Below are 72,089 nucleotides of genomic sequence, written 5' to 3' on the forward strand. Positions count from 1 at the left end.
CACTAGGGATATCACATTCCATCAGCCTATGTCATAGGAGGCCACTCCTTCAGGGTTATGATACTTCAACAATGGACCCTCACAGGTCCAATTCAATCAGTACTGCACCATCAGTGTGCTGAAGGACTTCTAGTCCCATCACATTCAAAAATTACATTGGTTTCACGGCACAGTCGGGAACTGCCTCATCCACCCTGTACACAAATTACACAGATGTTCCCCTCCGTGAAACTCATATTTCTCTTTCAATAACTTGTAAACTTCTATTCTGTGTTTTCAGACATATATTAATGAGTATCTTAGGGCAAGTTATACCTGTCAACCTTTTAGCACAAGAAATATGGACAAAGGCAAAAGTAATGAGGAACAAATGCCCAGATATCTGGCCCATTTTAATTATTGCTCTTATAAGCTTGGAAAGTTGATAGAATAACATGTTTTGCATGCACATACTCTTTTTGATGGCTCTGAAGTGTTAAATGTCTGTCATTATTTAGTGACATCAATCTTTAACGATTTGCCAAATAACCACACATTTTATGAGGAACAGACCAAAAATATGAATCAAACTCTGTACATTTGAGAGGTATGAGCACCACTGCAAATTATGATGACTGTGACTTGTACCACCCCTCACTCTGTGTGGTACATATACATATGTCTGATGCAATGTCACACAACCATGCACTGCTGAGTATAGTCTTTCAAGTACATTGTTTGTCTTATTTTTTCTGTGTGACACCATGCGGCAGGGCTCATAGAGGTTTACTTATATTGCTGCTTTACAACTTCTGATATATATTGTGCATGATGCTTCATGGGAATACGCCTCCACTAGTTACTGACTCTCTCTCTTAGCATCACCCTCATCAGTACTGGAATATGTAGTTGTCATGACTGTGATAGCACTTAATGTTGTGAGTCTGGAAGTACCTCTGCCTTGGTGATGGTTGACCTATTTCCTGGAAAAAATATTAAGTAGTATGCAGAATTCTACAAATAGCTTGCAGGCTATGGCAGTGCCACACATCAGTGCCCCTTCAGACATGTCTACACAGCAGAACAGATGTTTCAGCAGGCCAGAGGTTGTGCAGTACTTCAAGTATGTACATCAGCAGTGCTATATTGCATTTTACTCATAGTGTGCCAGTTCCCGATGGGTGTCAGTGAAGGATAATGCTTTAGTAACTGTAATATGAGGAGTCTTTTACCAAAGAATTGACACTAAGCCATTGAAACATAATGGCAGCAGATGTATCTAGCATGTGGGAGGCAGCAAACCATGACATGCCATTGGTGTGCCCCATAATATGCTGAAATGCCAAAGACACAAATGTATACATGAAGAATTATAAATTCATGGCCAGTGTTACAGGATTCCTTTAGAGGCTGTGGGCTGTCATTTGTCATATACATTTGTCAGATATGCCATACATGGTATACAATCACATAGTTGATCGCACTGTGTGCGATTAACGTATGTGTGTAAATTAGGTAGCAGAAGCATTAGTGCGAGTACTATATTGTCATACCTTACAATAGCGAACAGCCGCTATAGCAAGGTTTGGCAGTGTAGTGCAGATCGCACTATAGTAGGGATTGGAAATGTACCCTTTCCTCAGTGTAGTGCGATCTCAGAGTTTGTATATATAAGTAGGGGGGTGGGGGGCACAGCCCCCCACATGATGTTGCAGCAGGCCTTGCCCCCCTGCAAAACAAGTTAAAATATCTTTAGCAGGTATGAGCATTTCAGTGAAGTTGAAATGTTCGACATTCGTCTTCACTGAAATGCTCAATTCGACATTCACTGTTGCCGATGTTGTGATTTCCAAGCATTTTCTTCGAATATCTGCACTTTCAGTCACAGTAGTGTTGACATTGTGATAGTAAACCACCATACATTCATTGTCCACATGTATGACATGCAGCCTGTACCAGCTCTCTATCCATTTGGAATCAATCCATCTTCTCCTAGTTACAGGGCTGCTGTTAGGGCAGGTTTGACTAAAGCATAGGCCTCTGACCTTAAAAAGTAGCAAAGAAAGACCACTGAAAACTGTTCTGTTTTTCGCTTAAGCAGCCACTGAAGTTACAGTAGCCAGCTGCTGCCTGATTTACCTTGCCAGTTTTTATTTCTTCTTTTTTTTTTTTCTTCTTAGTGGCATGTCTTTAGATGTTTCAGAAATATATACAAAAACTTCAGAGTGCGGAGGATGTGAAGTTCACTCCTTGAAATATGTTCTGCTCCTAGTTCACTAATAAAAAGTTTCAGTAAAGGATATTCCATTTTTAACACAATTGTGGACTACCTACAATTTTATTATTTTTGTAGTTCATATTTTAAAGTTTGAGTTTTATTAGTGAACTAGATGCATAACGTGTTTCAAGGAGTAAACTTCACAGCCTCCACACTGCAGAGTTTCTGCTTGGTTTGTTTTGACCCAGTATAGGTTGCATACTGGGTTTTCTGAGACTTCGGATACCACAGATTTTTCTTTTTGCAAAAATGTATACAAGCCATCACTGTATATGTTTGTGTGACGTACATTATCTTTTGCAATTGAGATTCACCACTTTTCCAGATATATCTCAGTGGACTTTACAGAATCAGAAACAATTGCCAAAAGCTTGAATATATGAAATAATGCAATACCCACTGCAAAGACTGTTGTGAACGCTAGCTGTTGGAGTTTGTGTTTCTGAAAAGGTTTCTAGTGGCACTGCTGTGAATACTGTGTATAAGAGTTCACATTCATTTGGTTCACCCTGTCTGACACAGTAGTACAAGAATTACTGTAAAAACATCTTTGTAGTCTAGACTCTGGATTTTTCTGGCAGACAGAAATATATCATTTGAAAATTAAAATGTATTATGACCTTTTAATAATACAATTAAAGGGCAATATTCTTTAAATAAAACGTTTATATAATCTTCTCAGATGTGCTACAAATTAATAAAAAATAAACAAATAAAAGGATAAGGAACCATTCAGAAAATTCATTAAAAATGTATGCAAAGGTTATGCATATTTAAGTAACATTTATTTTTAAAAAAGTAAATGAGCACAACTTTTACAAGGAGTTCTCGAGATCAAATAAAACGCTTTTCTTTCTTTGGCCACCCATATTGCCATTTATTAAACTCAACTGAAACAAAAGTACAGTGGCAAACTTAGAAAACTAACTTTGGTGGTTAACAGACGAATATTGTTTAAACATGGAAAATATCTGATTCCAGAAGCAACAACTCGAAAACAGAAAAAAGTGTTACAGTTTTTTCAGAAGTTTTTTGCATAAGTAGAATGCCATTCTCTGCAAAACTCCAAAAGAACGTATTTGGTAACTGAAAAGGATACAGCAAAATAGTGTATCTTGCACAGACTTAATCAATAAGTGCTAACATCGACGCTGTTGGGGGTTTGTGCTAGCATACCAGGCATGTTGACCCTGCATGATATCTTGATCTGGCTGGTCTGGTAATAACTCCTAATATTTTCATCTTAACCTTGTGCGCTATAATATTGTAATGTTTTGCCATTGTACAAATCAAAGATTAAAATATTTATGTATTTTTATACATTATACATACATACACACACACGCACGCATGCGCACACACACACACACACACACACACACACACACACACACACACACACACACACACACACACACACACACACACACACACACACACACACCTATAAAAATGTTTGTAAAATATCAGTCAAATAACAGGTACATTTAAAACTAGAAATAACTGCTAATGTAGGCTATGAATGACCATATAATATGTTACAACCAATGAAGACTGTGGACTATATTAGTAAAATTAAAATAACTCTGAAAGTTCTGGCTGCAAAAATTACAAGTCTATAGCATCCAAAATGTGAAAAGACTGGGGAAATTTGGGAAAGCGGAATAAGGAAAACATATATTCAAGTAGAAGAAAAAAGGGGCTCAATGTGAAATATCACAAATGAGTTCAGAATTATCTGCAGTTGAAAAGAAGAGAACATGAGGAAGGATAGAGACATAGTAAGGAGGAGACTGAGACACGGGAGTAAGAATGTGATGTGGATAGGAGAAGTGAACAAGCAAGGGAGGAGTAATGAGGTCAAATGGTAGGAAACAGTGAGTGAAAAAATGCCCAGCTGGGATAGCACTTAATCTGAATTGCAAAAATCATGCTGGTGCTTTCATTGAACAAGTTTCAGTTCTTAAACATAGCTTGGCATATGACAGCAGAGCCCAGTTGCAATTATCTATTATTGATCTTCAGTGAAAACAAGCACAACAGTGACTACCCTTTTGGCAAGCATTAATGAAATGCGTGGTCCAAAAATACTAGGGAGAACACAATAGTTTGGCTTGAAAGTTCGGTTATACTCAGAAAGACGATGGAAGCAGACCAGAAAAACCTTTGATGTTACTCTGCTGTCTGACAACCTCTGTACTGTACCACCATTTGTTCAGTGCTACTTAACCTCACCTGTATTCAGTTCTCAAGATATCACAAGCAGAAAAGTAAGTGCTTAATACACCATATTGCTTTCTTTTAATTCAAGCTTAATGCTATGTATTTACAGTTTTAACATGATTAGCAGTTTAGAATTAATTTACTTATATACCAGAGAAATTCACTGAATGCAGTTCTTTAAGAATATCATAACAAATGCAGAACTTAAATTATGTCCAATTTGTCAGACAATATCTCAGTTTCTTATGACATATATATATGCACTCAATACTGGGTAATCTTTTATAAACACCCTTGTGCTTCCAAAGACAAACTCAATACTTTGTATTTTGGTGTGTCCACAGCAACTCTAGACATTAACACTACCTTTGGGATTCAGTAAACTCTCTGTAGGCTTTGTGAGATGCCTGCATAGAGTTTACATGTGTGCATGATGATGCACTGTGAACAGCACTGGTAATTACATATTTATGCAGCACACTGCATTTAAATGTAAATAAGTGTGGTTTCATGGCTGGCAATGCACGGTGAACAGCACTGGTAATTACATATTTATGCAGCACACTGCATTTAAATGTAAATAAGTGTGGTTTCATGGCTGGCAATGCACGGTGAACAGCACTGGTAATTACATATTTATGCAGCGCACTGCATTTAAATGTAAATAAGTGTGATTTCATGGCTGGCAATGCACAGTGAACAGCACTGGTAATTACATATTTATGCAGCACATTGCATTTACATGTATATAAGTGTGGTTTCATGGCTGGCAACACTGTAGCCAGCAGAAAACAGAGTAAAGCAACACAGATAGCAAACCTGTTTACCTCAGAGCACAATAGCTTATCGGGATTGCAAAGAATGACACAACGATTACCAGGGCTTAACATATACTTATGTATATGGTCCAGACACAGGACAGGACAGCATATACAGTAAAGAGTATTGTAAAATCCCATTCCAGGCATTCTGTACCAAAGTTGTGTAAATGAACTGTAAGGGTACATGGACTGCCATGTAAAATAAACACTCTGGGGAAGTGTGTGTATTGAATAGGGACACACAGGTGAATTGTAGGAAAGAACACAGGGAAAGAGGATACATGAAACAACCTAATGTACAGCAGATGAAGGCATGTCAATGGAAGACAGTTGTAGCAGCAACATCAATCACATAGTTTGGTACATTACGGACTGGTCAGTGAAAATGTGTACTATGTGACTGTCACACAAGGTGACATTAACAATGGGGAAGATGTCTGTGTGAGATAAGCATTCATACAAAAACATTGCAGATGACAACTATCAGGAATGTTATATACAATTGGAGTAGGGTGCATATTGTGAAGCTGTGTAAACTGATTTGCCTGAATATGAGTGTAATCTCAGCAGAGGTCTCCAGCAAGTGGGACACAGGTAAAGGCTCATGGACAACAGTAAAAGAAGCATGCACCATCATGGGCAATATCAGAATAATACTGCCACTAATCCCATGTCTCTGACATAACATATTTGATTTAGAGCGATCAGTGATTGTTCTGCGTGTGCAGACACACACACACACACACACACACACTTGTACAACTATTATGACATGTCCACACTCTATGAGGGTAATCATGCACACTGTCCTGACAGTGTAACATCTGCTGCAGGTGTTAAGAGGGACGCTACTACACCTGTATGTGATCAACACAGGCTAGTTGACTGGTGTGCATGGTGTACGTGTGTGTGTGTGTGTGTGTGTGTGTGTGTGTGTGTGTGTGTGTGTGTGTGTGTGTGTGTGTGTGTGTGTGTGTAAAATATATATAATATATATATATATATATATATATATATATATATATATATATATATATATACTTCATCTGAGCAAAAGGTCACATGATCGAAACCCATATCATCGAGATGAATTGCATGAAACACCACATCAGCGAAACTTCAAAATGTCAAATCCCACAGTATCGAAATCTTCTCCCCAAACATCTCAAAAACATCCATCTACCTACCTTCCTACAAATTACAAATTATAACTTGCCGTAACACCAACATAATAAAACAGCTTTCCCTAAATCAAAACCACAGCTATCTACAAGTAAAACATCCCATAATTCTGCACATCCTTAAAGCAACACCACAAACACATTACAAAACTAATACCAGACACTATCAAGCAAACCTCTCAAACAAATGAAACATTAAAATTATACTTCCTCCTACATTTTTGCAGGGACGTAAGCTACTGTGCACCCCCACACCTCCCAGAAATTAAATATACCAACTCCGAGATTGCACTATTGTACATGTGCATTGCTTATTGTTAATAATGTTGGATTCGACATTCGCTGATGTGGTGTTTCAAGTAATTCATCTCAATGATATGGGTTTTGATCATGTGAGCTTTCACTCATATGAAGTTTACCCATATGGGTCTACTTTGTTTCGTTGAATCTCATTTCAATGAATTTCATTTCACCTTGGCCACTTTGCTGAAAACACAAATTACTGAAAACTCATTTCACTGAATCTCATTTCACTGAACTGAACTTAGTATATATATGGCACTGTGTAGAGTACTGTAAGGCAAGTAAAAGGTATATGCCCTTTTCCCCACTGTAGTGCGATCCTGTAGTTAGTATATATAGTTAGGAAGGGGCAGCACCTTGTTTCTTTTATATTTTATTTTACCAAAAACTTCAAAACAATACATTTTAAACAATAGACATGCATAGTTGCAACACCAATGACTAACTCTCTCCAGAAGATAATATGTACTCAAACTAAGTGGGGGGCTATGCACCCCACACACTCCAATGTGGAGGGCTGTGCCCCCCACACACCACAACTATATATACTAACTCCAGGGTTGCACTACAGTGGGGAAAAGGACACATACCTTTTATTTGCATTACAATACTCTACACAGTGCCATATATACTAACTGCAGTTCAGTGAAATAAGATTCAGTAAAATGAGTTTTCAGTAATTTGAGTTTTCAGGGAAGTGGTCTGGGTGAATTGAATTTCAGTGAAATGAGATTCAACAAAAAAGTAGGCCCATCCATATATATACATGGCACAATTTGCACTCTCAGAAATTTTATCCATGCCATCAATGTTGTCAAACAGCCATGTATGTACTTTGTGCATCACTATAACAGGTATCTCACATGCATCTGGTGTAACAACTTGATGGGAGTTCCCCACCATTACTCTGTAATGTTAATGCCACAAAAAGGATACCTAGGTATGGCCAATAAGATGTATGACAGGTCACCATGGCAAAGGTGATACACTTCAGTTATGCATCACTGGAAGATATGTAGGGAGGTACATGAAAAAGGGTGCATTGTACTCAATTATTGATGAGATGAAGGCTGTGAACTATGGAGGTATTATGGCCTCTGATGTGGATGTCCTTCACATGGTCAGTAGTTGTGTTACATGCAAGGGAGTAGTTACGACTGTGGGCACATGCTGATGGATGCTCCACATACCATCTACCAAGAGACACAGGTCGCATACCTATTGGTCTTATTATAGGGTGATGATGTCCATATTATCCTTGGATTTTGTGCTTGTTTTGCTGATGTAACAAATCCCTCCATGCTTTTGTTTCATTGCAAGTGTTGTCATGGCTGTGGCAGTAATCTTTGGTGTGTGTTGATACTGTCTTTATGATACCAATATCACAGTGGAGTCAATGATTGCCCACAATCTGTAGTCTGTCAGACAATTGTTTGAACACAGGATGTATATGTCATTTGTGACATCTGTAACTTAAATAATGGACAGGAAAGGGCCTAAGGCCTGACCACTGGACCTGAGATATAGGTCACGTCACACATTTCAACATATTTAGATGCCACATATGTGACACAGTGGTCTCTTCACTTGGTGAGATAGGTGTTTATGGCCACATCTGGCAATTTTGAGTGAATATCTCAATGCAGATTTGTACCAAATGCCTTGGGCTTGTCAAGTTCAAAAGGATGATAGTGCTGTCATCATGCATTCCCTTGATGACCTCACTGAGACATTTAACAGATGTAACAGACATGATGTAGCAACAACAATTCACACAGCTCTGTTGCACACAGCCAGGATATTGCTAGTGTCCATTTAGAAAAGTTCCATGATGACATGTTGATCTACCTCACAGATGAGGAGAGTCAGGATGTGTCTATACATACATGGATCGGGTGCTGCCGGTCCACCAACTCATATGGATGCATACTGATCTACACCCTTCTACAGGAACATAGTCCATATGGAAGGTGAATTGAAGTGTGTATTCAATCGTGTCAAGAAGGTGCATGTGCTGAGTCACTCTACAGGTAATCTGTGATGTCGTCACAGCCCATTAATTCTGTGTGACAGGCCTGGATGATGTAAGACAGTGCGTACTGCCTATCCTCATTTGGCCTTGGATTTGTACACAATTCACCATGATGGTAACATTGAGAAACCCTCCCAGCTAGGGATAATCTCTTATGGTACTAGATAGGTAACCAATTGGCTCATTGACAGAACACATACAGGGAAAGCTGATGAATCAACTTGTACCAGTAGAGTTGTCCCTGTTGGTGTACTCAAGGGACCTGTGCTTTGCCCTTTACTATTTAGAATCCATTTCTCAACAGTTTAGGCTAAAGTATGCAGCCTCTGGCTTACCACGTTTGCTGATTCTTGCCTACTGGGTGCAATCATTGAGTCCACCAATGATGATAACATAATACAGGACGGGTGAGCACAGATGAATGATACGTGACAAAGTCACACAATCTACAAATAAATGCAAAAATGTGTCTTTATTTTGGCCTTCTGCAAAGTGGAATTCCTTGCTAATTACAGCATTGACAACAGTCTCACTATACTGAAACCCAGTGATGCAAAATCTGGGAACACATGTAGATAGCAATCTGAACTTCGACCACCAAGTATCCACATTGATATTGAAAGCCTATGTTGTGCACATCATAAGTTATGTCATCATAGTCATATCTGAGGATTATATTACAGCACTGTACTCAAACCTCATCAAAACACTAATATAGTATAATGTTCTCTTTTGCATGTACCTCATTAGACACATGCAGCAGCTGGAGAAACCACATGGTTTCTCACCAAGAAAACACAGGGCCTACAAAACATGCCATGATGTATGTGGATAGACTGAAAGCCATGTCACAGTAATCTGTATTGCACAGGATGAGGTGACAGTCTAAAACCCTGACCTGGTGGGAATAGTGCACATTCACAAATCAGATATAGCTGATGACATTAGCAGTGCCTGGTGAGGAGAATATGTAATAACAGTGTCCCACATGCTGGTGTAAAAGGTTCTCTGTAATGTCAAGCAAATGCACAAACACACACACACAAACCCCAGTTGACAGCAGTGAGAACAGTACCCCTACCTGTCTAAGTACACTGATTACATAACTCTGTATTTAAAGAAAGCACCACAGCTCAATTCTGACATGGAGTGTTTCAGACAACACTTTATAGCTGATGACATCAGCAGTGTCTGGTAAGGAGAAAATGGTAATAATAATAGTGTCCCAGAGGCTGGTGTAAAAATACTCTCTGTAATGTCAAGTAGGTGTGCAAACACACATGCACACACCCCAGTTGACTGCACTGCAGTGAGAAAATAACCCCTACCTATCTAAGTACATAGACTACAGAACTCAGTACTTTATGCAAGTGCCATGGCACAAGTCTGAATTTTGCAGGGCTGCAGGACAACTTATAGTGGATGACATCAGCAGTGGCTGTTGGAGAGAAGATGTATGGTAGCCTACATGAAATGGAAAGGTAGGCATGTGTAAGTGTCAAAATACTGTCAATCCATGGGATTTGAGTAGCAACTTTAGGATGCACACATATGCTCTTCTGGCTAGATAGTCACACACACAGTTGACTGCAGTGAGAACAGAGCCCCCTACCTATCTAAGTATACAGAGCTCAGTACTTTACACAAGCACTATGGGACAAGTATGACTTTTACAAGGCTGCAGGACAACTTATAGTGGATGACATCAGCAGTGGATATAGGAGAGAAGGTGTTAGTTAGATGGTCACTGTTAGCAGAGCAATTTTGTGATTAGCACTGACTGCCCTGACCATGAGGAACACAGGTGCCACCTCTGGGGTAAATTTATGATCACCCATCCTGTTGTCAAAGTTGCACTTGAATAGGGTCATTGGGGAGCTCTGGTTCACATGCAATGAGAGTCTATTTCAGAGGAGTGGCAATCACTGGCAGATATATCTGTCTGTAAAGCATGTTCTGTTTATGTCCCAGACTAGGTTGAGATGCCTTGAGCAAGTTATTCTTGTCTCATTTGATTTGGGGATTTTATTTGTGGATGTACAGCATTTCCATTAAGACAGGGTCAGAGACTGCTCTGTAGGCCAGGCACAGGTTGCCTCAAAGCAGGCTGTATGATACTGAGTACAGTGACCGGCTTTCAGTCTTTCCATGTATGGCATGGTTTGGAGACCCTGGATTCTCTTGGTTAGAGACCCCTGCAGTCTCTGCAGTTGCTGCAGGTGTCTGGTGAGGTAAATACTCAATTAGTGGTCTGGCAAAGGGTAGAATACAGTAGACCTATGACCTCCCTGTTCTTGGATGTGATGGCCTTATTCATGAGGTATGCAATGTAGAATGCTTTTCTTACCACTATGGATACAAGATGATTGAAGTTTATATGCTATCAACCTGTGTTCCCAAGTCTTGCACAACTGAGTTTGAGCTAAGAGGTGTGCTTTGTATATCATAATTAGCAGGTGCTACTTCTTTGCCAAAGGGGACAATGAGGCATTTTATTGTGTTAAGTTTCAATCCATGAGTTTGGCACCACTCATTTGTCTGTGTCAACTTTGTCTGTAATATGTTAACATCATTGGGGACTCTATAAAACTGTGCCCAGTTTACAGTCATCTGCAAACTTGGTAAGCCACAGGTCATCTACCTTCACCTGGACTTCAGAGAAATAGTTTCTAAACAGTAGAGGGCCCAGCACAGATCCTTGTGGTACATCACTGGTAACTGGTCTACTAATGGAGGTAGACTCATCAATTTTGACAATGTGACAGTGTGTGTTCTGTCAGTGAGCCACTTGGTTACCCATCTAGTATTGTATGGGATAATCCCCAGATGGGAGAGTTTCTCTATGATACCTGAATGGGGGATTGTTTTGAAGGCCTTGGCTAAATCAAAATAAGCAGTATGTACTCTTTTCCCTTCTCCAGGGCTTTGACGACATTCTCGAATAAGTCCACTAGGTTTAATAAGCAAGATCTACTCTTGGAAAAAAACAAACTGGATCAGGTGAAGGGTTTTTAAGGTTACTTAGGTCCTTGTGGATAAGGTCCATGATGATTCTTTCCATAGCCTTGCAGTAAAACCTGGTTTTGTTTATTAGTCGATAGTTCCCAGGGTCAGTTGATGGATGTGTAGGCATGTTCAACTATAAATATAGTTCTAGTCCTGCATGTTACCAGGTTGATGTACATTGTATATCACACATTTGTTATTAATTTATGTAGTGCAGTTGATATATTTGTGAGCAAATACTGAGACACCCGGGTTGAAGTGCACAGGGGAGGCAACACATGGTTGCATTATAAATGTGTGACTTATTGTTAGATAGGGCCTTCATCCTGTTATGTTTCTACATGCAGTTTCATCTCATAAAGAGTAAATGGACAGTAAATTATACTAATACATGCTAATAGTTGCATAGTGCAGCAGCAAGCAGCGGGTTTGCTCAACATGTGGCAAAGTGTTTGCACATGTGAGATACACATTTCTATTACTTATCTTGTTTCCATGTAGTTAAGCGGTGTGCAAACATGGAGATCACTGCTAAAATTCTGAGAGTCAGTGAGTTAGTACTGTGTGTATGAAACACACCTGCTGCTTAGCTGACTCAGTGGCAGTAGGTGTAAATGCAATGATACATTTCTGTTTGGGCGCAGATGATACTGGGTTTGAATCCAGGTGTATCTAATAATGTAAATAAACAGTGATAATGCAATGACATTAATTATTTATAGTACATGTGTTGCTGTATGTTGGCATAGCGCATTAAGCATCATTGAGCAGAGGTAACTGCAGCACTGTAGGGCCGCTGACCATTACTTGGCATCGATGCATGATGCAAAACTCTGCTCAAACACAGAGGCCAAAAAATGAAGGTATTCAATGCTTTTTTGTTGTGTGTGATTCTACTTTTTAACTAGATTATAAGTGTTAAGAATGGGGTAGGTAGGAAAGTGGTGAAATGGCGAGCAAGCAAGGGGAAAAAACAAAGGGAAAGCAATACAGGAATGTGCAGAAGGGAGGTAGGAAAGAACCATAGCTATCCATTTCTTCAACCGTGAAAACTGAAAATATGTGCAGAATATTAGCTGAATTTGCACTGTCACCTCCAGAAAGAGGGGTGCCAACAACATGATCATGTTGTATAGCCAAATGGACTGAATCAAGTGTGTCAAGAAGACACATGTGCAAAATGGAGAGCTATGTATGGGACAATATTTTTTTTCTATGGGACAGGTGCCCATTTTTTTAAATTCAGTAAGAGAGGAATGCTGGGTAAGGGACACAGGTACTTCAGGGTCAGGTAAATTGGGTAGGTGAGGAAGCAAATGTAAACAAACAAGACAAGAGACAGGGACAGTGAGGGACTCAAAAGGTTGCGGGCACCGTGATTGGGGTGAGTGAGGGAACAACACAGGCTCATGCCTGTAGAGGACAATACAGTTAACAGCAGGGCATTTATGCTACCTGTATAGAGTTTAATTTAATGTAATATTATTAAAGAACTGCAATATTATATAATTGTTATTCATGGTATTTGAACTCATAACCTCTGACTACAATCTTGTACTTGACTCCTAAAGCTGGTTTGTGCTGCAGACTGATGCATACATACTTGCGTTTACAGTTAGGATATGCATGCTCAATTTGCTGCAACTGTTTAAAAAGCAAAAATTTTTCCTTAACTTTTAAAGCTATAATAATACTTGTCGTGTGCTGCATACCTACCATTTGCTTCCCTCAGTCTCTCTATTTGATCAGCATGAGCCCATCTATTGAACTCTATTTCAGCATTAGCTGTGGAAGGAACAAAAGAGAACAAAAGAGCATTATGCATACCAGTCTCACCTATATGTAGCTTTCTATGTATTCCAAATACTCTCTATGATCATACTTACACAGCTGTGGGATGTCAGCAGTTTGAAATTCATTCAACCACTGGTTGAGGGTATCCCTTCTGCTTCTCTGTAGGTCATTAAATGATAACTACACTATTCCCCAGTGAGTGGGATGCCAGTAGTACTGGATACAGCCTGACCTAGACTACTCCAAGCCTCAGACTTGTACTGGGTGCCAGAATAGTCCCCTCCAGAAGCCTTTGGCTATGGAACTTTACCAGGAGTGCAGTACATTTCCTGTACTACTGGATACCCTATCTTTGTGCCCTAAACTGGGCAGCTTCCACTCTAACTGTAGGCATGTCTAACAGCTGAACTATAGCAATAACAACTAATGCTTTCTCTCCAATTCCTGTTGTCACATATACTGGTAGTGCACAAACCTGAGCAAAGATGCCAACTGCATTTGTGCAATGTTAAGCAGAGACCATCAGTGCCAAGCTGGGAGGAAAGCAATATTTTAAACTAGAAGGTTAATCTGACACTTGACCTTAGTTTGAGGGGGTGTTTGCTGTTTTAGCTTGGAAATATATATTGAAAATTGGAAGGTAAGTGCTAGTTAAGTTTGCAGAATGCACTGAAGGCATAAATGTCATGACCTGACACGTTTGTTTTTGACTTTATACACTGGTAAAATTGATTTTTAAAATGTGGGATTCAAACCTAGGCACAAGGGACAAAATATTTTCTTCCACAGTGGTTATTTTCCATCTTTGTCACATAAGCAGTGCTACCACATATTCTCAGGATCATTCATAAATACAGGTGACAGTCTGATATCTTACACATACGTGTGTGACCTGACAAGGTTCTTGTATATAGATCCAGTTGTGTATGTGTCTCATTTAAATGTGAAGGCCATCCAAGTCCAGATAGGACACTCATACTTAGAGAAATATACTAAGCAGTATACCCTCAGTCATACATCTGAAAACACAATGTTGTTGTGTCCTTCGGCTTTTTCCCGGTTAGGAGTCGCCACAGCGGAGCTCCTGTCCGCTAATGATTGGTAGAAGATTTTTACGTGTGGAGTTACCAGCTCTAATGCACAACCTTCAACGAAGGTACGCCAATTCACGCATGTCTCCACACAGAAGACGATTTAGCTGAGAATCAAATGGACAATGTCTTGCTGTGAGTCGACAACGCTACCGCAGCACCACCACCGCAGAAACACAATAAGGGTGTCTTATCCCTCATACATATAATTTATATCAGCTCCACTATCTAAAGTGTTATAAATAAGAGTGAATATAATGGGACATGCAAGAACAGTAAAAATGTCTAGAATACCCTGTATTAGAACCCAGGACCATGTGCATGACAGTCCTAAACTTATACCTGTTGCCACAAGAATTTTGAAACATAACTTGTATATTTTTCAGTTCTTTGATATAAATTGGCAGAGTCACAACAGTAAAAATAGGTTGCCCACCCTGTACTAGAACCCAGGACTATCTGTACTCCAGCCTTACACTTACACCTTCTGCCACAGGACTATTTACATGACACTTCTATAATTTCCTAATCATTCTTATGTTCTCTATGTTAACCACTGTGCAACAGCACTTAGGGTGTTTGTGCAGTGCCAAAAATAATTAATTGAATGTATCCTTTTTCAATGATTGACTATCTGCATCCCTACAGTTGTTTGATGGATGCAGGTGTTGGGGAACCTTGTTAACTGCCTTGACATGTTGCTTAGTGATGTTGCATGATGGAAAGTAAAATTTGCAAGAATGTATCTTTCTTGACCTTTACATTTTTACAGATGCCTTGTCTGCAGGTGTTCTGTCTGCTTCCTGTGTAGGCTACTAGTCTGAGTTTGCCCACTTTTAAGCTTCATGCAAATGGGATAAAAACAGCCAAATCTGACATTCATTTTTCTCCATTTCCCTTGTTTTGTTAGGACTCACACTGCAAACACTGGCAAACTATTAAAAAGTAAGGGAAAAGCAGTTGAAATGAAGAAAAGCAATCTGTGAAATAAGCACTAAAAATGTTTGCTACTACACATGAAATATTTCTACATAGGTCAGGATTTGAACACTCACTCCACTGAACTTTCAGAACATAGTAAGGGTGCCTTATTTCTCTTTGCCACACAAACAGCTTTGCAGCAGGGAGCTGAAATCATTCTGCATACAACCAACTGCAACATCATCCACAGTACTAAGAAACCACATAACAGTTATTTGCACATGTATTAATTTTAAATGTAGTGCACTGAGTGATCACATAACCATTTATAACTATTGCTTGCAAAAATGCAGCTTTGTCTTACCTCTACCTCTCTGGGTTTGTTGCTCATTCTTGTCTTACCTTACCAGTAATCTCAGATGTGCAGTCTGTAAGGCATTCTATATCACTGTCCTTAAAATGTGTGAGGATATTAAATGTCAGTATTGTACAATTGTCAACAAATGAAGGGAAGGTTGTTTGTTAATGAACAGAACCTGTGAAGTTTGTGCTGCTTACTTGAAAGGCAGATCATGCCTCCTGAACCTGATTGATTTCTTTGAGGCAATCATCAAAGCTGTAGACAATGGTAAGGTGGTTCACACATTCTATCTTGACCTCACCAAGGCTTTCGACATCATCCCCCATTCTGGAATTATAGCTAAACTCACTAAACTAGGTATAAATCCCTATATCACAAGATGGGTTGCCAACTGGCTCACTTACAGAATCCACACTGTAGAGGTTGCAGGCTCCAAATCTGACTCCAAACCAGTGACAAGTGGAGTACCACAGAGTTCAGTCCTGGGACTTCTCCTGTTTGTTATCTACTTCTCTGAAGTACAGGCTAACACAGAAGGCATTTGGCTAACGAAGTTCACAGATGACTGCAAACTAGGAGCCATAATTGAGTCCCCAAAGGATGTGGACATCCTACAGAAGGGCCTCACTGAGACAGATGCTTGGTGTCAGAGCCATGGCCTCAAGATCAATGTCAAAAAGTGCATTGTCATCCCCTTTGGTAAAAACTCTGTACCCATGAACTACCACATAGGCGGCAGTCTACTTAACACCGAATGTGTGATAAGAGACCTGGGGGCCCAGGTGGACAGTAGTCTCTCCTTTGGTAATCCCATCACCACAGTAGTCAGGAAATCCTTCAACGTGGCACACCTCATCACAAAAGGTTTCTCATCTAGGAAAAAAGAGGTCATTGTTCTCCTCTACTCGACACTCATTAGACCCATTATAGAGTACAATGCCCCTTTTGGAATGTACTTCACAAGACATCTGCATCAGTTGGAAAGGCCACAGAAGTACCTCACAAAGAGGATTTCTGGCCTCTAACAGATGACCTACACTGACCGTCTCAAAAAACTCCAGCTTTACTCTGTAGCATATCACCTACTCCGAGGTGATCTCTGCCTAACAAATAAAGCTATGTCAAACCCAGAGCTGTTGGACATGCTACACCTAAAGAAATCCAAATCCATCCAAGTTACACACGCTAGGGACCTAATCCTTGTCACCACAATAAACAGGAAATTTTGGGGGATAGCTTCCTGTCCCAGAGACTTCCCATACTCTGAAACAAGCTACTCATCTATGTCAAGCAAAGTTCCGCATTAGTACTCTTCAAGAAAAATCTTGATAAGTGGATGGGAAATAGGAAATATGTGGCTTTGCTCAACAGGGGCACAGGAAAATAACTTTCTTGGGTAGTGTAAGCCAAGGCAACTTGTTGGCTAGGTTACTTAGGCACTTGGGCTGATAGCCTAGTACATACCTATGAACCTATGATAAAATTACTTCTACACTTTGTAAGTCTAACCTGACACACCCACTTTAGGTATGGCAGTCTGCATTGTTGTTGTGTTTTCCTTCTCCCTACCAGTAATCATTCACAGTTGAAATACATAAGCAACAAACACTGAGGGAGTGCCCGCACTATGTTTACATCTGTGACACAGAGCCAAGTATTTGGGATTCATTAATTGTAATGAGCTCACACCTTATTTACATCTTCACTATGCTCACGGCCCTGAATCTACACAATAAAATGGCAACCATGCAGCTAGGGAACCTGAAGGTGAGGAGACTTGTTTATGTGGAGAATACAGAAGAGGCTATTACTTTGGGATATATCTGCACAGAAGACTACTGAACTTGAGAAGGTGTGCTTGCATTTTTCAGCTATATACTGCATATGCTGAAATGTCATTAAGAAAAATACGTTTAATTAGCAAATGCTACTTTTATCTGTATGCATTACTTAAAAGTGTACTGATGCCATGGGCATACTGCCAGGGCATTTCACATGTATACATGACTGGCAATAGCTTAAAATGGAATGTTCTGTTAAATGTGTACATGCTTTAGAGACAGTTCATTTGATAGCACTTTTAGCATTTCACTGATGTTTGTTAGCAATGTGTCAATTGCCTGTTCTTTTGGGGGGGAGCAATTACATTTCTGTTTTGGCACAAACATGTATATGTTGCTATTGCTACTTTTCTTGTATTGCATTCAGCCTTGCTTTCTGGGTGAATGTGATATGTTACAACCACAGAATTCCTGTTGTTAATTTTCAAATATGTAGACTGTTTAATGTTTCTCCAGTGGGTAATAGTGAAATGTTATCTTTCCTGTTTTATCTGGAAACAGGATTTTTGAGTTATGTGATAGTTACGTGTATTATCCTTCTGTAGTGTTTTAGGTCACTTAGGACTATAGCACCCAGGCACCTCAATTCCCAAAAGCATGCCACTGTTTACTCAGCAGAAAAGTTTGCAATGTCTGAGAAACTCAGACTGTAACAAATCCAGTTGGAAAGATTGATGCTCCATTGACTGATCACCATGATTTAGAACGAGCAGCTTTTAAAGGACTTTCTCATATGAACTATGAGAATTATGTTATTTCTAGGCTGGTATATTACCTGCCTATGGGACTGTAAAATCAATTTGGGAACTGAGAAAACTTTTTAAACTGTTAGAAGTGCTAAGTAATGCTACTTTCGAGTCTGTAAATTTAACTACTATTGAGGTGGGTGCCATTCGCACAGTGCTGGTACAAAACCGAATGGCACTTGATTTTGTGCTTGTATCAAAGGGAGGTATGTGCACACTCATGTGTGAGGAGTGTTGCAAATTTATTCCCAATAATAAGCACACAATACGTAGTCATTTGGAAATCATATAAAAGGGGGATGAGCCATCACGCACCAAAGAAGTGGATAGTTCACAATGAACTTGGCTAACTAATTTGTTTTCAGAATGGGGAGAAAGTGTTTTGAACTTTATGTTGAATGCTATGACTCTGATAACTAAGCTTATTGCATCTCAGTCTGATATTTCATTGCAGATTATGCATGTTAGCAATTTTGAAAATATGTCATTGACTAAAAATGTAAAAAAAAAAAAACAGGTCATATGAAAAATGAAGATGAAAAAACAGTTTTTGAGGATTTTGGAAAAATATATGACAATTCTTTGATCAGGATAAAGGATTTTCTTACAATATGAGTGTGATGCATTTCCAAGCATCAAATGAGGGACTGTAAAGGGTTAAAATGAATACTGCATGTGTTTCAGAAAGGCTGGTGTACTTGACTGCAAACCTATTGTGAAACAATAGAAAAGTACAGATTGATAAGTATTGCTTCCTAAGCCTAAGGCAGCATTTCTCATAAATCACATGGTAAAATGAAAGTAATTCCTTACTAGGCTAAAATGTAGATAAGAAGTAGCAGATGTATATTTTTGCAAAACTCAGCATTTTTCTATTGGATGTTTAGCAGTGGTCTGAGAGATAAACTATGTCATCTAGATAAGTTTCCTTATAAAGTAACCACGGAGTCATTTTTTCCGGGAGACATGACTTTCTGAGTACTGTCTTCCACACGTGTGCTTTCTTAATAAAATGGTATTTTTCTCTGCTAATGACTGAAGTATCAGAATATTTCATAACACCCCCCCCCATCAGTGACCCTAAGAAGTAGGTAATTGTGGAAACTTTTAGGCAAAATGGTGCTTTTCTGCTTGAGAGGGGACATGGGGACATGTCAGGCAGAATGGAAAATTGCAGCAGATAGTTGCAGATGTGAATGCAGAAGGCAGCCACAGTGGGACATATGATTGGGTGTGCCACAGGGCCACTGACATAATCTCATCTGCATGAAGGAGAACAGCTACAGTGGCCCATGATCATATGGGCACTGGGGGGCCTGCTACAGAGCCACCACTACCAGTAAATGAAGAGTTCCTGTCCACCATCAGGGATCCAGACAGCTCACAGGAAAGTGCAGAACAGCATGTCCTTGATACTGGTGCTACTGTTTCAGGGACATCACATATGTCCCAGGAGGAGTTTACAGGTAGACTTATATATCTCAATTGTTAAATATTCTTGTATAGTAAAATATTTACAGCAATACGTTAGCTCTGTTTAACATAAAATTGGTTGGGGGGATAGTACATTGCTACAGTTAACAACACATTCTGATTGATTAGACATGGACTTAAGATGGACTTACCATCCAAGTTCTTCTTGAAAGTATAGTTAATGGACATATAAAGGGAAAAAGGTTTTACCTCTGTGTTACTGTTAATTTTGATGATGTTGCCTTTACCTTTTACGTAACTTCTTCCAGGACCATCCAACATAGGGAGCCTACTTTCATCTGCACATGGTAATCCAAACATTTCTATGTCAGTACTAATGAGCAGTTGAAAGAAATATTTAGTTTGTGATGATGGTGTCTGGACTATTGTATATATTTCTGTACTGTGGCACCACTGTTAGTTTGTTAGAAGATATTAGACTATAGTAGTGTAGGTTTTATTTTTTTTCCTGTGTTTGTTGCTTATTATCACAGGTGATCCTGATAGTGGAAGTGTGGGACTTCTACCACCTGATGTCAGAATATCAGCAGACTCTGATGATGATGGTGGCCAAACAGAGACACAGTCGTGGGGTGCAGAGGTTGCATCTGACACTGAGGTTGACATTCATCCATCCCCTTTAATTCCATTGGAAACAGCCAGTAGGCCTATGCCTACCCATTCCAGTGAGCCCTCAGATAATAGACAGGAGAAGGGTGAGACACACAATCAGGGATGTGTGGTTACTATGGCTTCAGTGCCTGTTGACTATAGCCCATGCCACTCAGCATATGTTTAGGGCCATCATGGAGAGACAGGCATGTTCCCATAGGTCCTTCAGAGAAATTCTTAGGGTTGTAGATGTGGCACAGGTTGCCATGTGTGATTACCTTCACCATGTTGCCGATTCAATAGATAGGATGAATGACATGTTGGAATGGTTCATGTCTGTGATTGAGCATCTGCTGGGAGGGGAATGGCATTCTTGTGAGCTTAAATCAGCCACATCATCTGTTGTTAGCCAATATGAACATGCTCGATCATCCTCCCCCCCCATAGTGGCATTACTTCCATTGCTCCTTCAGTGATTGAGCTGTCCACATCCAGACATGGCAAGCCATGGGTACATGGTCATGGGCTTCCTCATGAGGGGAGCTCACCCAGCAGACATCAGTCATGCTCATGTAGCAGCAGTCCTTCTGACCATGGTCATGGACATGCAGAGCCAGTTCTCATGGTCAGGTATGACAATCATGAACTGTCACCTCTACCATGCATGGCTCACACCTGTCTGACATAGCAAGATGTGGAGCTAGCACAGTGTTTGTCTGCGTTCATGCAGACACTCACACATCAGTTTCAATTGGAAGACCCACACACACACACACACACACACACACACACACACACACACACACACACACACACACACACACACACACACACACACACACACACACACACACAACAGTTACATAGTTCAGCTGTGAAGCTTAAAGCTCATTTTGTCTCACTGGCCATTAATTACTTTATCCAAATGTCTGCCTGCTTCTCTTTTTTGTCACACACACACACTCACTGACCTTTTATGTCAGCCAAGGCTTCCTGTCCCACCACACAACACCCTGTGCAAGTAATGATAACCCTGTTTTCTGCTTTTGGATTCAGGGATACATAACATTTGTGTCTGATGCTCAGGGTGCATAGCTGACTTAGTGCTTAGTATATCTGAATTTGTGATGATGAATTGGTAATTGTACCTTTGACTTATATTGGTCTTAAAAAGTTAGACAGTTGATAGCATCAGATATTCTTTTGCATCAGTATTGTTAATGATCTTGTGAGGATTTTGAACTTTGAAACTGAATTGTGTCTCATTACTTTCTAACTTCTGTCTTTCATGAGTTTCCAATACAAATGTATGGTGCTAAACTGAGGACATTCGGTGACCATCATTACCGTTGAGAGGCATGGATGTGTGAATCTTTGATGCCTGAGGCCTATTACTTGATAAGGGACATATATAAGTCATATAACTCTCTGCTGTCACATGTTAGAGTCATTTCTGTACAAATCACCCACCTTTTACTTCCTTACACTACCAAGTAACAACAAAAAAGGATATGCCATTCATTCGTATTATTACACAATACACTCCAGGTTGAACACTTACCTTGAAAATCCAGCAGCTGCACCAGTTTTTGTTAAGGGCTGACTGTCTGATGCTAGCAGTAAGCAGCTTTTACATGGGTAGGTAAAGGTTGTAAGCGTTGCTTGGCATCAATGTTACTATATGTATTTGTGTAAGAGGAAGTATTAGGTGGTGAGTGAGTTGCTATGCATTTCCTTTTAGCCAGTGTGAGGGCATATTGAGCATGCCTACATCTGCCTACACCCACAGCAGCTGCTGGTTCCTCCTCTGACTCCTCACCTGCGTGTGGCTGTGGTGACCTTGCCATTGTTGTTGAGATATGTGCCCCTTCCCCTTTGTTGATCCTGCTGAAGCTGACTTCACATGATGATGTTGTGTAACATGACAAATACAGTGAATGTTTCATTGCATGTACATGGATTGTACTGCAGAGTTCCCCCAGATATATCTAGGCACTGGAACCGCAACTTCAGCAGATCACCTCTATGACACTGTTCAAAAGGAACTTGGAAGAGTGAATAGGGCACAGTAAATTCTTACACAACCCTCCTAAACATGGGCAGTCATTACTAAATACAGTCCTGGGTATTGAATAGAGTATGTATGGTCTTACATTGGGATGAAATGGCTAGGCTTGAAATGACCTCTGGGTCAATAGCCTAGTAACTTCCTACAATCCTATACACACACTCTATGATATCTCTGGTTTAAGCATGTGCTACATTATGGCATTCTTCAGCGGGTGTGTGTGCATTTCTGGTTGGCATCATCAGCCACAGTTCTAGTGCATAACCTGCATCCCCCAGTAAATGACCCTGTGGGTTATCCTCCCCTAATGAAGATCTCATACAGTTGGGAGGTGTGCCAGATATGTGAGCCATGGTAACTGCCTGGCTTGCCAGCACACATGTTCAAGATGATTCCATTGGCATTACACATGACTTGGCAGTTAATAGAGTGGAAACCATTTCTATTTACATACAGCCTTCCCTGTTGCCAGGTAGTGCTTAATGTCTATATGTGTGAAATCTATGGCACCCAGTACTTAAGGGTAGTGTGCTACAAGTTAGAACTCCTGCATATTTCTGGCCCTGTCCTCAGGAGTATGGGGAAAATATATGTTTTTTCTAGCATGTTGGAGCATAGCATTCAGGAATTAATGGATGATCCTAGATGCTGATGCCTGTGACACCCTCAGCATGTCCTCTGTAGGTCTCTGAAAGGTACCTGTAGCTAAAATGCTGAGTGCTAGACATACCTTTGTCTCAACTGGTATGGATTCTCCTCAATTTGCCCTGGCTTTGAGTTGAGGACGACAGAGGTTGCAGAGTTCCTATAGTATGTCGCTACCCACTCTGTAGCAGTCTACAATTCCCATGTCATGTAGATTGTGATAACTTAAATGGGGTCTGAAAATTCTTCTTCTTCTTGGCCTTGGTCTAATAGCAGCAGCAGCATAGACTTCAGCTTGTTGTACACATACACGAATTAAAGCAACAACAGCCCCTACCATCCTTTCTTTGTGGACTCCTTTCCGTGGCTGTACAATAGATTTTGGAATTCACAGGGAAAACCAGCACTGAGTCGACACGGTTGCTTTATAGCTTGTTGAATAACTCTTATGTCCTGGATTGGTGGATTAGCATACAATTCAGCTGCGTATGCTGTAATTAGCATGCCACAGTGTGTAAGACCTACCCACAACACATTTATTATGAAAAAAACTGTTCTCATTACTGCTTCTACATAAATACAAAATCCATATTTGATTTGACTAATTCAGCTTTTCATTTTTACATTTTTCTAGAAATAATTCTGCAGGTGACTGGCCTGTTATGTAGGTTGGAGTACTGTAACACATAATAGGAAAAAGTGAAACTTGCCTTTACTATTTCATACAGTGCTCCAAAACATCTTATATATAGCTTGAAGCATTTGAACAGCTCCCCTACACCTGCTTGAGGTGAAATAACTTGAAGGTCAGTAACAAGCAGAAAAAAAGACGAAAAGCATTATGATGGTTATTCTCATAGAAAGTAATTGTTGGCACAATTTCTAATTTTGAGCGAGCAATGATTCACTTCTTTATGGAGATTTCTCCTTTCTTTCAATCAGTGTGACTGTGGAGTTGGTATATATTTGTTGGGGGTGTAGGGGGTAAAAATCAACTAAAAACAGACTTTTTACCCTTTTGAATTTCAGGTATTTTTTCACCTTTTGTAAAGTAGACTTTCAGGAAGTTAGCATTTCAGAGTAGAAACTATTTGACTATTTCTCCTACCGTACCATTGCACAAGGATGCTTGGATGCATTGCTTGAATGATAATATGGGACATAAAAAAGTATATCTGCAAACTGGAAAAGTTATTTGGAATGTAGAGAATTATGGTTGCAGATGAAGTCACAAGCATATGTCTCACCTAGTTTAAACTATATTGTTAATGTTATTTGTTGAAGAAAAAGCTTATAGTTTATCATTTTTTTATGGAAAGATTTTACAAATGTTATATGGATAAGTATATTATTTGAAGTTTTTGCATTGCTGCGCTTTATAATGATCGTGAGTTATTTTTGTTACATGCTGATAAATAGTTCCAAACATGCCCTCTGTGTAAACTATTTAACCTTAACCCCTTTATATGATCAGCCCAAGAAGTATGATGTATAACAGTGGTGATGTCACCACATAAAGGCAACGCTACTGATGACCCAAAAATTATCAACCCATCAGCCTGATGACTCACTTGTAAGTTCATAGAACAAATTATAACAGACTTGATTAACACTGACATTAAAAATCTTTTCAGGTTAGATCCAGAGCAAACTGACTTTGAAAAGTCAGATTCTGTTTAATGAACACGGTTAGTTAAAGCTATGACAGAGGTCGCTCTATACACAAATCTTACCTTTATTTGGCCAAGGCATTTGACACCATTCCACCATGCTAGCAAATTAATGAACTGTGTGTTACAAATAGATCACTATATTTTAAGATGACTAACAGATTGGCTAAAAGACAAAACCCGTTAGGTATGGTCATAGTGGACAACATCAGAGAACATGAAGGTGAACTTTGGTGTGTCCTCCACGGCTCAGTGTGGGGTCTGCTTTTGATCAATATATATTTATCTGACCTAGAGACTAAAATCCAAAAGGTATGCCTAACCATTTTTGTGAATGACTGCAAATTGACAGTCATTGTCAAAGCCCCCTCAGACAAAGAAGACGTCCAGCAGGAACTTACACTGATAAATGCCTAGTTATGGAAATTGAGCTTAAATTAAATGGTAAATGGTGCAACATTGTTGCATTTTGCAGACAAACAATCCCACACCCCCAAGCATATAGCATTGACAACACCCCTCTTCAAAATGAAAATGTAATTACAGACCTTGGAACCTTTGCTGATAATTCTCTTTCCCTTGACCACCATGTAGCAACAATTGCCAGAAAATCCTTCTACCTGGTGCAGGTGATATCCAAGAGAGTACCATTCAGATCAAAAGAGGTCGGTGTCCCCTTGTATTCAGCATGAGTAGGTCAATCATAGAATAAATGCTAACTTTCGGATGTACCTTACCAGATACATCAAACTGTTGGAAAGACCTCAGAAGTTCCTAATTAACGGGACTTGCATAATTGGAAAGATATTCCTAAATTCACCATGGCCATGCCTGACATAGCCTTCTGTGAAATGGGAGGTACAGTCAGAGTTGGGAACTCTTCTAATGATTCCTATATATCTTATGCTTCCCTCATCTTTGAATATCTCTGTGTGCTCTTTAGAAACCCATAGCAATCACAAAACTCCTTGGAACTGCAAGGCTCATTTGAAACAATAGCTCTAAGATTACCATTAGTGAATCTATCCTTTAGTGTTCAGACAAAATTCACAGCTCACTGTACATTGTTTCACCTCTACTCACGTTACAGTCTTACACATGTTCTAGTATTCACAGAATTTCTCTCCAGCCACATTAATTGCCCAAAGAGGATTGGTCAGTTAGTGTGCTGCAAAGAAATTCTGATTAAGGGACGTATTATAGCTGGAATTAGAAATAAATCAGTAGTAGTTCAGTGCCATGTACCTGAATAAAACACTGTGATGCCAGACCTGACCACCTGTAGTTCAGTGCCATGTATCTGAATCAAACACTGTTCTGCCAGACCTGACCACCTATAGTTCAGTGCAATGTATCTGAATAAGACACTATGCTGCCAGACCGGACCATCTGCATTTCAGTGCCATGTATGTGAATCAAACACTGTAATGCCAGACCTGACCCCTGTAGTTCAGTGCCATGTATGTGAATCAAACACTGTGCTGCCAGACCTGACAACCTCTAGTTCAGTGCCATGTATCTGAATCAAACACTATGCTGCCAGACCGGACCACCTGTATTTCAGTGCCATGTATGTGAATCAAACACTGTGATGCCAGACCTGACCACCTGTAGTTCAGTGCCATGTATGTGAATCAAACACTGTGCTGCCAGACCTGACCACCTGTAGTTCAGTGCCATGTATCTGAATCAAAAACTGTGCTGCCAGACCTGACCACCTGTAGTTCAGTGCCATGTATGTGAATCCCTGACCACCTGTAGTTCAGTGCCATGTATCTGAATCAAACACTGTGCTGCCAGATCTGACCACCTGTAGTTCAGTGCCATGTATGTGAATCAAACACTGTGCTGCCAGGAGTGACCACCTGTAGTTCAGTACCATGTATCTGAATCAAACACTATGCTGCCAGACCTGACCATCTGTAGTTCAGTGCCGTGTATCTGAATCAAACACTGTCCTGCCAGGCCTGAACACCTGTAGTTCAGTGCCATGTATCTGAATCAAACACTGTGCTTCCAGACCTGACCACCTGTAGTTCAGAGCAATGTATCTGAATTAATCACTGTTCTGCCAGACCTGACCACCTGTAGTTCAGTGCCATGTATGTGAATAAAACACTGTGCTGCCATACTTGACTACCTGAAGTTCAGTGCCATGTACCTGAATCAAACAGCATGCTGCCAGACCTGACTACCTGTAGTTCAGTGCCATGTATGTGAATCAAACACTGTGCTACAAGACCTGACCACCTGTAGTCCAGTGCCATGTATCCGAATCAAATACTGTGCTGCCAGACCTGACCACCTGTAGTTCAGTGCCATGTATCTGAATCAAACACTGTGCTGCCAGACCTGACCACCTGTAGTTCAGTGCCATGTATCTGAATCAAACACTGTGCTGCCAGACCTGACCACCTGTAGTTCAGTGCCATGTATCTGAATAAAATACTGCGCTGCCAGACCTGACCATCTGTAGTTCAGTGCCATGTATGTGAATCAAACACTGTACTGCCAGACCTGACCACCTGTAGTTCAGTGCCATGTATCTGAATCAAACACTGTGCTGCCAGACCTGACCACCTGTATTTCAATGCCATGTATCTAAATCAAACACTGTGCTGCCAGACCTGACCACCTGTAGTTCAGTGCCATATATGTGAATAAACCACTGTGCTGCCAGATCTGACCACCTGTAGTTCAGTGCCATGTATCTGAATCAGACACTGTGCTGCCAGACCTGACTACCTGTAGTTCAGTGTCATGTATCTGAATCAAACATTGTGCTGCCAGGCCTGACCACTTGTAGTTCAGTGCCATGTATGTGAAACAAACACTCTGCTACCAGACCTAACCACCTGTAGTTCAGTGCTATGTATGTGAAACAAACACTCTGCTAGCAGACCTGACCACCTGTAGTTCAGTGCCATGTATGTGAATTAAACACTGTACTGCCAGACCTGACCACCTGTAGTTCAGTACCATGTATGTGAATCAAACACTGTGCTGCCAGACCTGACCAGCTGTAGTTCAGTGCCATGTATCTGAATCAAACACTGTGCTGCCAGACCTGACCACCTGTAGTTCAGTGCCATGTATGTGAATCAAACACTGTGCTGCCAGACCTGACCACCTGTAGTTCAGTGCCATGTATCTGAATCAAACAATGTGCTGCCAGACATGAATACCTGTAGTTCTGTACCATGTATATGAATCAAACACTGAGCTGCCAGACCTGACCACCTGTAGTTCAGTGACATGTATGTGAATCAAACACTGTGCTGCCTGATCTGAACACCTGTAGTTCAGTGCCATGTATCTGAATCAAACACTGTGCAGCCAGATCTGACCACCTGTAGTTCAGTGCCATGTATGTGAATCAAACACTGTGCTGCCAGGACTGACCACCTGTAGTTCAGTGCCATGTATCTGAATCAAACACTGTGCTACCAGACCTGACCACCTGTAGTTCAATGTCATGTATCTGAATCAAACACTGTGCTGCCAGGCCTGACCACCTGTAATTCAGTGCCATGTATCTGAATCAAACACTGTGTTGCCAGGCCTGATCACCTGTAGTTCAGAGCAATGTATCAGAATTAAACACTGTTCTGCCAGACCTGACCACCTGTATTTCAGTGCCATGTACCTGAATCAAACAGTGTGCTGCCAGACCTGACCACCTGTAGTTCAGTGCCATGTATGTGAATCAAACACTGTGCTACCAGACCTGACCACCTGTAGTCCAGTGCCATGTATCCAAATCAAACACTGTGCTGCCAGACCTGACCACCAGTAGTTCAGTGCCATGTATCTGAATCAAACACTGTGTTGCCAGACCTGACCACCTGTAGTTCAGTGCCATGCGTCTGAATCAAATACTGTGCTGCCAGACCTGACCACCTGTAGTTCAGTGCCATGTATCTGAATCAAACACTGTGCTGCCAGACCTGACCACCTGTAGTTCAGTACTATGTATGTGAATCAAACACTGTGCTGCCAGACCTGACGACATGTTGCTCAGTGCCATATATCTGAATCAAACACTGTGCTGCCAGGCCTGACCACCTGTAGTTCAGTGCCATGTATCTGAATCAAGCACTGTGCTGCCAGACCTGACCAGCTGTAGTTCAGTGCCATGTATCTGAATCAAACACTGTGCTGCCAGACCTGAATACCTGTAGTTCTGTGCCATGTATGTGAATCAAACACTGTGCTGCCAGGACTGACCACCTGTAGTTCAGTGCCATGTATCTGAATCAAACACTGTGCTGCCAGACCTGACCATCTGTAGTTCAGTGCCATGTATCTGAATCAAACACTGTGCTGCCAGGCCTGACCACCTGTAGTTCAGTGCCATGTATCTGAATCAAACACTGTGTTGCCAGGCCTGACCACCTGTAGTTCAGAGCAATGTATCTGAATTAAACACTGTTCTGCCAGACCTGACCACCTGTATTTCAGTGCCATGTATGTGAATAAAACACTGTGCTGCCAGACCTGACTACCTGCAGTTCAGTGCCATGTACCTGAATCAAACAGTGTGCTGCCAGACCTGACCACCTGTAGTTCAGTGCCATGTATGTGAATCAAACACTGTGCTACCAGACCTGACCACCTGTAGTCCAGTGCCATGTATCCAAATCAAACACTGTGCTGCCAGACCTGACCACCAGTAGTTCAGTGCCATGTATGTGAATCAAACACTGTGCTGCCAGACCTGACCACCTGTAGTTCAGTGCCATGTATCTGAATCAAACACTGTGCTGCCAGACCTGACCACCTGTAGTTCAGTGCCATGTATCTGAATCAAACACTGTGCTGCCAGACCTGACCACCTGTAGTTCAGTGCCATGTATCTGAATCAAACACTGTGCTGCCAGACCTGACCACCTGTAGTTCAGTGCCATGTATCTGAATCAAACACTGTGCTGCCAGACCTGACCACCTGTAGTTCAGTGCCATGTATCTGAATCAAACACTGTGCTGCCAGACCTGACCACCTGTAGTTCAGTGCCATGTATCTGAATCAAACACTGTGCTGCCAGACCTGACCACCTGTAGTTCAGTGCCATGTATGTGAATCAAACACTGTGCTGCCAGACCTGACCACCTGTAGTTCAGTGACATGTATGTGAATCAAACACTGTGCTGCCAGGCCTGACCACCTGTAGTTCAGTGCCATGTATCTGAATCAAACACTGTGCTGCCAGACCTGACCAGCTGTAGTTCAGTGCCATGTATCTGAATCAAACAATGTGCTGCCAGACATGAATACCTGTAGTTCTGTACCATGTATATGAATCAAACACTGTGCTGCCAGGCCTGACCACCTGTAGTTCAGTGCCATGTATGTGGATCAAACACTGTGCTGCCAGGTCTGACCACCTGTATTTCAGTGCCATGTATGTGAATCAAACACTGAGCTGCCAGACCTGACCACCTGTAGTTCAGTGACATGTATGTGAATCAAACACTGTGCTGCCTGATCTGAACACCTGTAGTTCAGTACCATGTATCCGAATCAAACACTGTGCTGCCAGACCTTACCACCTGTAGTTCAGTGCCATGTATGTGAATCAAACACTGAGCTGCCAGACCTGACCACCTGTAGTTCAGTACCATGTATGTGAATCAAACACTGTGCTGCCAGGACTGACCACCTGTAGTTCAGTGCCATGTATCTGAATCAAACACTGTGCTGCCAGACCTGACCACCTGTAGTTCAGTGCCATGTATCTGAATCAAACACTGTGCTGCCAGGCCTGACCACCTGTAGTTCAGTGCCATGTATCTGAATCAAACACTGTGCTGCCAGACCTGACCACCTGTAGTTCAGTGCTGTGTATCTGAATCAAACACTGTGCTGCCAGGCCTGACCACCTGTAGTTCAGAGCAATGTATCAGAATTAAACACTGTTCTGCCAGACCTGACCACCTGTATTTCAGTGCCATGTACCTGAATCAAACAGTGTGCTGCCAGACCTGACCACCTGTAGTTCAGTGCCATGTATGTGAATCAAACACTGTGCTACCAGACCTGACCACCTGTAGTCCAGTGCCATGTATCCAAATCAAACACTGTGCTGCCAGACCTGACCACCAGTAGTTCAGTGCCATGTATCTGAATCAAACACTGTGCTGCCAGACCTGACCACCTGTAGTTCAGTGCCATGTGTCTGAATCAAATACTGTGCTGCCAGACCTGACCACCTGTAGTTCAGTGCCATGTATCTGAATCAAACACTGTGCTGCCAGACCTGACCACCTGTAGTTCAGTGCCATGTATCTGAATCAAACACTATGCTGCCAGATCTGACCACCTGTATTTTAATGCCATGTATCTGAATCAAACACTAAGCTGCCAGACCTGACCACCTGTAGTTCAGTACCATGTATCTGAATCAAACACTGTGCTGCCAGACCTGACCACCTGTAGTTCAGTGCTGTGTATCTGAATCAAACACTGTCCTGCCAGGCCTGACCACCTGTAGTTCAGTGCCATGTATCTGAATGAAACACTGTGTTGCCAGACCTGACCACCTGTAGTTCAGTGCCATGTATGTGAATTAAACACTGTACTGCCAGACCTGACCACCTGTAGTTCAGTGCCATGTATGTGAATCAAACACTGTGCTGCCAGACCTGACCACCTGTAGTTCAGTGCCATGTATCTGAATCAAACACTGTGCTGCCAGACCTGACCACCTGTAGTTCAGTGCCATGTATCTGAATCAAACACTGTGCTGCCAGACCTGACCAGCTGTAGTTCAGTGCCATGTATCTGAATCAAACACTGTGCTGCCAGACCTGACCACCTGTAGTTCAGTGCCATGTATGTGAATCAAACACTGTGCTGCCAGACCTGACCACCTGTAGTTCAGTGCCATGTATGTGAATCAAACACTGTGCTGCCAGACCTGACCACCTGTAGTTCAGTGCCATGTATGTGAATCAAACACTGTGCTGCCAGACCTGACCACCTGTAGTTCAGTGCCATGTATCTGAATCAAACACTGTGCTGCCAGACCTGACCACCTGTAGTTCAGTGCCGTGTATCTGAATCAAACACTGTGCTGCCAGGCCTGACCACCTGTAGTTCAGTGCCGTGTATCTGAATCAAACACTGTGCTGCCAGACCTGACCACCTGTAGTTCAGTACTATGTATGTGAATCAAACACTGTGCTGCCAGTCCTGACGACATGTTGCTCAGTGCCATATATCTGAATCAAACACTGGGTTGCTAGGCCTGACCACCTGTAGTTCAGTGCCATGTATCTGAATCAAGCACTGTGCTGCCAGACCTAACCAGCTGTAGTTCAGTGCCATGTATCTGAATCGAACACTGTGCTGCCAGACCTGACCACCTGTAGTTCAGTGCCATGTATGTGAATCAAACACTGTGCTGCCACACCTGACCATCTGTAGTTCAGTACCATGTATCCGAATCAAACACTGTGCTGCCAGACCTGACCACCTGTAGTTCAGTGCCATGTATCTGAATCAAACACTGTGCAGCCAGATCTGACCATCTGTAGTTCAGTACCATGTATGTGAATCAAACACTGTGCTGCCAGGACTGACCACCTGTAGTTCAGTGCCATGTATCTGAATCAAACACTGTGTTGCCAGACCTGACCACCTGTAGTTCAGAGCAATGTATCTGAATTAAACACTGTTCTGCCAGACCTGACCACCTGTAGTTCAGTGCCATGTATGTGAATAAAACAGTGTGCTGCCAGACCTGACTACTTGCAGTTCAGTGCCATGTACCTGAATGAAACAGTGTGCTGCCAGACCTGACCACCTGTAGTTCAGTGCCATGTATGTGAATCAAACACTGTGCTACCAGACCTGACCACCTGTAGTCCAGTGCCATGTATCCAAATCAAACTCTATGCTGCCAGACCTGACCACCTGTATTTTAATGCCATGTATCTGAATCAAACACTAAGCTGCCAGACCTGACCACCTGTAGTTCAGTGCCATTTATATGTATCAAACACTGTGCTGCCAGACCTGACCACCTGTAGTTCAGTGCCATGTGTCTGAATCAAATACTGTGCTGCCAGACCTGACCACCTGTAGTTCAGTGCCATGCATCTGAATCAAACACTGTGCTGCCAGACCTGACCACCTGTAGTTCAGTACTATGTATGTGAATCAAACACTGTGCTGCCAGACCTGATGACATGTTGCTCAGTGCCATATATCTGAATCAGACACTGTGCTGCCAGGCCTGACCACCTGTAGTTCAGTGCCATGTATCTGAATCAAGCACTGTGCTGCCAGACCTGACCAGCTGTAGTTCAGTGCCATGTATCTGAATCAAACACTGTGCTGCCAGACCTAAATACCTGTAGTTCTGTGCCATGTATGTGAATCAAACACTGTGCTGCCAGGACTGACCACCTGTAGTTCAGTGCCATGTATCTGAATCAAACACTGTGCTGCCAGACCTGACCATCTGTAGTTCAGTGCCATGTATCTGAATCAAACACTGTGCTGCCAGGCCTGACCACCTGTAGTTCAGTGCCATGTATCTGAATGAAACACTGTGTTGCCAGGCCTGACCACCTGTAGTTCAGAGCAATGTATCTGAATTAAACACTGTTCTGCCAGACCTGACCACCTGTATTTCAGTGCCATGTATGTGAATAAAACACTGTGCTGCCCGACCTGACTACCTGCAGTTCAGTGCCATGTACCTGAATCAAACAGTGTGCTGCCAGACCTGACCACCTGTAGTTCAGTGCCATGTATCTGAATCAAACACTGTGCTGCCAGACCTGACAACGTGTAGTTCAGTGCCATGCGTCTGAATCAAACACTGTGCTGCCAGACCTGACCACCTGTAGTTCAGTGCCATGTATCTGAATCAAACACTGTGCTGCCAGACCTGACCACCTGTAGTTCAGTACTATGTATGTGAATCAAACACTGTGCTGCCAGACCTGACGACATGTTGCTCAGTGCCATATATCTGAATCAAACACTGTGCTGCCAGGCCTGACCACCTGTAGCTCAGTGCCATGTATCTGAATCAAGCACTGTGCTGCCAGACCTGACCAGCTGTAGTTCAGTGCCATGTATCTGAATCAAACACTGTGCTGCCAGACCTGAATACCTGTAGTTCTGTGCCATGTATGTGAATCAAACACTGTGCTGCCAGGCCTGACCACCTGTAGTTCAGTGCCAGGAATGTGAATCAAACACTGTGCTGCCAGGTCTGACCACCTGTGTTTCAGTGCCATGTATGTGAATCAAACACTGAGCTGCCAGACCTGACCACCTGTAGTTCAGTGTCATGTATGTGAATCAAACACTGTGCTGCCAGACCTGACCATTTGTAGTTCAATACCATGTATCCGAATCAAACACTGTGCTGAAAGACCTGACCACCTGTAGTTCAGTGCCATGTATGTGAATCAAACACTGTGCTGCCTGATTTGACCACCTGTAGTTCAGTGCCATGTATCTGAATCAAACACTGTGCAGCCAGATCTGACCACCTGTAGTTCAGTACCATGTATGTTAATCAAACACTGTGCTGCCAGGACTGACCACCTGTAGTTCAGTGCCATGTATCTGAATCAAACACTGTGCTGCCAGACCTGACCACCTGTAGTTCAGTGCCGTGTATCTGAATCAAACACTGTGCTGCCAGGCCTGACCACCTGTAGTTCAGTGCCATGTATCTGAATCAAACACTGTGTTGCCAGACCTGACCACCTGTAGTTCAGTGCCGTGTATCTGAATCAAACACTGTGCTGCCAGACCTGACCACCTGTAGTTCAGTACTATGTATGTGAATCAAACACTGTGCTGCCAGTCCTGTCAACATGTTGCTCAGTGCCATATATCTGAATCAAACACTGTGCTGCCAGGCCTGACCACCTGTAGTTCAGTGCCATGTATCTGAATCAAACACTGTGCTGCCAGACCTGACCACCTGTAGTTCAGTGCCATGTATGTGAATCAAATACTGTGCTGCCACACCTGACCATCTGTAGTTCAGTACCATGTATCCGAATCAAACACTGTGCTGCCAGACCTGACCACCTGTAGTTCAGTGCCATGTATGTGAATCAAACACTGTGCTGCCTGATTTGGCCACCTGTAGTTCAGTGCCATGTATCTGAATCAAACACTGTGCAGCCATATCTTACCATCTGTAGTTCAGTACCATGTATGTGAATTAAACACTGTGCTGCCAGACCTGACCACCTGTAGTTCAGTGCCATGTATGTGAATCAAACACTGTGCTGCCAGACCTGACCACCTGTAGTTCAGTGCCATGTATGTGAATTAAACACTGTACTGCCAGAACTGACCACCTGTAGTTCAGTGCCATGTATCTGAATCAAACACTGTGTTGCCAGACCTGACCACCTGTAGTTCAGAGCAATGTATCTGAATTAAACACTGTTCTGCCAGACCTGACCACCTGTAGTTCAGTGCCATGTATGTGAATAAAACAGTGTGCTGCCAGACCTGACTACCTGCAGTTCAGTGCCATGTACCTGAATCAAACAGTGTGCTGCCAGACCTGACCACCTGTAGTTCAGTGCCATGTATGTGAATCAAACACTGTGCTACCAGACCTGACCACCTGTAGTCCAGTGCCGTGTATCCAAATCAAACTCTATGCTGCCAGACCTGACCACCTGTATTTTAATGCCATGTATCTGAATCAAACACTAAGCTGCCAGACCTGACCACCTGTAGTTCAGTGCCATTTATATGTATCAAACACTGTGCTGCCAGACCTGACCACCTGTAGTTCAGTGCCATGTATGTGAATCAAACACAGTGCTGCCAGACCTGACCACCTGTAGTTCAGTGCCATGTATGTGAATTAAACACTGTACTGCCAGAACTGACCACCTGTAGTTCAGTGCCATGTATGTGAATCAAACACTGTGCTGCCAGACCTGACCACATGTAGCTCAGTGCCATATATCTGAATCAAACACTGTGCTGCCAGACCTGACCACCTGTAGTTCTGTGCCATGTATGTGAATCAAACACTGTGCTGCCAGACCTGACCACCTTGATGTTCCCCCAGGCAGCCCATGCATTTCATTAGCAAAGCCACCTCCCCACATATTCAGACATACATTCACACATGCACACACGCACACACACATACACCCTTACACTCTGAGACATTACCATGCATATTCTCACTTCAACTCATCTACAGTCAACTTTCTACCACTTACTCACTCTGAAACATTCACTCATACACTCACATGAATACTCCAAATCACACACATGGAAACACACACACACACACACACACACACACACACACACATACACACACACACATGGGCACACACACACACACACATACACACACACACACATACACACACACACACACACACACACACATATTCAGATTCGCATTCCCCTACTTTACTCCATTAGTGCAACCTCTAAGGCAGATAAACACATACACACACACACTCATGCACACACACATGCGCGCACACGCAAACACACTTACACTCCCAGACATTACCACACATATACCCACTTCTACAGACAACCTTCTACCACTTACTCACTATGAAACATTCACTCTTACACCCACATGAACACTTCAGCACACTCACATGGAAACACACAAGTACATAAACACATACACATAAACACACACACACATAAACACACACACACACGCACACACATGCACACACACGCACACACACGCACACACACACACACACACACACACACACACACACACATATATTCATATGCACAGTCTCCTAAATTACACCATTAGTGCAACCTCCAAGGTAGATAAACACACACACACACACACACACACACACACACACACACACACACACACACACACACACACACACACACACACACACACACACACACACACACACACACACACACACCACATTTTTTCAGCTTCATTCATATTCCTACTGTTAAATTCACAAATGTCCTAACACCTACACACAAACATTGATACAATCCTTTCCCACTGCTTTGTTAAGATTTACCTGCACTATTTGTATTGCTATAGGAGTGAATGGGTGATTAATGTCCTTTGACAGTGTTCACTATTTTCTCCTAAAATTTTACTTCTGTGAATCACTCAACCAAGTAATTTGAGATGAATGAACATTTCTGGAGAGAGCATATGGTTAATTAGCATTAGCCACTTTCCTGGACCACCATATTAGCATGTGACTTCATTTGAGAGACATTTCTCCACACTAAGGACCCTCCCTGCAAGGTGACACCTAAACAGAACAATCTCAGAATGAGATAGAATTAGTGGGATGAGGAAACTTTCTAATATTAAGACTTCTGTATCAACCTCAGAATTTCTTCCATTCTATTGAAGGTGTTTAGCTACATTAGAAGGAACGGTTTAACTGACCTGTATATAACAATTCAAAAACAATATTTATACCCATAAATAATGTTGACAAAGCCAATCCTCATATTTACAGACCAGTATCCTTAATTAATGTAGACATCAAGATATTAACATCGATACTAGCTGAAAGACTCAAGAAAGTTATGGCCTTGATTGTCTCCACTGAACAATCTGGTTTCATGTCCAGTAGACATGCATGGGACAATACCCTGACTTTAGACTCCATGATTTATCTTATTAGAGAAGAAAGAATCCCTAGATATGCACTAGTTTTAGATGTTTTGCAAGGCATTTGACAGGATAAGCTGAACTTCCTATTTGCATCGCTTTTACATTTCAACTTTCATAGGGACTTTACCAACTTAATAGAAATATTATTCAATAATTCCCACACGTGTCTTTACATCAACAGATCTTTTTCAACCCCCATTAAAATAGCTTGTGGTACAAGGCAAGGTTGTCCACTATCCCCACTCCTATTCAATCTCTACATTGAGCCACTCTTTCTCCATATCTCACAAAGGGCGTTTCATGCAATCCCTAAAATATTAAACTCTAGAGTTATGCTGTCTGCATTTGCAGATGATCTGAACATTTACTTTGAAACACCAAACACAGATCTTAAGAAAATTACAAAATCAATAGATGAATATTCAAAAGCTTTGAATTACCAAATTAACCAAAAGAAATCCTATATTTTCCCCATCAACCCTTTAAATCACAGGGAAAATTACTTTCCGAACTACCCCTTCAAAATAGTATACGATATTAAATATCTAGGTATATCCTTTAATCACAACCATCTATGCTTGCCACATAATAATGTAAATAAGATATGGAATAATATAATACAAGAGCTACATAGATGCAGACAACTAAAACTATCTTTAATATCTAAAGCATCAATAATCAGAATGAAAATTTTACCCAAATTACTTTATCATTTTAACTCATCAATGTCAACCATCCTAAACTATTTTTTCAGAAAATAAACAAAGAACTAGCCAAATGTATCTGGTTCCCCAAATCTGTCAGAATAATCTACTTAAAGCTAATTTACCCTAAAGAAAATGTGGCCTGAATTTACCTCACTTTCAATTATACCAAAAAATACAAGAGCCATTAGACTACTACTAATTTCACACTACTCTGAAGACAGAGAACATTGGTCCCCAGCTTGGGCTAGGATCTGTCACAAACATATGCTCATAAATGAAATAAACCCCAAATCTATTCCCTTCATAACCTCAGGAAGTCTCAGAACCATTAAGCTAAACAATATTGTAAAGCAAAAAATGAAAAGCTTCCAAGAGTTGACAAAAACCTTAAATCTAGAAAAAGCCTTACCTTTTATTCAACTGATCCACTTAAACCCTAATATAAAAATTAATAGCAAAACACTAAACTTAATGGACTTTCCATTAGTAAAGGAATGCACCCTATGGGATTTCTACAAATATAGAGGGAATTCTTTGCATGATTTGTGCAAAGCATTAAAAGCCAACAAAAAATAAATCATCATTTTACATCAGATTAGGGAGCTAACCTCTCCAACAATAAATGACTCTCATATTAATGAGATGCTTTTAAATAGATTAGGTGACATTATGGTAAATTTAGGTAGTGGGAAGAAAACACTATCCAAAACATATAAATATATTAGTGCTGTCAAGTACAAAAATTCTCTACTATTGGGACTCTAGAGGAAATACACTAACAAATGAACAAAAACACAAAGCAATTAAACTTACTATAAACTTATCGCCATTTACAAAAATGCTTTATACACAATTAATGATTAACAATAATGTATACTTTACTCCTATGACTCTGAACAAGTTTGATCCCAAAATATCCCCCTAATGCAACTATTGTTCATACCCACAAGCTGACCTTCTACATGTCTTATGGCATTGTAAATATTCACAGAACTTATGGGAATCACTTAAGGTAAGTCTAGATAAAATTGGGCTATCACAAATCAACACTGTCTTGGGAAGTAGCCATTCTCCACATTATAGGTTCATAGGTTCATAGGTAGGTACTATGCTATCAGCCCTAGGGCCTATACAAGCCTAGCCAAAAAGGTACCTTGGCTTTAAGAAAATTATTTTCCTGTTCCCCTGTCGAGCAGAGCCACAGAGGTGATCCCCAGGGTGAATTTCCTATTTCCCATCCAATCATCAACATTTTTCTTGAAAAGTGCTAATGAGGAGCTTTGTTTGATATAGATAGGTAGTTTTTTCCAGAGTATGGGAAGTCTCTGGGACAGGAATCTATCCCTCCAGCATGTTCTGTTTATTATGGTAACAAGGTTTAGGTCCCTAGAGCATGTAGCTCAGAGGGATTAGGGTTTCTTTATGTGGAGCATGTCCAACAGCTCTGGGTTTGACATAACTTTGTATGTTAGGCAGAGATTGCCTCTGAGTAGGTGATATGCAATGGAGTAAAGCTGGAGTTTTTTGAGACGGTCTGCATAGGGTATCTGTTTGAGGCCAGTAATCCTCTCTGTGAGGTATTTCTGCAGCCTTTCCAGTTGTCTTGTGAGGTACATACCAAAAGGGGTGCTGTACTCTATAATGGGTCTAATGGGTGATGAGTAGAGGGGAACCATGACCTCTTTTTTTCTTGGATGAGAAACCTTTTGTGATGAGGTGTGCCACATAGAAGGATTTCCTGACTACTGTGGCAATGTGATTATAAAAGGAGAGACTACTGTCCACCTGTGTCCCAAGGTCTCTTATCACACTTTCAGTGTTAATTAGACTACAACTTATGTGGTAGCTCATTGGTACAGAGTTTTTACCAAAGGGGATGACAATGCACTTTTTGGCATTGAGCTTGAGGCCATGGCTTTGACACCAGGCATCTGTCTCAGTGAGGCCCTTTTGTAGGATGTCCACATCGTTAAGAGTTTCAATTATGGCTCCTAGTTTGCAGTCATCTGCGAACTTTGTTAACCAAAGACCTTATGTGTTAGCCTGTATTAGCCTGTATTATAGACTTTAAATTACCCAAAATGGAACTGCACTTATTAGTCACCGTCTGCTCATTAATGAAACTATATATAACCAATAATTAGTTAGATCATACCAAACTTACATGGAGTGGGTTTAGAAATATGGCCTCAACTTATATATCCTCTCAAAGACTAATTATAACTAACCTAAAGAAATTAGATTACTATCAGAAATATTGGAATCTTCTGTTCAAGCATAGTTCGAGTACATGACAATGCTACATCTTATTCTAATTAACATACCTAATAGTACGTTGTACCGAATATAACTCAAACACATATAACAGTTATAAAATATTACTCTCACCTCTTCTCAAAGATGCAGCAAGACTGAGCTTATACTTTTGTATCTATCTTTCCTATTCAAGCCTAGTAGCACTGTTGTAGATATTGTACATAGTTTGGTACCACACTCTTCGGCCACCAAACCAGGACCGAAACACTAAAGGTGGAGGAGTGTCCATATTCACCAAGGATATTCACACCACCATTCCTTCATTTTTATGCTTTGTACTACCAATATGGACTTCAACGTTTTGCTATCTCTATACCAAGCTTGCTCAAATCAAACTAAGGTATGAAAAATCTCCTTGATTGTATATATGCCACTGTATAGAAATTTTGTGTCATTCGTGGATTGTGTTGTCATATAAGGACATGGAGCTCTGATTGTAGAAACGCCTCTGTACAGAATTTTTTTTGTCATTTGTTGTATTTGTACTGCTGTGTTATGGAGCTTTTCTCCCCGAGCTTCCACTGTAAATGGACCTTGTTCCAGTTGGACTTTCCCGGTAAACAAATGTAAAATAAAATAAAATAAATAAATAAAAATAGTTGCCCAACACAATGCATCTGAAATTTTCCAGGTGCAACTAACACTAGGTAAGACTGCAATCTAAATTGTAGCTTGCTACAGATCCCCCACCATACCCCAAGATTCTCACTACACCTTTCTAAACATACTGGAAAATAATAAGATACAACCAAACACCCTAATACTGAGTGATTTCAACTACCCTGCCATTAACTGGGAAAACTACTCGTGTACCAATACCTTTGCCCAATGGTTTTTGGGATTCATAAATTCCAATGCCCTGGCAAAACTAATCAATAGTCCCACCAGGGGCTACAGTATCCTAGACCTGGTCATTACCAACATGGGAAATCGATGCTCCACACTTATTATCACCCCCTCATTGGTCAGGTCTGACCATACGTTAATCACCCTTAACATCCACATCTCACCCCCACTACCCACTAAGGAAATCTCCATAAAATACTTCTCCAAAGCCAACTTCATGCTACTCAAGTCAGAAGTGACAAACTTCATTACACCCATGCAGACGGGAACTGAAAGTTTGATTGCTGAATCCTACATTAAGGCACTATACAAGCACAGCCACTCATGTATGAACTGTGCCATCCCAAATAGAACCAAGATGCTCTCCTCCAAAAAAAGGAAGCTAATCTGGTGGTCCTCTGCCATAAACAAACTTTACAACAAAAGAAAGAAACTGCTGCAGAAAAGAGGAAAATCCCAAGATGAAAAAACTCCCTTACCAGCCTCAGTAAGAAGCTGAGATCCCTCATAAAATCCTCCAAAGCTAGTTACGAAAATAAATTTGCCAAAGATTCCAAAGACAACCACAAGGCATTCTATAACTATGTCAAGAATCTAAATGGCAATGTTCAGATCTGCTCTGAGCTACAACAAAATGGTATTAAATATACTGATTCCAAGGATATTTCCAATATCCTGGCAGATCAATTCAGTGCCAACTTCACCCCCCTCACCCCCTGAACAGCCCATCTCAATACTGGAAGATTGCCAAATTCTGGTAATAATGACCACACAGGTAAGAAATGCACTCCCCAAAGCTAAGAATACAACATCCAGGGGACCAGATGACATCTCGGGCTGTGAACTACATGAACTACAAAATGAACTGGCATCTCACCTAAGTGTCATGTTTAATTATAGCCTCACCTCACCTTCATGCCCATTGACTGGCGCACAGCTACAATTATCCCACTCCACAATGGGGGATCCACCTTGGATCTGGGGAACTACCGCCGCATCAGTCTGACAAGCCTAATCTGCAAGGCCATGAAACATATTATCATGGAACTTATAAACAAAGACATTGGCAACCTTCAAACACTGGACCCCACCCAGTTCTGGTTTCTGAAGGGCTGATCTTGTCTCCTGAACCTGATTGACTTCTTCAAATCAGTCTCCAGAGCCGTGGACAAGGGTAAGGCAGTCCCACACAGCCTATCTGAACCTCGCCAAGGCCTTTGATACCATCTCCCACTCTGGAATCATAGATAGATTTACTAAACTGAGAATGAATCCCTACGTCACTCGATGGGATGCCAACTGGCTTACTGACAGAACCCAAACTGTAAAAGTAGCAGATTCCAAATCCAGCTCCAGACAAGTGACAAGTGGAGTACCTCAGGGATCAGTACTGTGACCGCTCTTGTTTGGCATCTACTTCTCTGAAGTACAGGCCAACATTAAGGGACTCTGGCTAACAGAGTTCGCAGATGACTGCAAACTGGGAGCCATTATTGAATCCATAAATGATGTGGATACTCTACAAAAGGGCCTTACAGAAACAGATGCTTGGTGACAGAGCCATGAGCTCAAGCTCAATGCCAAGAAATGTATAGTTATCCCTTTTGGGGGAAAACGTATACCCACGAATTACCCCATAGGTGGCAGTACACTAAACACCAAAAGTGTGATAAGAGACTTAGGGACACAAGTGGACAGTGGTCTCATCTTCGATAACCAAATCACCACAACAGTCAGGAAATCCTTCTATGTGGCACACCTCATCACTAAGGGCTTTACATCCAGAAAAAAGGAGGTCATTGTCCCACTGTACTCATCCTTCATTAGACCCATTATAGAATACAATGTCCTGTTTGGTATGTACCTCTCAAGACATCTGCAACAACTGGAAAGGCTGCAGAAATACCTCAATAAAAGAATCACAGACCTAAAGCAGATGCCCTACTGACCACCTTAAAAAACTCCAGCTATACTCTGTCGCATATCGTCTACTCAGAGGCAATCTCTGCTTAACATACAAGGCCATGTCAAACCCAGAGCTGTTGGACATGCTACACTTAAAGAAATCCCAATCCCTCAGAGCCACACACTCCAGGGATCTAAACCTTGTCATTACAATAAACAAAACATGCTAGAGGGATAGGTTCCTGACCCAGAGACTCCCCAGACTCTGGAATAGACTGCCCATACATGTCAAACAGAGCACCTATTTGCCCCTCTTCAAAAGGAACCTTGATGATTGGATGGGAGAAAGGAAATTCACCCAGGGGTTCACGTCAGTCACCCTGCTAGACAGGGGTCCAGGGAAGTAAATAGTGTGGGAAGAAATAGCCAGGGAATTGTTATGGCTAGGCTGTATAGGCCCTAGGGCCAATAGCCTAGTATCAACCTATGAACCTCTGAACCTGTAGAACAATTGTATTAGTAGTAGTTGTTGCTCATTAGACATATATATATGTGATACCAGCACCATATTTTCCTCTTGCATTTGTTTAAATTGGCTGTATTTGGTGCACAAGATAATACAATTACAATTTATAAAAAAAGACTTTTGCGTCATTCAAAACTCTCCTGAATCCTAAAGTTTATGTTACGAGCCTTTAATAGAAAAATCCTTCTACACTTATCAATGATTTTGTATCAAAATGCTCCATTAGTGTATTTTAATTTGTTTGTAGTTTTTTGCTTTTGTTTTGTTTTTTTTTCTTTTAGGAGGTTGAGTCAACTTGCAAAGCAACTGATAGGTGGACGCGTCCATTATATTCAATAGTGGTGATGCATACTTTTCACCAGAGATACAAATGGTGAAGACATCTGCTGAGTTCTGCAACTATGTAACAAGTATCCAATAGACAAAACAATGTATCAGCATATGACTTACAACTTAGTGGTGATACTGATTTAAATTTGTTTCATTTTTTTTACTGTTCCTTGTCCCACTGTACCGCAATTGTATGGTATACCAAAGATCCATAGGTCACTAAGGGACCCACCGATGCGACCCATTGTCTCTGGTAATGGTTGGCTCACAGAGCCCATTTCAGTTTATTTGCAAAAACAGTTACAACCTTTTTTAATGCAATGTAACACTGATTTAAAAGACACTACAGATTTTATGATAAAGTTAAAACAATGGTTCAATGATGTAAATACTACTACTGTGTGCAGAGGGGAATTCTTGTTTGTGACTTTGGACATTTCACCCCTATTTACAGTTATACCAAATGAATACGGAATCAACTCTATTCGTGATTTTTTTAGTTTTGCAGTCTTCATTATCAGCGAGAAGTATAGAAAATATATGTTCTTTGTTAGGCATAGTACTAACTAATAACATCTTTTTGTTTAACAAACAATTTTATTTGCAGCTTACTGGTGTGGCAATGGGCACAACAGTAGCTAATACTTATGCAAATCTAGTTTTGTTTCAGTGGGAAAAGACATATATTTATAATAGTACTGCAGTTGAGTGGTGCTGCGGTAGCGTTGTCGCCTCACAGTTAGACGCTGCACGTTTGATTCTCAGTGAGAGCGTCTTCTGTGTGGCGACATGCGTGAATGGGTGTTCCTTCATTGAAGGTTGTGCGTTAGGCCCGGCAAGCCAGCACGTAAAACTCTACTGCCAATCATTAGCGGACCTGAGTTCCGCTGTGACGACCCTTAACTGGGAAAAGCCAAAAGACACAAACAAACTAATTCCTTGAATAAGAATGTTTGTTTCTATCAATGTTTCGTGGATGATTGCTTTTTAATTTGGAAAGGGTCCCCTATAGAATTAACTGAATATATACATTATCTGAATAATACAACTGAATTTTTTATATTTAAAATGGATTATTCAGATAGTTCTATAACCTTTTTAGATGTTAAGGTTGAGTTAAAGGAGGGTTTGATCAATACAACAGTACATAAAAAAGAAGTTCATGCGGGCAGATATATACATAGCACCAGTATGCACGCCCCCCTTTTTTTTAAAGGTATTGTGATGGCACAATTTAGTAGAATTAGTAGACTAAATACTGATGATTCTTGTTTTTTATCCCAATTAGAAAAAACATTTGATGAGTTTTTAAATAGTGGATATGATTTTGAACTACTATCAGCTATTAAAGCTAATACTATAGCTGACAAGCAGACAAAACTGAAGCCAACATTTTTGTCAGCAGATGAACCTATATCTGATCTTAGTAAGAATGTATTGAAGGAAGATAAAATCAGATATGTGACAACTTATAACACTATGACACATTTAGTTAAACAAATTATACAAAAATATTGGGTAGTCTTGATGGCATCTACGGACATAAAGGCTGTTTTAAGCAGTAAACCATACTTCTCATATAGGAATATGAAAACAATAAAAAGCAGATTATGCTATAAAGATTTTAAAGAAGAAAATTATGCACAACGAAACTCCTGTAAGCGTGGCACATTTAGCTGCATGAATTGTAGCTGTTGTAGTGATATTGTATATGGTAGTATTAATAACACATTTGTTCATCCTATAATGCATAAGATTTATACATTTAATGTAGCAGCTACATGTATTAGTAATAATGTAGTATATTTAGCGACCTGCATTGCATGCTCATTGTTCTATGTAGGAAAAACAATTAGGAAGTTAAAAGAGCGTATCATTGAGCATAAATCTGAGATAAGAAGGGCAAATGAAAAAAATGCTTTATATAAACACATAAGTACTCATAATACTGAACATAAATTTAGATATAGGGTTATTGATATGGTATATACATCAAACAGGGGGGTGATATCGATAACTTTCTAGAAATAAAAGAACATGAATGGATGTTAAGGCTATCAGCTGATAATGTACCTGGTCTGAATTCTGCTATTACATTGAAACCAGTTTTAATTAAGATACAGCGTACTAAGTTATGCTAAATGTTATATATGAACCCATTGCACAATTGTATTTGTTATATGTGTACAACATTTTTTTATATGTATAAATGTCATATTTTATTAGTTGTGTGAAATTTTAAAACCGTCACATGATTTTTAGGCTGCATGTCATGTGACTGATACTGACTCCTATTTAAATTGGTTTGTTTTATTGGATCCCGTATTAGTATTGAGGAAGGGTGTGTAACCCGAAAGCTTTGCTGTTATAAAGGTGTATTTTTTTCTCAACGTTTGTGTTTTGCCTATTCTTCAACTATGTGCCATTCATGATTACAGGGCTAGTATAGACTTATAAATTCTTCCCAATGAGGTATTTCTGCTTCAGCACAAATAGTTTTAACATTTCATCATTACCATTTCATTTCAATGGGATGTACTCAGAAAGAAGGCATGAGAAGATGTTCTAACTACTCACTTTACACTTCACCTCAATCACTTTTACTGATGCCTCAAGATGCAACAAGCAAAATAGCAAATGCTCATTTCTTCACAATGAGTAGACACCAGAAAAAGGTAAGAGACTGCAAGCTTAGCAGAGGCCAAAAAATGATGTAATCATTTCTAAAACAACATGCATTCCAGTATCTCAACAACAAAATGAGTCTGGGTTTACTGCAGGAAGGAAGTACGGAAAGCTTGTCTGCAAGATTTGTAACCAGTGGCTTAAACATCAGTCCCGTACATGACAATGAATAGTGTACATGCAGATGATGGAAAAGTACGTGAAGCACAACTCCAATGTAAAGTCAGCATAAAAATCAGACAACCATGTCTTGTTTTGCATTGTGGTAGCACAGGTAAAATTCTACCTTGATATCAGGATGCATTGTAATAATGTAACATTTAAGCATGTATACTCAGCAGAAAAATGTGGATATTAAGTACTGTACTGTGGGTGTCTGTAATGGCTCATGCATTTAGTACATGATATTACAAAAAGGTATTGAAGGCAAAATTATATGCCAGTTTAAGGATACCACAACTATTTGCAACACTGATAATACAAGTTCAATTTATGACCTGAAAAAAGTTGGAGAACTTATGAAAAACACATAAATATAAAGTACTGATCCTAGGAAATGCAAACCTGGTAGAAGAACGTATGAATCAGAAGAAAATTGATAAGATTACGTCAGAGAAAAAGTGATAAGAATAACTAAGTGAAACATTCTCTAGTAACTGCTGAATCATAACATTTAAAGACAAGCAAGCAATGTGAGAAATGAGAAGTGAAAAGTGCTCGTCTGAGCAGGAGATAAAATCAACAGCAGGAACAAAAAGCTGTTATTAGTGTACAGAGACAGGAGTACAGAGTTTGGTAACTGTGGTTAAACTTGAGTAAATGCATAGCAGACAAAATGCAAAAAGGACAAAAAATGATGTAATGGCTGCTTCAAAAGCCATATGAAAATAAATAAATAAAGAAGCCTACAACATATTTGTTTGAGAAAGGGGGGGTGAGAAGGAATAATACAAATGTTTAAGAACATCCAAATATTTGACCATATTAACAAAATCTACATTTTGCAGGATATGTCTGAGCACAATAAAGAAGAATTTGCAAAGACTTTGATTGGAAAACACCTCACTGAAAGAATTAGTAAGTATTTATTTTATGAGTGAAAGTAAGAGAGGCAGGTTTCTACACTGATAATTTTTCTGAAAAGAGCTGGGGTAAGATTTGATCCACACATTTAGAAACACCAATGACTCATAAGGCATTCTCATATGTAGTGGGTGGGGCTAAAGATCCAGTTAGTTAATTAAGATTTACAGATTAGCTGTTATAAAACAAAAATCAAAAGACTGATTAGACTAATCATTACCTGAATGATATAAGAAAACAAAATGCAACACAAAGAAAACATTAAAAAAAAACAGATTCATCTCTAAAGTAAACATGACAAACTCAATTGAGCTGAAGTATAAACAGAAACCGTAGTAGAAATTATTCTTTAAAAGTCATTAGGATAGAACATCTGAGATGACCCAAAACAGTTCAAGCACCACTAAATAATAAAGCAGATTATTCCATTTAGCCTGGAACTTTTACAGAATCCAAACTACACATAATGCAGACAGAGCTGATACGGACTGTGTCATATACTTCAGAGCATTGATGGTACTTTGCTACAGATTTCAGCTGATTTATTTTTTATCAAAATGGTTAACAAAATTATTTAGACATAGTGTCACAGTTTATGTTTCTTCATTTAAAATGCAGCTAACTGACCTCCCTAATGTCAATGCAAAGTCATGCTTGTAAATGCTTGTAACCATGGTAAGTCCTCCAAACCACATAGAAGATAATGATTGTATCTGGGCATATCTATGCAATGTTATACAAATGCTGGTCATGGCATCTCATAGCTGGCTTGTTAATTTTTTATAAAACATCCCATATCATATTCTGTTAAACGTTTAAAGATATGCAAAGAAGAGGAACCTGATAGCCAAATCTCATAGAAGGGACTTTCTAAGAGTTTAATACTAACATTTCATAATCTAGCTACTGTCATGGCTGAAGAATAACACCTTTTCTAAGGCCCAGGTGACCCACATTTGATTAGCAACTTACCTAGCTGAAGGAATGTTGGACAAGATGGGCACACCCATCCTAGGGGGGTTGGGGGCATGCATGCAGACATACAAAGTGTTTCAAATTTCCTAGTGGAAGCCAGCAAGATAATTGTGCAGTGTTTTTTTTTCTGAGGTTGGGTGGGCAGAACGTGAAAATGTGCAGCAGTACAACTCTGATTGCTCACTGCATGCCCCTCTCAGAGTGTTATGAGCATGCATCAGTGTTAGGGGATAACAGGTAGATTGAACATAAATTCTCCAATAGCAGCATGCCATTCAATCCCATGACACCTTACAGTTTCACACCACTCCCCAACTAGTTGGAAAAGTCTGGGCATGATGATGAAGTAGGGGTGTGTAGACACAGCAATGCATGGTGGCCATGGAATGCGTTACTGTTTCAGCTGCATGAGGAGTATAAATACAGCAAAAATATATAGTCAAGTACCATTCTGTCATAGATTCCAATAAGAAGATTCACTGTAAAAGAAGGAACTGATTCTACTACAGAATACTATTAAACCAAAAGGACAGGCAGAAGACATGCATTCACTAAATTATAAATTAGAGAGCACAAACCATGAAGTATAGTCAATGAATTATGCATATACTGTTTTTATATGGATTTCAGCTGTTAGCCAGCTGTGAACTTTGTTTTCTGAGTTAGAATGATTATAAACAATTATAAGAAAGTATTCCAGATTTTGATAGTTGGGTTTTTACAGTAATATAGTAAACTGTTTGCTGAGTGGTTTCCTCCTGACTGAATCTATTTAAAAATGTGTCTGGCTCTGCAGTGTTGCAGCCCCAGTGCAAGATTACTTGCTCACCATATACATTCTTTCTTCTCCATATACTGCTGCCTATGCATAAGGAATTTGCTTAATGCTGATCTGTTGTTTTCCATATGCAAGCAAAATGTTGGGATTTTGCCTAATTCTGATCCACTGAAAAACTTTGGTAATAACTGAGACACATTCTATAAAAAGTTTCAGAAATGCCAAGTGTGAAGATATGGGAAAGCTGCCAGCCTAGCTAGATATAATTTTGTAGATATTTCTGTCATTGTAAATATGAATATAATCCACAGGCTTGTCCTCTTAAATGTAAGAAAAATGTGTTAAATGTTGAACTTCAAAAATGTAACCACAGTGCACTCTGCTGGAAGAAACCTGATAAGTCAAGCATTGTATGACTGATCTCATCTGAGACATAATGTCTGGACTGAGGAATTCCTTCTATTGTTTTGAGACCAGAGTTAATTGGTAGATTTTACATATATAATGTCTTTTATTGCTGTAGTTTCCTGGCCAGGTACAAGATCAAAGAAATGTTAAAACTCTAAGTTTCTGTTAACCTGGGAACCAGAGAAGAATGATGCAATCTAAAATGTCAGCAGTGATGTATTATTTTTAAGACTTTCTCAGAGAGAGAGAGAGTTAGAGCATTTTGGATTTTGTCTAAAGAACATCTACTCACCAGTACTCTGCCTTTGCTCTATATGTAAGTTTATTTATAACTGTGATTGCTCTTAGAGTGATATAGGAATTTAGTCAGATTTTAGTCTAGCTGTTTTCTATATTTATGTCAGACTATTCTACAGTATTATTTTAAGCATTTTTCTGTGATTTCTGAACTCTTGGCTAGCACTGTGTTGAAGTGAGATCTGTCTTGTGTTTTTATTATTTATTATTAAATATTTTTAAACCTTTCAACTGTGGCTGTTTTGTGTAGAGATAATTTAAGCTCTAGAGTACTTGCATGTATTTGGTGATATTGTGCAAAGCGACACCAATAAGCCTTGCTGTTCATCAACTTACTATTTGGATAACAATATTGCACAGTATTATCGGGCACCCTTTGGTAAGGGCCTTTTTAGTAGTGATAAGAGTAGTTGGTGGCAGTGATTAGTAACTTATAGCCTGGTAGGAGGGGGCATAGCTGGAGAACCTGTGCCAGTCTTCCCCAGGAGTGATTGTGTGTGTGTATAGAAACCAAATCTCAAAGTGTGTGTGTGTGTCAGCTATTTGGAAGGGACACGAAGCACTGGTTGGACAGAGAGGGCACTGGAGGTTTTGGCTTAACTACTCGGCTGAAATCTATACCCTATAGCTGTGCCTGTGGGGACTCTTATTGGGGATCTGGAGAGAAAGGGAGAAACTAGCCCTAGACTGACTGTGATCTCTGTGCGCTCTTAAGGGAAATTGTACTTTACTGTGTTTGTATTTGATATCCTTCCCAATGTGGACCTCTCACTGGTGTTACTGGTGAGGATTGAGGCTCCTTGATTACTGGGCCAGTGCACGGGCATCACACAAAGAAAAATCAGGCAACTTAATCTTGTGATTAGGATGTTTCTGTAGGCTAATCAAATGAATCAGAACCATGCTAAAGCTGTTTTCCCTGGAAAAGTTTGTCATAACTCTTGGAGTCAATTACCCCATAGGGTAAACAACTCTTGGACTCATTTACCCCACAGGGTAGCATTCTGTGTTTTTGACTGGTGAAAAACTTGAGCACAATACAAATGCTGACTATGCTGGCAACAAAGTAGTTTGAAGTGTGTTGGGGGGGTTCAACCCTGATCACCCCTCCTTTTGGGACTTTCCCATGATTTTCTTCTATTTGTGTGGGATTTCTCAAGCTACTCCAGTTACCTATCCTCCTACCTGCCAACAATATGTGGGTTAAACCACTACACTAAACGAGCTATAAGTAAAGCTCTCCCCCTCCCCAACACACACACACACACACACACACACACACACACACACACACACACACACACACACAATATAGTGAGATAGACAGATAGACAGATAGATAGATAGATAGATAGATAGATACATAGATAGATAGATAGATAGATAGATAGATAGATAGATAGATAGATTGTTAGATGTGAAATGATAAATATGCTGATATGCTGTGACAGAGATTTCTGTCATCTTGGCCTTTCCATATGGGACTCACTTTCTAGCACCTCTGGTCCTCTCCCTAAACCTGCCTTGTTCATAAATAAACTTAAAGCATAACTTCAGCATCAGTGTGAACTCAGACATACTACATCTGCAGATTAACTGTTTCAGTTACCATTTTTGTTTAATTTCATCTGTTTATCTGCATTGCTAACTGCTTTTACTTTGCTAACACCTTCCAAGGTTGCAATCCATAGAACACTTCTGCCCTGAACAGTACTGAGCAGTTTACATGTAAGTAATTCACTTACAATGGTTATTGAACATTATTTCTGTGTTCTGTAACTCAGATCTGTTTATTGGTTGTATTTTACTTGATTTTTGCCTACCTGCTAAATAAATAGAATGCAATAAAATGCTTGTAATATATATATGCATCTATTCTGATAACTTTTGTAAATACACATTGCAATGGATAACAAGGCTACACATGTTGTAAGTGATGTTTGGTTTGAATTCTAGAACTGTGATGAAGAACTTGTTTTGTCATTCACTTTTCTTTGAAAGAAGCTACACCTTTCATTTTGTCTGAGAATAGAATTGTTTAAGCTAAAGAAATAGCACTGTTTCTGTTAATGACTGTATATTACATTATTACACTTGTCACTGTAGCAGCCAGAACAAGCATTTTTTGTACAAACTATTAATTGTAAGCTACCTACCATCACTTTACCTTATCTGTTTTCCCCATCCTAGAAGGAAACGTTTTTTTTTTCGCTTTTTTTTTTAATAAAAAATGTGAGTCCTCTCAAATGGTGAAAATTGAGCCTTCTTGTGTACAGAGTTAACAGAAGTTGGGACTGTTAAAAATCCAGGTCAGTTCAGGGATTTACAGTCATCAGAAGGATCCCTGTGGCAGGAAAATATGAGGAGCTGGCAAATGTGCCCCTTGGGATGTGTTGCAGACAAACGTTTTGACAGCAGTAAAAGGAGGTTATCTTATGGCTGTTTTCTGTTGTTGAGGGTGAGCCTTTTGTGCACTGAACTGTTATCTGCTGATCCCTATGTAAACTGGTGGTTACCTATGTAAACTGAACCCTGTGTAAACTGGAAGTTACCTGAGGCACTGGAAAATTAAAACATGGTCCTACAGGAAAGGATTGCCACAATTAATTAACACCTGCTTATTCAACTGGATAGAAGTATAGCCATTGATCAAACCCTGCCTAGCCAGTAAGAACATATTTCCGCCTTCATGAACCAGCCTCCTATCTTGCTTGAATTTGAATCACTGGGGTTCTTTGAAGAATCTAATCAAGGAAGATGATATGAAACACTATCCAGTGATATTTGTATGGTATGAGACTAAAGATCAGTACCAAGTTGAATGGGACAGAGTTCTAGCATTTGTTCATCTGGAGAGTCACTAAAGGCTTTTTTGGACTTAGAAGATGGTATTGCCCGTAAGTAGCACAGTCTCACACAAGCGAACTTTTAAAAGGGCTGGAGCATCACCTGAAGTCCAATCCCTTAAGATTTATGAATGGATAGTCAGTATAGACAGAACAATTCAAGCTTGGCATGTTTTAAAAGTGTAATTAGAACTTCAAGCAGATAATGTAACATTTCAGGACTCTTATCAGAAGATAAATTTAAAATGGCACACCCTAATAACTTAATAAAGGAGTATTAAAGAGTGACATCCAGTCTTCTAAACAACTAGTTGTTTTAGGAGAATGTTTATTATCTGAACTTGCAAACCCTAATTTAGAATTTCATGCACCAAGGACTACCTATCAGAAACCTTACCTAAGTATGTTTGCTTGCAAGCAAGAAATGTTTGTTTTAAATGTTCTAGAAGTGGCATATATCAATTTACTGCAGAGTTAGTGACATCAGTGTTATGTCTATAAAAATTATTAGTGATGTTACTAAACTGTACCAGAAAGTATGCCTGTGGAATCTGAACCTATGGAATGTGATAAAGCTGAACTTTTAATTATGTAAACTGTATAAAAATGTGCTTTCTGACATTGTACTATTATTAAAGTTGTCTACTGTAATTTGTGATAAAAAGAAAAGGTGCACACAGTGTTGGAAACTGGGGGTATGATTACATCATTGCATTAGATAAATAATATATCTGTAAACATAAAACAGACAACTGAAGTACTATGTGAACATGGGGACAAGATGGACTACTCTATAGCACAAGTAGAAATACCATCTCTTCTAGGAAAAGTGTGTAATTTATCATATGGTGTGAGACTTGACAAATAATTCCCTCTCTGTAAAGCAGTACAGGAGTTATGGGGGAAGGTTTGGACAAAGATATTGACAAACATGCATGCCACCAATAAAGAAAAGGATGTAGAACTAGAAGAAACAAAATGGGGTAAAAATTGGAAATGGATGGAATGGCTAGATAAATCTGATACTGAATCTTGCTCAAACAACTGCAGTAGTTAAAGAAGTAAAAAAATGCAGTGTAGAAACAGAGAGGAGGTGAGTCTTATCAAATGGCTCAGGTCAGTGCTAATGCTGAAAGGGAAGGACCTCTAAATAACTACCATTTAAGAATATGATGAGGGCAGTGGGAGTAGAAACTGAAAAAAAAAGGTGTAGCAAATCTCATACTGGAGAAAAATGGAAAAGGGGAAACTGAACAGAGTTGCAAGTTTCTTCATGCTTTACTAAAGTAGAGAGCCAGTTAGAAACAGAAGCAAGGATCTAAAGATAAAACAGGAAAAGGAAAAAAAAATACTGAAGAAGAGAAAGGGAAACTGACAGAATACATGGTGTAAAAAATATTGTAATGAGTTGCCTTTCATAGGGACTGAATCTGATAATGACAGAAACCTATGCCTGCATTTGTAGGATAAGAGCTTGCAGCCTCCACTTCACATCAGAATGTTGATGATAATAATGTAGACTTGGCTGACTTCCAGATAAGGAACGCTCATTTAAAGAAGGCTTAGTGGGAAGATAAGAAACTAAGCTGAGTTGAAGAAAATGCAGCAAGAGTAAATAGAGAACCCAAGGTACAGTACAGCCCCCCACCCCATGCATTGACAAAATGACCTGTTCTACAGGGATGTCAAACACAGAGAACATATACTGATACAATTAGTAGTTATTATACAGGTCGTAGCTATATTATAAAATATATCCCACCTTCAATACTCATGGCTTGAAAACAAATATTATTTTTTGTTAAAGACAGTTTCCTGTTGCACTTACTTAACCTCAGCTTATGTCTAGGAGAGCAATATTCCCTGCTCTTTGACTACTACTGTCCTTTACCTCAAATACTTATATCCAGACAAGTCTCATCCATACTTCCATTGCTCTAGTAGTAGTTTAAATGAAATGCTATCTGCTATCGTAAATCCTTCTCAGACATCCTCATGCCTAGGTATAAATATGGCTACTGCGTGTGCCAAGCACTACTAACCATTGTTAGTTTAAGCACAGCTGAGTTGAGCCCAGCTGGTTTGCATGGTGTTAAGCAGTGTGCCATATTTTTAAAAAATACCCAATGGCATTAAAGTGCAGGAAAACAGGGTATTTATTTATTTATTTTATTTATTTATATTTGTTGACTGGGAGTGTCCGACTGGACATAGGTCCATTTTCAGCAAAGGCCCGGGGAGAAAAGCTCCACAGTTAAAATAAACAGACAGCAGTTACATTGGATTACATAGCGATTAACAATTTACATAGCAATTACTTACAACATATTTACAGATGAAGAACATAATACATCAGTAGACAACTAGAATTTTTATCTGTGAAGTACATAACAGACATTAACAAATGTTGCAATGAGAACTTCCTGCCGTATAATAAGTACTAGGCTTATGAGCATCTGAGCTTGCTATAATCAAGGTAGTTAGTGGAGTGGAAGGAAAGGTAGTGGTTGGATGGGGTGGATGATATTAGAGTGGGAGTTGCAAGGGCATAGCCAGCATGTTTTTAGGTGCACTTTTAGTAAAGTTTTGAAGTGGGTGCATGATGGTACGGAGGTAATTGTGGGTGGAAGGGAGTTCCATAATTTGGCTATGGTGCAAGAGAATAGTGCTTCACCAGCAGAGTTATTGGCTTTAGTGATCTGCAAGTGATTTTTGTTGCTGGATCTTAGTGGTCTGGTGGTGCGATAGGGTTGGAGTAGATTCTGGAGGGATGGGACATTTAGTGGATGGTTTACTAGTTTGTGGGTGAGTGAGAGTTGATACCATTGAAGGTGGTGAGGGTGTTCAAGCCAGCCCAGTTCAGCAAGTGAGAGACAGTTGTGACTACGGTAGGATGCCCCTGTGGCAAATTTGGCAATTTTGTTGTAGCAGGTCTCTAGCTTGTTTAGATCACATTGCCTTAGGTTGGTATATATTGGAGAGGCATAAAGTAGGGTGGAGATAAGGTGGGAATTTGCTATTGAATTCTTTGCTGCCTTGGTGAGAAGATGCTTATTTCTGTATAACGCTCCTAGTTTTTTTGTGGACTTTTTTTATGGTCATGGATATGTGAATGTCAAATTTTAGTTTATTGTCTATTTCCACTCCTAGCAATTTGGTGTGTTCAGTTGGGTATATAGTGGTGTTGTCTTTTGTTGTGATGTTAAAGTGAGAGTTGTTTTGAGTATGTTTGGTGGGTTGGAAGATGAGTAGTTTAGTTTTGTTTGGGTTGAGTATTAATTGGGCATCGGATAACCAAGTTTCAACAGAGGAAAAGGCTTCCTGTGTGACTTTTTGCACTTTGGGTAGGGACTGGGCTGAGCAGATGATGGTCGAGTCATCTGCGTATTGTATGAGTGTGCCATGTGTGGTGGCAGAGGCTAGATTATTTGCGAAAACAGAGAAGAGTAGGGGTCCAAGGATGGATCCTTGGGGAACCCTTATGGAGACAGGTAGTTGGGGAGATATGTCATTCTGCCATACAATGGATTATTGGCGGTCAGACAGGTAACTCTGAAACCAGTTGGTGACTGATTGTGAGAAGGATAGATTATTGAGGACAGAGATAAGTTGTTTGTGTGGGATCATGTCAAACGCTTTAGATAGGTCTAGGAAAGTAGCAGAGGAGAGATAGCCATTGTTTTATGCTGAAGGATAGTGTTAGTAAAGGAGAGTAAGGCAGTGGTGGTGCTATGGTTTGGTCAGAAACCATGCTGAGTATTGGAAAGGAGGTTGTTAGTAAGGAGGTAGTCTGAGACCTGAGAGTGTATGCATCTCTCTATTATTTTGGAGAGTGGAGAGAGAATAGCTATGGGGCGGTAATTGGTTAGTTCTGTGGAGGGTCCGCCTTTGTGGAGGGGAATTATATGTGATACTTTCCACAGTGTGGGAACATAACTTTCTGACAGAGATCGGTTAATCAAGATGGATAATGGGCAGGCCAAAGGATCAGCTGCGATCTGTAGGAATTCACTTGGGAGGTTGTCTGCTGCTAATTTGGTGGGTTTAAGTTTAGTTAAGAGGTTTTTTATGTTGGAGGTAGGTACAGGAGAAAAAGAGAAGGCAGTGGGGAGATTAGTAGTTGAAGGTGTGGGTTGGAGGGGAGGGGGGTTGTGTTGTTTAGCTAGTGATAGTATGGTTTGTGTGAAGTGTGTGTTGAATGAGGTAGCAATATTTTCTGCAGAGTGAGGGATGTTAGGAGGAGGGGTACTGATCTTACCTGGGTGGAGGATGGAGTTTATGGAGGACCAGAATTGTTTGGGGCTGTGTTTGGAGGAGTCTAGGACAGACTGGTAGTATTGGAATTTGTCCTGTTTTATTAGCTTTTTGACTCTATTGTGTAGTTCTAGGAATTTATGTCTAGTTGAGAGGGTTTTGGTTTTGCGCCAGTGCTCCCAGTCTTTATCCCTGTTTTTCATTTCTGACTTAGTGGTTTTCTGTAGCCATGGGGAGGGTTGTGCTTTGATTCTGGAAAGTCTTATGGGGGCATGGTAATTAAGGATGCTCAGGAAGGTAGTATTAAAAAATGTAACTGCGTCATCAAGACTGAAGTACTTTAGAGAATGCCAGTTACATTCTTTGAGGGATGAGATGAATGTGAGTGGGTTAAAGTTTATTTTTTTACATATCTGACGGTAGACGACAAGTTTAGCTTGGTATAGGTATTGTTTCAGTAGGAATGTTGGGGAGTGATCACTGAGGCTATCTGATAAGCAGCCTGTTATATATGACTGGGGACTCTTACTGACTAGTATCCAATCCAGGGCAGTGTGCTTGCTGGAGTTTTTATTTATTCTGGTTGATGACTGAACTAGTTGGGTGAAGCCATGAAGGTTTACATGATGCGTTTGATGGTTGCCAGAACAGGATTGCCAGTCAATATTGAAATCACCTAAAATGATAGTTTCTTGGGGGAGATGGTGGGTAGACCAGCTGAGGAGGTTTTCTAGTGGAGGGATGTTTTGGCCAGGTGGGAAGTAGCATCCAATTATGTTGATGGTTTTGTTTTGGTTTATTTTGAGGTTGGTATATATTATTTCTTCATTGCCTATTTGTATTATTAACTCATTCACTCTAATGGTGCCTAGGAAGTTTGCACTGTAACTTCCAATGGGCAGAGCCTAAGCCTTTTGATAGAATCAAATTATGTCTTCACATTTCAAACAAATGTTCATATCTCTGGAACCATAGGGGTTATGAAAGAAGTATATATGGCAAACTCTTTAGCATAAACTATTTTTATAGTGGTAGTATTCTTTAGGTTCTAGGTCTTAAACTGAATTTTATAAGACACAGTAAACACAGTGACTATTATATGTGTAATATTTTGTAAACAACTTATGATATCTCAGCAACCACTCAAGTTATACACATACTGTCAGCAGCATTTTATTCATCTAGCTGAGAGTTTTTATATGAGGATAAGGAGTTCTGTCTGTGTTACTTGGTTGTTGAGAGAGCTAGAAAAATGTGAAAAAGTATATCTATATAAATATATATAATAAAAACAACAGTTAATATCTATTTACCTGCACTAAGCAGAGGTCAAATATTAATGCTGTTGAGTTTGCCATTATTCAAGCTTTAAGATGAAATATTTTAAAACCTGTACAGAGCATGGTTTTGGAATTATGGATGCAAATATGAACAAGCAATATTTAATGCCTAGAGATGTCAGTAGGCGTTAACTTTACATGCACCTGGAGGCATCACTTGGATGTAATGAGTTAAGGGCAAAAGGCAGGAATACTGCAGAATCCATTGGAGTTCAACCTGTGATGATACTATGGCAGGTGTTGAAGAGGGTACATGCTTTCAGGTGAAGTGGTGGAGCTTTCAGGAGTCCAAGGTCATGGTCGGACTCCTAGTTAAAAACCATGAAGACTGGCTCATGCAGGGTGCTTACTGGGGCTTAAAGTACAAAGTAAAGGCCTGGGACTGTCTGGCAAGTGACTTCACCAGTGCAACTGGTATCCTCCGCATAGGTGATCAGTGTCGTCACCACCACAATGACCTGAAAAGCAGGAAGGGGGCTCTGTTGGATGCCTGGTTCCAAGAATTCTAGATGGGCAGTGTTCCACAAGTGGGTAAGTATGTTTACCTGAGTTTCACCAATATTTAACCTTGAATGTCTGCTAAACTGATATTCATAATGGTGTGCTTCTCTCCCAACAGCTGCAGAGGTGGCAGCTCACAACACTGAGGTGCACTCAGGACACCTGGCCAGGTTGCGCTGCGAGTGTGGTGAGTACAGATGTATCTTTCAGTCTATAGTCATACAGGCAAGAAAGAGTAAAGCATTAACTGCCATTAGGTATATAAACAGTGTTGATTGTATTGTAATGAATGTGGTCATAGACCTGGACTGCAATAATTGAGTACTGCCAAATGTACTGCAATAAGCAGGAAAAAGTAAAGCATTAACCTTGATTAATTAAATGAAATAACGTTTCTATCGCAATAATTGTAGAATTACAGCTGTATTGCAATACCTGCATTACATTAACTGTCAGTCAATAAAAACTCAAAACTATACCATTAAATGCATGAAGGCCTCTGTAATGAACTGTTGTGCAATACGTGTGAAATGAGAGCTGACATTTCAACCCAGTAAAAATATATTGTGAACGCCTGCAGTTTATTTAGTAATGTATAGGTTTACTAGTCTCTATGCCATGATTGCATTTCATGTGGCTGTGTCCAGCTGTCACTGCACTGTATTATAACACTGTAGTATTAGTAGCAGGTCATGTTTTGTTTCCAGGTTAGCTCTAGGTAAAATCAGGCAGTCAGATACCAGTAGTGACTCAATAGCTCAGTTTCTTAAATGCTGTGTACTATGTACATTTTGCTAGACACAGACCAGAGTTTGAATCCAGTTCCACGTACTAATAAATATTACTGAATTACATATGTTATGATGACAGATATTCTCTCCACAGGAAAACAGGTGAAAGGGTGAGGTAACTTATAGCATGTGTAAATACTTATTTGTTCATCTGTCATAGACTGTTGAAATCACTCTCATGAATGTGCTATTTAACCACACAATAAAGTCAACAGGTTCAATAATAACAAATTATAATAAAATAAAAGAAATAAAACATGAGTAATAACAGATACCATTCTCTCCACAGGGACACAGTTGTATGGGCGAGCTAGCTCATAGTATGTGTAAATATTTTCGAAAAAACACCACGCTTCTACTGAGTTTAATCCTTTAATTCCACACTGAAACAAGGTACAGTCAGACAATAAACCAATGTGGTTTATTGTCTGACTGTACTTCATTTCAGTGTGGAATTAAAAGATTAAACTCAGTAGCAGCATGGTGTTTCTTCCAAGGTGCTCCTTTTGTACTGTTTTATGGTCGTTTTTTTTGGGTGAGCACTTTATTTCCCGTTTTTTTTCTTCTTATGTGTAAATACTTGTTTGTTCAGCTGTCACAGACGGTTGAGATCATATTCTCACAAATGTGCTATTTAACTACACAATAAAGGCAACAGGTTCAATAATAACAAACTACAGTAAGATGAAAGAAATAAAATGTGTGATGAAGGTATGGCTGTATTCCTGGAGTGTCTTATAGATCTTGATGCAGTCAATTACTGCATGTGATGCATATGTCCACTGCAGTCAGTGATATTATGTCTGATCCCCATGCCTGACAAGCACGGCATGATAGTTGCGTACTCTCTGTACTGTACACATGCATGTCTCTCAAGTGTCATGCTGTCATGGAATGTTATTGTTGTTGTGTAATCCCTCTGTCACTGATGTATCATTAACACGATTCATATGTCAGTATCAAATTATTAGTACATTAGCTCACAGTACTCCTTGGTAGTTATATAGGTCCACTTGATGTGCAAGTGTTCTTTGTAGTTGTGTACCTGACGGTGTTACTGTTTACCCATAGTGCCCCAAGTGGATAGCTTGAGAAGTATGTATGTGCTACAGCAGCTATAGGGCACATTTGCACTTAAAGGACAGACCTGTAGAGTAGATAGCATTACTGTTGTCAACTATATAGCCCATGATGGTATTGATGGACAGTATTTCTCTCTCTTCCCACCTCTTATCTTCACATATTTGTTATTGTTATATATTGGTTATGATTTACTATTAACATATGTTGTTCCAAAAACTGTATTTTGCGCATGTGTTTTATTAATGATATATATGTCTATGGTTGAATAATAACATATCTTTTTTTATTTACCTATTTTGTTGGGCTTATGCCGTAACTTTTACTGGCATGCTATTAATATATTGACTGTTCTGTTATTTATTGTTGTGTTTCACATATACTGTATTTAACTGTAATGGGCTTATTTACAATGTTCTTGCATGCTGTTACTACTAATAATGGTTTTGTTCATAACTCACCTGTGTTTATTGCTCTACCTTCATGCCCACAGCATGTTTGGGTAGGCCGGTTCCTGGTGATCCACCTACCCTACCTCAGCTGGCCATGGCACTGGTTAGCAGCTTGTCTGTGACCCAAGCCGGTGGTGGCCCTCCACTGGCCCTGCACCACTTTTGGGTAGAACTGACTAATGTGACAGGGCCTGTCTCCCCTGGGAGTGAGGGCAGGGGGGGGTTGTCACCCAGAATCAACTGCCAGCCATGGTGTGTAGGATTGTCCATAGAAGTTATGAACAAATCCTGAGCCAGATTAAGGGCAGACTTGACAACCTGGTGGGGCCTGATGGCCCTGGCACCCAGCCTCCAGCACAGCCACATTCGGAGCAGTGTTGACTGCCCATGGATGGGGATCTCAGTCACACTGCTGCTGCCTGAAGGCACATGCACCTCTGATTCCACAACACCCTCCCATCCAAGTTGTTTACCCTCTCATGTGTCACACACTGCTCCTGTAAGCTGTCTTGTCTGTCTGCACATGCAACCTCTCCTACTCAACTTGCCTCCTGACATGTACCTATGTCCCTTTCCCAACATTCCACTCTCTCCATAAAATAAAAAAGGGCACCTGCCCCACAAAAAAAATATCACCCCATAAACAGCTCTCCATTTTGCACACATGTCCACTGGACAAAACTAATTACTACATTACTCAATCAACACATGCAAGTTGCCCTCAGCCCTCTCTCTGGGGTGTGAAGTTCTTGAGATTCCAAATTCTGTAAAACCTGCTCAGCTGTTGCTGTACAAGAAATGGAATGCTATGGTCCTTTCCTACACCCTTCCTGCACAACCCTACCTGCCTTTCAGTATGTTTTCCTCCTGCTTGCCCCTGTTTTTCCACTTTCCTATCACCCTTTTTTTCTTTTCTTTTTTTAAATTTAGTGCAGGTTTAATTGGAGCTAAGTGGTGTGCCACACTGCACAAACCCGTACAAACACACTTAACACTGCTTAAAATGTGCCTTAATCATCTTATGACTTTCTCACAGTGTTAGGAACATCTGCAAAATAATCTCTCCTGCCACATCTTGAACCCAGGTTCCTTTTGACTATAGACAAAAAAGCAGAGATCCTGATGAAGTCTTGTTATAGTCATGACAAAAGCACATAATCTTCAGTAAACCAGGTTGTAGTGACAGTACCTTGGCATCTCTGCTTTTTTGTTTTTAGTTTGGGTTCTCAGTTTCTGTGGCATTGGGCCCTGTTGACTATAGCATAGTGCATTAGCCCACGAAGCCAGTCAGCTCAGAAGTAAAAGAGGTGTTTTCAGATCTGAAGTAAAACAGGTGTTTCCAGGAACATAGGATCAAAAATGAAGAATAAAGGCACCAAAGTTACACACTGAGATCTATAGTCAATGACTTTATTACAAAAATAAGAACAGAGAGGTGAGCGCTTTCACAACTTGACGTTGCTTCATCAGACAATATTAGTGCAGGTGATACCTGAATAAATACTTAAGCAATTAGTATAACACTAAGTCCTTAAAGCAATAACATCAAATAAAGACTAGTAAAGACAATGCCTTAACTAAATACATAACTAAGGCAATTCTTAAACTGCTCTTCAATACTTATCCAAGAGATGTACATACATTATTCTGCTTCTATAAAAACACATATATCCTTAAATTATTTTAAAAAGTTAAAAGTTTTTAAAAACCACCTACATAGAGACATAAATATATATCTTAAAAACATATATAGACCATAGTAAGGCATTAGAGCTATATTCAATATTAATGTTTCAGACGTCTTGCCTTAAGGCAAGGAATCAATGAGGTACAACCATTTAAACCAGGATATCTATCTGCATTCAGCTTGATAATCCATTTTTGTTCTAGTTCTTTAGTATAATTTTCTATATCTCCTCCCCTATTCATCCTTTGTATTTGTTGTATGATTAGAAATTTTAAAATATGAATGCAATCTGTGTTTAAAACATGATTAGCTAAAGCATTCGACTGCTTCTGATTCCGTATATCCCTTATGTGCTCTAATATTCTATCTTTGAAAATCCTATTTGTCTTACCTACATAATAGGCATGACATACTTGACAGAAACAGAAATAAATAACATCAGCACTCTTACAGTCATAATTGTTATTTGTATACAATTTAAACTGTCTAATAGGATGAATATATTTATTCTTGGTATAAATATATTGGCAAGCTGTACAATTCCTACAAGGAAAGGTACCTTGTCTACTAGAAAAAAAATTTCTCATAGGCTTGTATTCTTTATTACAAAGATGTTGCTTCAGTGATACATTATTTTTAAAGCTAAAATTAGGAGTAACACCAATGGTAGAAACAAGGCCTGGTATTTCCTGTAATAGATGCCAATTTTTCTTTATAATGTCTGTATAATTATTTATATCACTTGCAAATCAAAAAACAACTCTAAACTTATTCCTATTAATATCTATTTCATCAGATATTTTGGTACCAGAATCTTCAGAACTCATATAAGGTTTGCATCTCGTTGACCTAAGTTTCCATGCATCTGATATCACCTTTGTGATTTCCAAACTAGAATAACCTCTTGTTAAAAATTCTATTTGTAATTTATCTAAAGCAATTGCAGCATCTTCATCACTATTATGCAGACGTAGAGTTCTGTATACTTGTCCTTTGAGGACATTTCTGGGTATGTGTCTGGGATGCATGCTTGATTTGTGGAGGCAAGCATTAGTTCTTGTGGGCTTATAATAAATATTTGTCTTTATCTGCTTCAAGTCAGTTTTAGAGACACTAACGTCCAAGAAATCAATACAAGTGTCAGAGAAAGTAAAAGTAAATCTCAAAAAATCTGTAGTAGTGTGCAAATAGTCAATAAAACTGCTAATATTTAAACCTGGCCCTTTCCACAAGACAAAAACGTCGTCCACAAACCGTACATACCATAAAATATGATCATAAAAAGGATTCAAAGTAGATAAAATATATTGTTCTTCCCAACGTACCAATGATAGATTGGCATAGCTATTTGCACACGAAGTGCCCATAGCCACGCCAACCTGTTGGAGAAAAAAATGATCTTCAAAATTAACAACATTATTTTCAAGTATGATCTTTAGTAATGTACATGTCAACAGAATCTTGTTTGTAGTGAGTCTCCTATCTATATTAAGGAAGTCCCTTATTTTCTCAATCCCCCATGCATTAGGGATACTCGTAAAAAGAGATTCAATGTCCATAGTAAGGAATACAAAATCTTCATCATGATTAATAGTTTCCATCCTATCATGTAACCGCTGCAAAAATATCTTCGTATCTCTAAGTACTGTATGACAACCACTCAGAAATTCATGTAAGGTACCTTCTACAAGTTGTGAAAGCGCTCACCTCTCTGTTCTTATTTTTGTAATAAAGTCATTGAATATAGCTCTCAGTGTGTAACTTCGGTGCCTTTATTCTTCATTTTCGATCATTAGTTATTTTGGGCACCCCAGTATATCTGAAGCCGTTTTTGGATTTTTTTGTTTTTGCTTTTATTCGGCTAAGGGCACAATGAATATGGAATATAATATGGATATGGATAATAATCAAGAATTATCAAATGAACATTGTCGATTCTTGAAACTTTTGGATGTTCCAGTCAATCCATTGCTTAATACTGAAGTACAGTCTAATATAATAGACACTGCTTCTGGTATGGAGCAGATGTTAGAGTTCCAAGTACAATACAGAGGACTGGAAAATCTTCTATATAAATATAAAAGGCTGCAATGGCAAAGACTACATCTACATGCTTCATTGGAAGCTAAAGTAATTCCTCGTGGTTTACGTATATTAAACATGCCTACATATGGGAATACATATCCGGATCACTTACGTAAGTGGCATGAATTGAACTTGTCTTTTAGTTCCAAGTATATGGAACTTGTTATAGAGTTTTTTTTCACCACTTGAGACTGAATTGAAAATAGAGATTGCAGCCTTAGAAAACAAGATAACTGAAACTTTTCCTGTTGCTATTACTTTAAATAAAATGGGACAGCTGCATGAAAACATTAGTGCATATGAGAGGAAGCTTCAGAACATCAAATTGTCCAAACTAAACAGAGATAAATTAGATTTTAAAAACAACGTCTTTTCATGGCCTCTATAAATAGATCTACTTCACAGAATCCTGTTACTGTTAACGCGGAGACTAGCAGGACACTGATTCCTGTAACGCAGTCCTCTACTTCCAGTTCTCACTCAGGAACCTCGAGCGAAAGCATGGCAATACCAGCTACACAAATGGTAAGAGAACATGTTGAGGCTAGTGTTCCTATTTCAAAATTTCCATCTTTTGCCTCAGCTGTGAATGGAGATGTATCAACATCGAGCTCAGATAAAAACGAGCGCAATGAACAACAAAGGAATGCCAATGATACAGGTAAGACTTTAATAGACAGTATACAAGCAAACGCTAAAGATACCAGCATTTTTTAGAAAACTCGAAAGTAGAAGAAATTACTTTGAAAACAGCTCTTCCGTTCAGAGCTCACACAAAAAGCAACCCGACTACAGGGAAGATAATGAGGGAGCATCAAACAGACAAAACAGTTCACTTTTCGAAGAGAAGGAGAATGTAACAAGAAATCTCATAGTGAACATTTCCTCCTTTGTTTTGACTAATGAGCAGAGTAATGTGCTCAATAAGGGTTTATCATTCATTCCTGCCAAAAAGGCAGATTTAACTGAAATGATCACAGATTTAAAGCTACTTGGTAGAAATTTGTCTCTAAAATGTATTTTTCCAAACAATACTGATGCTAATACAAATGTATACAAGAAACCTAGTACGTGCATTCCTCCCACCCCTCCAAGTGTACAAAGATTTTTAGACATATGTGAACATGCATTTAAAGAAGTACACGCCCTTGATATGAATAGTTATTACTTTCATAATTTAACTGTGGAAGAACATAGGGCTTTAAATGAATTACAGAGTTTACATTCTTTAATCGTAAAACAAGCTGATAAAGGAGGGAGAATTGTCCTAATGGAAAAAGATGTGTATGTTAATCAGATGAATGTTCTGTTATTAGATACTTGCATTTACCAAGCTTTGACTAAACCAGCTGTGAATGCGATCATTGACAATGTCTCGTTTCTAGTCTTTGATTTATTGATTACAGGACTTATTGATGAGCCATTATTTAATTATTTCTGAGTACAGAAACCTCTGATTCCAAGAATATATGGCTTACCTAAAATTCATAAACATTCTGCTGTCCCTCCTATGCGTCCTATCATATCAGGAGCAGGATGGTATACCGAGCCTCTATCTATCTATGTAGAAGGTACCTTACATGAATTTCTGAGTGGTTGTCATACAGTACTTAGAGATACGAAGATATTTTTGCAGCGGTTACATGATAGGATGGAAACTATTAATCATGATGAAGATTTTGTATTCCTTACTATGGACATTGAATCTCTTTTTACGAGTATCCCTAATGCATGGGGGATTGAGAAAATAAGGGACTTCCTTAATATAGATAGGAGACTCACTACAGACAAGATTCTGTTGACATGTACATTACTAGAGATCATACTTGAAAATAATATTTTTAATTTTGAAGATAATTTTTTTCTCCAACAGGTTGGCGTGGCTATGGGCACTTCGTGTGCAAATAGCTATGCCAATCTATCATTGGTACGCTGGGAAGAACAATATATTTTATCTACTTTGAATCCTTTTTATGATCATATTTTATGGTATGTACAGTTTGTGGATGACATTTTTGTCTTGTGGAAAGGGCCAGGTTTAAATATTAGCAGTTTTATTGACTATTTGCACACTACTACAGATTTTATGAGATTTACTTTTACTTTCTCTGACACTTGTATTGATTTCTTGGACGTTAGTGTCTCTAAAGCTGACTTGAAGCAGATAAAGACAAATATTTATTATAAGCCCACAAGAACTAATGCTTGCCTCCACAAATCAAGCATGCATCCCAGACACATTTTTATTTATTTATTTATTTTATTTATTTTTTATTTTACATTTGTTGACCGGGCTAGTCCAGCTGGATACATACCCATTTTCAGCAGAGGCCCGGGGAGAAAAGCTCCTCGAGAGTACAGAACAGTATTTTACTTAACTCAAAAGTAAACTAAAAACAATTCAAAGTTTAACAGGTGGAAGTAACATATATAGTTAAGCTAATTTAGTACATGAAAGAATAGATTGGGGTAAGTAGTTAGGAAAAATAAGGAAATGTGTACAGTTTAAAACACATTGGATGTAGTATCTTATGCTAAGTATATATATTAACATAGTAGGGAGACAGAAAGTCATATTTTGATAAAAAAGAGAGTCCAATAAATTGAAAGGAAGATATACTTATGGTTATCATTAGGCAGTTAGAATATACAGTCAATAAGATTTAGTACCTTAGTAAGAAGAAGACATGAGAGGTTAGTCTGGGTTCAGACAGGTGCACAGCCAATGAGATTTGAGGTAGGTTTTAAGTCTGCTTTTAAATTGTGTTAGTGAAGGTAGTGAGGTTAGGTCACTGGGAAGAGAGTTCCAGTTTTTACCTATGGTATTAGAGAACAGAGAGTCCCCTGCCTTATTGTAGGTTTTGTGTATTTGTACTAGTATTTTATGAGATGAGCGCAGGGTCTTAAGGTTATGTATGTGGGGGATAAGGTTGGTAAATTGGTGGTGTGTTAGGCTGATACAGGATTTTATGGACAAATGTTAATTGTTTAAATAGAAGTAACTCTAGCCAGCCAAGATTGTGATAATTAATACAGTGATGGGTCCTAAATGGAGAGCCTGTTGCAAATCTCGCTATATTGTTGTAGGAGACATATCCAGAAATGTCCTCAAAGGACAAGTATACAGAACTCTACGTCTGCATAATAGTGATGAAGATGCTGCAATTGCTTTAGATAAATTACAATTAGAATTTTTAACAAGAGGTTATTCTAGTTTGGAAATCACAGAGGTGATATCAGATGCATGGAAACTTGGGTCAACGAGATGCAAACCTTATATGAGTTCTGAAGATTCTGGTACCAAAATATCTGATGAAATAGATATTAATAGGAATAAGTTTAGAATTGTTTTTCAATTTGCAAGTGATATAAATAATTATACAGACATTATAAAGAAAAATTGGCATCTATTACAGGAAATACCAGGCCTTGTTTCTACCATTGGTGTTACTCCTAATTTTAGCTTTAAAAATAATGTATCACTGAAGCAACATCTTTGTAATAAAGAATACAAGCCTATGAGAAAATTTTTTTCTAGTAGACAAGGTACCTTTCCTTGTAGGAATTGTACAGCTTGCCAATATATTTATACCAAGAATAAATATATTCATCCTATTAGACAGTTTAAATTGTATACAAATAACTATTATGACTGTAAGAGTGCTGATGTTATTTATTTCTGTTTCTGTCAAGTATGTCATGCCTATTATGTAGGTAAGACAAATAGGATTTTCAAAGATAGAATATTAGAGCAGATAAGGGACATACGGAATCAAAAGCAGTCGAATGCATTAGCTAATCATGTTTTAAACACAGATTGCACTCATATTTTTAAATTTCTAATCATACAACAAATACAAAGGACGAATAGGGGAGGAGATATAGAAAATTATACTGAAGAACTAGAACAAAAATGGATTATAAAGCTGAATGCAGATAGATATCCTGGTTTAAATGGTTGTACCTCATTGATTCCTTGCCTTAAGGCAAGACGTCTGAAATATTAATATTGTATATAGCTCTAATGCCTTACTATGGTCTATATATGTTTTTAAGATATATATTTATGTCTCTATGTAGGTGGTTTTTAAAAACTTTTAACTTTTTAAAATAATTTAAGGATATATGTGTTTTTATAGAAGCAGAATAATGTATGTACATCTCTTGGATAAGTATTGAAGAGCAGTTTAAGAATTGCCTTAGTTATGTATTTAGTTAAGGCATTATCTTTACTAGTGTTTATTTGATGTTATTGCTTTAAGGACTTAGTGTTATACTAATTGCTTAAGTATTTAATCAGGTATCACCTGCACTAACATTGTCTGATGAAGCAATGTCAAGTTGTGAAAGCGCTCACCTCTCTGTTCTTATTTTTGCAATAAAGTCATTGAATATAGCTCTCAGTGTGTGTAACTTCGGTGCCTTTATTCTTCATTTTCGATCATTCGATCACACTAAATTTGATCCTGGTGATTATCTGAAAGGTAAACCTTTACTTTTACTCCCATCATTAAGAGTTACTATTATGTTGGTTCTTGCCTACCCTCTGTGGTACTTATAATTAATATACCAAGTGACCGATAGAGCTTTTGGGAACCTGCCTAACCCTAGCATTTCTCCCTTTATAACCTGCTGTTTGAGATTGCATTTTTCTTTATATTATTCAACCTATTAATGACGCTATTACTATAAGCTTGTTGTTATAACCTTTGGAACATATTATTGTTATCCACTGTTAAGCTTATTATTTTCATTATACTCTAGGCCTGTACATGTGTGATTTTCAATGTTTAACTTAGCCATATTAGATGTTTAGTAGTACTTATCCTTGCCTTAAACAGTTGCATTATCTACTCTTACTGCATACTGAGTTACTTTTTATTTGGCCTCTTTATATTAACACTCTTTCTCCTTACCTTCCTACCTTCCTAGCTCTCTATCCACCACTAAGACCTGAGGAACTCCTCAACTACTTCAAGCCTTGTCAACTCGAATTTTCCTTCAGTGCTGTCCCTTTAACAGCATTTTGTAAAGCACGCCTTAACACGTGACTCTGCTGTTAGCTAATCTCAGCTCTGTTTTTGTTTTCCTTTATTTGAGTGCACCAAACTGTTTTGGCCTCTGTGTCAGGAATACTAGCAGCCAGACTCTTCTCTATGACCAGTATTTTCTAAACATTTTCCTTCCCTTGCTGATTCTCACTCCCTCCCAACCAAAGCGATTTACTTCTGCCCTTAGTCACCTACTGTAATACTACCTCAGAACTCTAGGTGTCAGTCTACCCAGGCCTACTCCTTATCCTCTTTCTACCCTTACTAGCTAAGCTCCTTCCCTACTCTTTTCCTCTTTCCTCCCTAGACCTGTCCCCTAGATATTTCAACCCTCTGCAGACTAGTCAGCTACTTTTTCCTCTTCTTGCCTTTGTCTTGACCTTTACCTATTCTGCCCCTGAACCTTTGTGACTCTTCTCTGTACCTCTGCTCTCTGCCCACTAGGTGTCACTCTGTCTACATCTAGTCCTACAGTACTGCTTTATCCCTCTGCCTTACTCCTCCTATTTTCACCTTTCTCACTCCTTTCCCTTTCCTTCTTTGCAGTGCTCTGTGACCCACGCTACCTATCTCAATCCTTCTATCTGCTAGCTTTTTCTGTTACTTTTCTTTCCTAACTGGAATCTGTATCTCCCCGTCTCTTCAAGTGGCTCACCCTCCTCTCCTCCCTACCCCCCTTCCCCATTCCACCCCCAGGGTCCTAACCTTAAACTTCCCAAGTCACACCCCTTACCCTTACAACCTATCCTAATCTTTCCCACTAAAACCTAAACCCCTCCCCTCTACTCACTCTCCTTCCTCCTCTCTCCTTCCTCTACTGCTAATCCTACCTCATCTCACCCCTATAGCTCCTTCTACTAAGTCTTTCCTCTATTTCTTTTTGCCTTATACCTATAACTCTTCTCCTCCAACCCTTTCTTCTACTATTACTTTATAACTGCCCTTACCTCTCTACTTGTAAATATGACCCCATACTTACCCACCATGTTGATATTCTTAGCATTACTCTCTACCTCCCTTTATTCTTCTTACCTTCTTACCTTCATCGAACACCCACTTAATAACCGGCCAGGCTATATAAATAAACATACATCCAGCATCCACACTTCTCTTACCTCATTCTCAAATTCTACTTCCACCCCTAGCTTTCACCTTCCTAAATTCCATAGGCAATCTCACCTCACCTATACAAAATGAAACAACTAACCCTTCTTAAAAGCAACTTCACATACAAACCAAATAAACCTTACAAGACGGTGACATCCACCTCAACCCTGGCCCTACACATGCCTCGGCAAAAGTATCTAGGCCTAACTTCAATAACATCCTTTTCATAGGACATCAAGTACCCTACTTACATGCCCTCTTAGACACTCACCACTTTGATATTCTGTGCCTCTCAGAGACTTGGCTAAAGCCAGCCACCAAAGACATTGAGATTATTCCCCAAGGCTATA

Source organism: Protopterus annectens, chromosome 9.part0 (genome assembly GCF_019279795.1).
Source record: "Protopterus annectens isolate FY-2018-M chromosome 9.part0, PAN1.0, whole genome shotgun sequence".
Lineage (NCBI taxonomy): Eukaryota > Metazoa > Chordata > Ceratodontiformes > Protopteridae > Protopterus > Protopterus annectens.